The sequence below is a fragment of the Sapajus apella genome, unplaced genomic scaffold (assembly GCF_009761245.1).
Source record: "Sapajus apella isolate SASKATOON/1434 unplaced genomic scaffold, GSC_monkey_1.0 scaffold46, whole genome shotgun sequence".
NCBI classification, from domain to species: domain Eukaryota; kingdom Metazoa; phylum Chordata; class Mammalia; order Primates; family Cebidae; genus Sapajus; species Sapajus apella.
The window spans coordinates 12,550,266-12,622,354 of NW_022436986.1; positions in this window are offsets into that span (position 1 = coordinate 12,550,266).

Below are 72,089 nucleotides of genomic sequence, written 5' to 3' on the forward strand. Positions count from 1 at the left end.
AATAATGGGCAAGTTTGTGTGCATGCGTACAGGAGCCATTTGGCTAGGACTCGGCAGGGGGATTCTAGATTTGAATCAGGGTTGGAGAGATGATTTCTAAGGCTCCTACTCAAATCTCAGATTACATGACTCTGTATACGCAGCCAGAGGCACACAATGAAAAGATGGCTAAGGGTATGTAGAGTGAACAGGTAGGTCCGCACTTTACTTCACGTCTTATCTGCATCCATTTCAGATACCATGCAGCTACCAGAGTGGCATTTCTACAAAATAAATGCAAACATATCATCCTCCCTTTCCTGCTTAGAAACATCAATGTTTCCAATTATCTGGAAGATAAAGTCCAAACCACCCATGACTTACCATGACCTAGCCTCAGCCTACTTCTCCAGCTTCATCTCTGGTCAGTCCCCACTTTACCCTTTACTCCAGCAACAGTGGCTTGTTTGCAGGTCCTGCACTCACTTTCTGCTTATATTCCTTTCCTCCTGCACCCCCCCACCCCCCCCCCCCCCCCCACACACACTCTCTCTCTCTCTCTCACACACACACACGCACACGAACACATCTAAAATGTCCTCCTCAATCTTGCCTCCCAGTTAACATTCCCTTATTTTTCTCAAGGCTCAGTTCCTACCTCTTTTAGAAACCTTCCCTGATCACAACAGTCTCAGAGGGGTGCCCATATTTCTACCAGATCCTTAAAATATTGAATTATAAATAGCTATCTTCTTATATGATTATTTGACTTTATGGATCTTTGAGTCTCTTGTGCGTAGCACAGACAGTGTCTGGTGCAGTGATGAATAGTGGCTGTTCATTGCATAAATATTGGATGGAAAGGATGGATGGATAGTAGATGGAAAAGCATCTAAAAAGTAGATAAATTCCAAGATTCTATTTCTAATCTCAGCAAGGTGTTATTTTCTTTAGTTTTAGAGAAGGAGCTACTGTAGCACAGAAAGGCAAATGTCACACAGCTAACACTAACCTTTAAAATCACAAAACAAGCTCCTTGTTTCTGACATAGTTCTCATTGCTCACTCCTCTATCCTCTGGTACTCTCAGTGACTAAGCAACTATTGCACCTTGAATCCTGAATGACCTAGACCTAGAATTCTACAGCTCAAAAGAACCTAAAAGAAGATCCATCTTACATTGCCCCCCATTTTCTCCTTTAGTAGATCATTGAGACCTAGAAGGGTCAAATGACTCAATGCTTCATTCATCCTTCAAAATCCTGCTCAGTTATAACCACTATTGTCATCTTGAGTAAATGTAGAATTATGACTGTGATCGATAATACAGTGAAGTAGGTGGCATAAGAGCCTATGATATAATAATACTAACCAAGTCAGCAGTCTGATGATTAGCTAATTAATCATTAAATAAATATTCATTGACTGATACTCAGTGCCAGAGGCTCTTCTAAGTGTTGATTATGAAACAGTGAGTAAAGAGTCAACATCCCTACTTGTGTGGAGCTTACATTTTAGTGGGAGGGAAGAGATAATAAATGAACAAAGAAATAGATGCTATCTAGGAGAGTGATATGATAGACATTCACTAGCAAACAGTAAGTAGTAGTTCAAGAAGTAGAAAGAACATGGATACAGTACCAAAGGAGTATGAGGTGATAGCAAACATGTTTGAGGAACTGAAAGAAAAATTCCATGGTTAAAATATGGAGACAAGAGCGTCACAGAAAGGGACCAGAGTTGGTTAATCATGTCCCAATTGAAAGCCATGTTGAATTTGCATCAGCTCCTTAGTGCAAGAAAAACTGTTCATGGGTTTTAAACAAAGAGAAGCATGATTAAATTGTGTGTGTGTGTGTGTGTGTGTGTGTGTGTGAGAGAGAGAAATATCCGGTCACTGTGTAGAAAATGATTCGGAAGGGAACAGTAGTAACTCTGGAGAGATAAGTCTGAAAGATATCCTCGTAATTTAGGTGAGAGATAATTGTGGCTTGGGCTAGGTTGGGGCCAGAAGAAATAAAATGTAGTGGAGAGAGGATTCAGAGTTCACAGAGGAGATGTCAGGGATGATACCTAGGGTTCTGTCCTGAGCAACATGGTAGATAATGATGCCATTTAATTAGAGGAATAAAAATGAATGAGAAAAATATTTGGGAAAGGAAAAATCATATTTCAAGAATTAAGTTTGGGCCTTGTCATGGCTGAGATGCTCATGGGGCATCACAGTTAGGGTATTGGGTAATAATTTGGTTATCTGGGTCTGTAGTTCACAAGAGACTGGGGCTGAAAATTTAAGTCTAAATAACTTGAAATATGGAAAGAGTGTACAAAGTCATGAGAGTGGATGAGCTCACCTAGGGAAATGTAGGGTAGGAAATGAGAAGAACCCTAATGTGAAGACAAGTCAGCAAAGGAGACTGAGAACCAGAAGCAAAGGAGAAAAGAAGGAGATTGTGATGTTACAGAGGCTAAGATAAGATAAAATTTCAAAAAGGAAGGAGTATTTGATGCTGGTGGGATTTTGAGTAAAGTACTGGCTGAGGACTGTTCACCGGGTTTGTGACAGGTGGTAATTGGACAGCATCATATCCAGATACCAAGTATAACAATTTTTTTGATGAGTTGGCTGTGAAAGAAAGCAACTGCTATCAAAAATGTATATAAGTGATGACCTTTGTTTTTGTTTTTAATATCTATCCACTTGTCTAAGCTGTACAATTTTTAAGATCAAGGAACAAATCTCATTTATTTCTGTATACTCAGGACCTCATAGTTGAGTATACCCTGTATCCTCAACATACTTACCAGTTCATAGGAAAACTTAGTAATATTTGTTGAGCAAATGAATACAATTCAGTACATGAGGATTTAGATAATATTTTGGACAACTATTTTCTGGAAAAGTATAAAGTTACATTTCAAAAATATTCATGGCATTGGGAATTAATTTATTGGGAGCAATTATGCCGTCACACTGTCACTGTCAGGAAGAGACTTTAGGTTGAAAAAATATAGTCTCTGCTCTCCAATTTTTGGGAAAAACATTCCACAGTGACTGTTGTCTCCTTAAATTCTGCCCCTTCTCTTTGTTTCCGGTGCTACTGCCTTAATTCTGACCCTTATTATTTCTCATCTATTCATATGCAATTTTCTCCTTTAACCCATAACTGAATTAAGGCCCTTAAGTGCTCTGGGCACTACAATACCCTTGCTGCTATATATAAATTAAAATCAAAATAATGCCAAGCTTTAAATCCCAAAGCTTATACATATGCTCATATTAAGAAAACTTTCTTCTGTATTTCCCTGCCTGCAAAAGTCTGGGTAAATCATGCAGCTGACTGCACCTCACGGGCCCCTGTGTTATTGACACCCTAAGCATGAACTTAACCTCACTACTGAGGAACCCATTATCCTCCAGGCTTGCCTCTCTTCACACTTTTTTTTTTCTTTCTTTTTTCTCTTGAGACAGAGTCTTGTTCTGTTGCCCAGGCTGGAGTGTGGTGGCTCAGTCTTGGCTCACTGCAACCTTTGCCTCCCAGGTTCAAGTGATTCTCCTGCCTCAGTCTCCTGAGTAGCTGGGATTGCAGGCACCTGCCAACACACCTGGCTAATTTTTGTATTTTTAGTAGAGACAAGGTTTCACCATGTTGGCTGGTCTCAAACTCCTGACCTCAAGTGATCCAACCATGTCAGCCTCCTAAACTGCTGGGATTACAGATGTGAGCCACTGTACCTGGCCTCAGTCACCTTTTTTCATAATGACCATAAATTACAGATTGAAGGTTTCACCTGAAATCCCTATGGGTTCCCCATGACTCATGAAACAAAGTCCATTGTCCTAGCTTGGCTTACAAAGTTTTCAATTTTATGATCCCTTGAGATGCCTTGTTCTCATCTGATGAGACAATTCACATGTGCTCCCTCCATTCTGGATTGTTTGTGGTTCTCTGAATACATCTTGGGCTACCATAGATCCATACATTTGCATGGCCTGATCTCTCTGCCCAAAGTGTACCTCTCTAACTTCCTCACTCATGTAATTCCTCCATCTCTCCAGACTCAGCTAAAAGTCACCTGCTCTTCCAGGTCTTCACTGGGTCTTAGTTACGTGCCCCTAACTTTGCCATCACAGTTCATTCATTTTTTTGTTTACTTTTTTTTTTTTTTTTTTGAGATGAAGCCTCTCTCTGTCACCCAGGCTGGAGTGCAGTGGTGTGATCTCAGCTCACTGCAACCTCTGCCTCCTGGGTTCAACAATTCTCCTGCTTCAGCCTCCCAAGTAGCTGGGACTATAGGCATGTGCCACCATGCCCAGCTATTTTTTTTTTTTTTGTATTTTTAGTAGAGATGGGGTTTCACCATGTTAGCCATAATGATCTCAATCTTCTGACCTCATGATCCACCCACCTGGGCCTCCCAAAGTGCTAGGATTACAGGCGTGAGCCACCAGGGCTGACCTGGTCTTTCTCACATCACTCTTCTTAGCAGTGATAGCCAACATTTATTGATCCTTTAATAAACTCTTCAGGAATTGTGTCATTTATCTCAAAACCACTGTATGAAGTAGGTACAATTATTATCTATTTCACATATAATAAAATTCAGAACTACTTACTGGTCCAAAGTTACACAGACCTCAAGCAGTAGTCCAGGAATTCACAACAAACTGTCTGATACTGGAATACCTACTCTTAAGCACTACACTAGACCATGAGCTTCTTGAGTGCAATAAATAAACCATTTTTATCTTTCCAGATCTTTGAGTGAAGCTGGCAACAATGAAAACAGTAGATACATGTTTACTGTATGACTAGAATGAATGAATACATTGATCTCATGATTTATTTCTGTTATCTTCTAGTATTGCTAAAACATTCAATTATGTGCATTTTATTTTATTTTTATTTCTATAATATTTGAATTAGAGTTCAAAGTAGAAAGGATTCTTAACATTAACCAGAGAGGAAACATTGGAAGGGCTTCCATGTGGATGAATAATAAGATTTATTTGTTAAGAGCTTCAATTAGGACAAAGGGAAGGAAGCAACAGGGAAACAGTGCTTACTACTGGAATGAAAAACACTCTAATTTCTAGGAAGGTGTTGCTCAGTTAGGTAATGAGGTCCTCCTTCCTGGAAGTATGCAGGCAAAGGTTGAGGGCTACTTGGTGAGATGTTGTAGAAGAATTCAATAATCGAATGAAACATTTTATTGGATGGCCTTGAAGCTCTTTTCCACTGAGAAAAATCTATGAGTCCATGAAATAGAAAGGGGAAAGGGGAAGCAAAGAACAAAAATCTAAACAGATGAGATGATATATTTTAATTTTCCTGTTGGTGTGACTGAAAGTCTGTATTTATAGAAGAGCAACATTTGTTGGGATTTATCTATTAAATCAAAAGGAACAGAGATGGGAAGAAGCTAATTGAAATAACATACCATGGGGATTTTTCTTTCCATGATGTCAGTCCTGCCATGTTCTTCCTCTACTCTTAAGCCTCCTCATTTCTACCACCTATCTTGGAGGTCATGCTCCTATGAGGGATGGGCTTTCCTGAAATGCAACCACACGGAGCTAGAAATGGATCCCTTTCCTCAAATGAGCCTGTTATGAAAGTAGAAGAGACAAGCAGGGGGAAACTGCTCCAACAGAGAAGAGTTGGAAGAAATAAAGGGGCTCTCACACTGGTTGGGGAAAAACTTTGTGACCAAATGCTCCACTTTTGTGGAAGGATCAGAGTTAGAGATGAGATTTCCAACCCTGGAGGTAGGAGTGAGTAGCTCCATGTGTTTCTAGGTTTCAGGTTTTCCTGGACTTGTAGGAAAAAAAGAAATGAACAAGAAGAGGCTTAAGAGTAGAGGAATGGCATCTAGTGAGGCCACTACAGTCTTGGCTTGTTGGAGAGGCTAAGTCTAGAAGTGAGGATCAAAGCTGTGTCTGTGGGAAGAGAGGGTTCCAGCAACAGTACCAGGGCATTGGCAGCAGGAAGGGTAAGTCTGGCATGAATGGGGTCATCAGGGATGTTGAGGAGGGCCCTCTAATACCAGAGAGCTGTGGAGCTAGGAGATGGAAGCTGACATGCTAGTGACTTGGCTGGTGTGGCTGACCTAAGAATGGCTCTTTGTTACCATCTCCTTGGAACCATAAGCTATCAGTATTGTCTTTAGGTTTTACTTAAGCTCCTTGCAGGAGAAAAATCCTACCTGGTTTATATTTGTTTCTCCTGATTATAGCATAATGCCTGGGACACCATATGCTAAATAGTTGTTTCTTGAATGAATGAATGAATGTTCATATGAGGGACTATATTAGACACCTGATAGGAGATGAAATCTACAAATGAGGAAGATAGCAGGTTCCTAAAGAGGCTTAAGTCAAGTGGAGAAGCTGAAGTTACATATGATTAATACAGTGGAATAAAGGGTGATGGATGGGGAGGAAGTGATGTATTTAGTCTGAGTTTAGAAGTTACTTGCCTCAAATTCCACATGAGCACATTGGTATTTTGATACCAAAGGCTGCTTCTGCTTCTTCTCTTTTCTTCTTCTTTTTTTATTTCTCCTGATTATTGATGTAATAAATTGGTATTTTGAAGAATTCAGAAAATGTTAAAAGGAAGAAATTATCAGCTCATCATTCAGCAGCAACCTATTATTACAATTATGGTGTATTGCTTTCCAGGCTTTTTCTTTGAAATTCTGTCTTCACAATTGAGATTATATTGTGCCTAGAATGTTGTTATTCTTTCCCCTTCTCCATTTACCATGTCGTTAAAATATTATTCTTAATCTTGATGTGGGGCTTTCTGGTAGTCTATGGTATGTCTGTACCGTGACTCATTTAATAAGTCTCTTTTTGTTGGACACTTAGGTTCTTCAAATTTTAATATTATAAATAATATTGTACATTTCATACTAGTCTAGATTCCTAGAAAAGTAATTCCCAAAAAAGCAAAAAGCACCAGTTATTTTTATAGTATTTGATATACCTTGACAAATTGCCCTCTGGGATGACTGAACCAATTTCTACTCTCACTGGCTCTGTGTGCAAGTGTCTACTTTACTACATGTAGGGGCATTTTAAAATTCTGTCCTGGTACCAAGTTGATGTCAGAGAATTCTTCCAACACTCTGGAGAGGGGAGAAATCAGATTGAATAGCTAAATTTAAATGTATTCTGTATCACTTTCTCATATTAAATTAGCAAAACAATATAATATTTAACTGGCACTGGCAAGTCTTGAGATGGTAACTCTCTCATTGTTGATGGCAGAATAAAATGATGCAACAGTTTCAGAAAGGAATTTGGGAAATACTTAAAAAAAAATCAGTGGCCATGTAATTTCACATCTGAAGTGCTTCTCAAAAAACCAATCTGAAGAAAAAAGAGCTATTTTCTTCAACAGGATAAAATGCAAAAAAAAGTTAAGCTTCCTATAAATGTTCAATATGCAGGGGAATGTTTAAATTCTGGCATAGCCACTCACTGGACTAGTGGTATATTTATTTTAAGATATCGCAAAATGCTGTGCAAATATAAGAAAACAAAAAAATTTACTAAATTTAATTGTAATTATATGAATATCATACCATTATGTGGGCAAGATGGAAAAGTGTCAATAAATAGAAAAATTGGCTTTGTGGATGAATATGGAAGTAGACATGCACTTATAATGTATTTTTTAAAATTGTTTTGTCTTCATTTTTTTCTCTTTATTTTCAGTTCCATAAGGCAGCTGTCTCCCTTTTAATCCCAAAGCAAAATGCTATATAAATGGCTAACTAAAAGGCATATAGTAAATGTTTTCAGGGTGAGATCAAGGTCACATGTAATATGAGATCCTTACATATGACCTCAACCTGGGAGAGCCAAGGAAATCATACAGCAGTTTGTTTTTCAAGTTTCACAAAAACTCACCACTCTAGTCAGTTAAAAAAGAATTCCTACAGGCCTGGAGGAATTTCACAAAGATTGGAAAGAATGCATTTGGAGTGAGTCCCTGGCCTGAGCAGCTGATTTTTAGGGAGAGGGAAGGAAATCCCAGATAAAAGCAGATGTCATCAAGGACAATAGGTCTAAAGCGAAAGAAGCAATGTGGTGTGAAGTGTCACAGAAACTCTCAGACAAAAATACATCAGAAACAGGTCTCCTAGTCCACCATGTGTACCTGCCAATGCATGTGGGACAGGGATCAATAAATAGAAGGTAGAAAGCACAACAGTGTCAAATCAAATTTTATAGGTATCAGTATAACTTGACTGGGTGGGTATCAAGGGTGGAAAATGATAATCAAAAGTTAAATGTATTTAAAAGAAAGCGAAATATAGAAGAAAATAGGAGAGGAAATGAATTGGTGGAGTATGTCTGGACCGTATTGAGTTGTAAGGTGATTTAGAACCTGAAGGAGATAAAATCAAATGGAAACGAGGTGAGACTAATGAGATAGTGCCACAGAACTACAGCACTAACCACCTAGTTGAGGGAGGAGGTGATGATGCTCTCCTGCAAGGTGTACAAAGCTGGCCCAAAACTGGGGATTGTAGGAAATGTCAACATTTCTCATGTTTTCTGAGAATCTCCATTTTTAAAAAAAACAGAGCATTATACTTCCCGAAAAGTAAAGGGAGTTAACAAAGAAAAGAGCAAACTCAGACTTAACTGGGAGCAGGAATGAAAACACTGATGTCAAGGTGGATTTGCTGAAGAATTGGGAAACCTGTGTAGTGACACTGGATATATTCATAATGCCTCTGCTTCAAAATGGTTTTTTGAAAAAGTTTAAAAAGTAGAACTTGCCGTCTGAGAAATGGGATAATCAAAAATTGAAATTCTGTATTCCAGATTAAAATGGAAACTGGTTGAGTTTTGACCTAGCCTGTTCCAAATTTTTACTAAAATCCCCAAGAAGATACAGCATGAAAACTCACAACAAACAAAATTAAAATTACAGGAAATATACTTTTAGATTCTGGTTGAACTTTCACTCATACAGCAGCTTTTGGATTTGGATTAGAAGAGGGAAAATGATAGACAAGAAGATCATGTCAAAGTGAAAATCTTGTACTCCGGGACAAGTAGAACTCTTTGTTACTGTCTTATCATTTAGTCAAGTAATTAACTTTACTAAGCTTTGTTGTTTTGTTTTTTAGATGGAGTTTCACTCTTGTTGCCCAGGCTGGAGTGCCATGGTGAGATCTCAGCTCACTGCAGCCTCCACTTCCCAGGTTCAAGCGATTCTCTCACCACAGGCTCCCAAGTAGCTGAGATTACATGTGCCCACAACCACGCCCAGCTAATTTTTTTTAAGTTTTAGTAGAGACGGGGTTTCACCATGTTGGTCAGGCTGGTCACCAGTGATCCACCCACCTTGGCCTCCCAAAGCCCTGGGATTACAGGCGTGAGCCCCATGCCCAGCCCTAAGCCTTGTTTTTAATCACCTGTAAAACAGGATTCATATGGTACATCCTTCCACAAAGAGTACCCAGGAAGATTAAATTAGAAGAGCTAATTGATGCACAGTCCCAAGCACAGTGCCTGACACATAGTAAACATTAAACAAATATTTATGACTTTTTCTCTATTCTTTTGGAAACATGATCTTCAGAGGACAGGAATTTTCCCAAGGTGGTGGAGACGAGACAGTAGGAGGAAGGGCAACGGCACATAACATCCTAAGAAACAGAGTCCGTTTCAACATTGTAGAGCGGGGAGGAAGAAGGAAAAGCAGGGCATCCAGGGCACTGTAGCATTTGCAGAGAACCAGTGGGCAGAGTAGGAAAGGGACTCTTCTCAAAAGATTTGTACCAGATAGAAACCTGCTGCATAAAAGGAAAAGGGCTGAGTTTGATGCTTGTCAGCCTGATAAAAGGTTGTCAGATAAAACACAGGCAGCTGAATTAAATCTAAATATTAGATTATTATAAAATTATTTTAGCATAAATGCAGCTCATACAATACCCAGGACATATTGATACTTAAGAATTATTAATTATCTGAAATTCACATTTAACTGGGCATCCTGTATTTTTATTTGCTAAATCTGCCAACCCTAATTTAACCTTTGGCTGCAGTTGTTAGGAGGAAGTTTGACTTGAAAAGAAATGGAGAGTGAATGAAGCCACAGGAAATGCACACACCCTGACACTTGGTAAATACCCAGTGAGTTTGGATCTTTCCTTCTCTTGAATCAAATAGAAAGAACACCACTGACAATAGAGGACCTATTGAAAGTTTAGCAGCAGAAGAGAAAAAAGCAATTCTGAAGATTCATGGAATAGGAGTTTGAAAATATTAAGTACAGAAAGCAGGAAAAAAATATAGAAACCTTTTCATATCCCCAAAAGTCTTGTATTTTGGGAGATAAATAAATAAATTTTAAAGGGCAAAGTTTACAAATCAAGTTAACAAAGTGAGAAGAAAAGGTCGTCAAGGTGACATTCCACAAAAAGTAAAATGTGAATAGCAAAATTGAAAGAATGTGTTTTGGAGGCAATAAGGACCAGAAATGATACTGCAGTAAAGCAAATCATGAAATGGGGATGAGAATGGAGAAGCGTTTCTGTTCTCAGAGGAAAGGAACAAGGATGTGAAATTGGGAAGAGAAAAACAGAGATCTGAACACAGACTGGAGATCAAATCTCAAGTGACATGAAATCAGAACAATTACAGTAAAAGCCAAAGCAGATACTGAAAGAAAACCAGAAAGGGGAGAGAAAGAAAAAAAAGAGACAGAGAGAAGGCCTAGAAAACACTTTCAGGGCACTCAGGCTGGGCTAAGCTTCCTTCCAGACACTTTGCCTGTGTTAACTTTTTTGACCTTCATAACTTGCCTATGAGGTAAGGTACTATGTTAACCCCATTTTACAAATAAGAAAACTGAAAGAAAGTGATGCTTTTAACTTTGGCTTTCTTTTAAAAATTTTGTCCAAGGTCACAGATCTAGTAAAGAGCAAACCTGGAATTGAACCCAGACAGCCTGGCTCTAGAGCAAATGCTCCTGACACCAAAGCTACTTGGTATCTAGTGAAAACACCCACTTAAAATTTGCATATGCAAATTTTAGCCTTCTCTTTATTATATCAAGGCAACATCAATAAAAAGATGGCCACGCCCAAAAACTTCCCTGGAAATATTTGACTAGACAAAAAAAAAAAAAAAAAAAAAAAAAAAAACCAATTTTACAAGCATCCAGATTGCAAACAAAACAACAAAATAAGTTACTTACAGACAAACAACAATCAGGTTAACCTGAGATTCCCTATAGTGCTAAATACTAAAAGACGCTGAAAACATCTTCCAGAGTTCCAAGGAATGCTGATTATGGACCAAATTCTATAACCAGCCATGTTGTTGCTCATACGTAAAGTCAACAGCACTAAGACATTCCTTACTTTTGGAGTATCTATGAGTGAATAATCATGGTATAATTAATGCAATTATTTGATTAATACCTATTTTTGTGCCAGAAGCCTAGCATAGTACCTGCCACATTGGAGGCAATTAGTATTTGTCAAGTAAATTACTAGAAAATACAAAACATAAAATAAATCTCAAAGAAGAATAAAAAACAAAGTGCAAATGCATTGTACATGATTAAAGAAAGAGTAAATATTTCAGTTATGACATAACACACACATAGGCTAAGCTGCCTCAAAGTCAAACACTCCCAGGACAGGGCAAAATGAACCTACAGTACTGAGCAAGATATTGCAGCACTCAAGGGACAACTTAAAATGTATCAAAACAAGGCCAGACATGGTGGCTCAGTAATTCTAGCACTTTGGGAGGCCGAGGCAGAGGGATCACTTGGGGTCAGGAGCTCGAGACCACCCTGGCCAACACGGTGAAACCACGTCTCTACTAAAACACAAAAACTACCAGGGTGTGGTGGTGCATACCTGTAATCCCAGCTACTCGGGAGACTGAGGCAGGAGAATCACTTGACCCAGGAGGTGGAGGTTGCAGTGAGCTAAGATCATGCCAATGCACTTTAGCCTGGTGACAGAGTGAGACTCCATCTAAAAATAATAATAATAATAAATAAATAAATAAATAAATAAAATGTATCAAAATAAGACTGACATAACTGAGAGTTGAAGATGTAGCAGGAAAATGTAAAAAAGGGAAAAGTAGAGCTAGCAATAATTTCAGACAATATAGCATTCATGTTTGTATAAAAGGATGTTTGTAAAAAGATAAACTGAATCATTTGATTTTTTTAGAATATTTTAATTCATATTTCCCTGTCACCGATATGTCATTGAAGAAAAGTGATACTGATAAATAATATAAGTGGTAAAATAAATTATATACAGTTGACCTTCGAATAACACAGGTTTGAACTTCATGGATTCACTTATACATGAATTTTTTTCAACAAATATTGAAAAAGTTTTGGAGATTTGTAACAATTTGAAAAACTCAGGTGAGCCACGTAGCTTAGAAATATTTTAACAATTAAGGAAAAATTAGATGTGTCATGAATGCACAAAATACATGTAGATGCTAGTCTATTTTATCATTTATTAACACAAAGTTGTTATTTTTATAACAATTTCATAGCCACCTCCTGTTGCTATTGCAGTAGTCTCTAGTGCTGCGAGTATCCACTTAAAACACCTTGTGACTGTAATTATCTCCGTGTGAACAGTTTGTCTCTCCAGTAACTTGTGTATCACAGTAAAAAGTGATCTCTCTCAGTTTTCATATATTTTTTACTATGTTTAGTGCAATACTGTCAACCATGAATAAAAACATGGGATCATCTGAAGTGCCACTAGTGACGCTAGAAATGCTCCCAAGAAGCAGAGAAAAATCATGACATTACAAGAAAAAGTTGAATTGCTTAATATGCACCATAGATTGAAGTCTACAGCTATGGCTGCCCACTGTTTCAACATAAATAAGGACCACTGTTTATAAGGAAAGAAAGAAAAGGAAATTCATGAAGCTGTCACTGCAGTTATACCAGAAAAAATGAAAACCGTGCACCTTTTGCAAAATACCTTTTTATTTTATATTGAAAATGCAGTTTTTATGTGGGTGCAGAATTTCTATAAGAAAGGCATAACTATAGACTCTAATACAATATAAGAAAAAGTGAAGTCATTATATGACAATTTAAAGCAAAAGGAAGGTGAAAGATCTAAAGCTGGAGAATTTAATGCCTACAAAGGATGATTTGATAATTTTTGAAAGAGGGTTGGCTTCTTTTTGTTTTTTTCTTTTGAGATGGAGTCTCACTCTGTTGCCCAGGCTGGAGTGCAATGGCACCATCTCAGCTCACTGCAACCTCCCCCACCCAGGTTCAAGTGATTCTCCTGCCTCAGCCTCCTAAGTAGCTGGGATTACAGGTGTGTGCCACCATGCCCGGCTTATTTTTTTTATTTTTTATTTTTTGTGTTTTTAGTAGTGACAGGGTTTCACCATGTTGACCTGCCTGGTCTTGAACTCCTGAATTTGTGATCCACCCACATTGCCCTCCAATAGTTCTGGGATTAAAGGCATGAGCCACTGTGCCTGGTCAAGGGTTGGCTTTAAAAATATCAAGATAGGCCAGGTGCGGTGGCTCACACTTGTAATCCCAGCACTTTGGGAGGCTGAGCCAGGCAGATCACGAGGTCAGGAGTTCAAGACTAGCCTGGCCACCCTGGTGAAAACCCATCTCTACTAAAAATACAAAAATTCGCTGGGTGTGGTGGTGTGCATCTGTAGTCCCAGCTACTCAGGAGGCTAAGGAGAAACGCTTGAATCTGGCAGGTGGAAGTTGCAGTGAGCTGAGATCCTGCCACTGCACTCCAGCCTCATGACAGAGCCAGATTCCCTCTCAAATAAATAAATAAATAATAAAATAAAATAAAGATAATGAGAAGCAGCTTCTACCAATTAGAAGCCATCAGATTAGTACCCAGATTTTATTGAGAAGAAAATATATCTGCCTGAACGGGTTTTCAATGCAGATAAAAGTGCCCTAGTCTGGGGGAAAAATGCCACAAAGGACATTTATTAGTAAGGAAGATAAGTAAGCACCAGGATTCAAGGTAGGATGGGATAGGCTAACTGTACTGTTCTGTGCAAAGCAGTTGGGCTTTTGATCTGGACTATCCTTATCTATAAAGCTGCTAACCCTCAACTTTGAAAGGAAAAGATAAACTCCAGCTGCCAGGCGTTTGGCTACACAATAAGAAGGCCTGGACAACAAGAACCCATTTTCTGATCTAGTTTCATTAACACTTGATCCATGAAGTCATGAAGTCTATGCCAGTAAGGGACTGAATTTTAAAGTTCTTTTGATATTGGACAGTTTCTCTGGCCATCCAGCATCCCATGACTTCAACAATGAAGGTGTCAAAGTGGTCTACTTGCCTCTTAACACTGTGTCTCTAGTTCAGCCTCTAGATCAGGGGGTCATTAGAACTTTTAAGGTGCATATAATAGTACTCTATGGAAAGAATTGTCAATGCTATAGAAGATAACCCCAATAGAAATAACATCATGAAAGTCTGGAAGAATTACACCATTGAAGATGCATCATTATAGAAAAAGCCCACAAGTGGGTGAAGGATATGAACAGACACTTTACAAAGAAGACATTTATGTATCATTACTGGTCATTAGAGAAACGCAAATCAAAACCACATAGAGATACTACCTCATGCCAGTTAGATGGTGATCATTAAAAAATCAGGAGACAACAGATGCCACACAGAGCATGTGGAGAAACAGGAATGCTTTTACACTGTTGGTGGGAGTGTAAATTAGTTTGAACCATTGTGGAAGACAGTGTGGCGATTCCTCAAGGATCTAGAAATAGAAATACCATTTGACCCAGCAATCCCATTACTGGGTATATACCCAAAGAATTATAAATCATTCTATTATAAAGACACGTGCACACATATGTACATTGTGGCACTGTTTACAATAGCAAAGACTTGGAACCAACCCAAATGCCCATCAGTGGTAGACTTGATAAAGAAAATATGGCACATATACACCATGGAATACTATACAGCCACGAAAAAGGTTAGTTCATGTCCTTTGCAGGGACATGGATGAATCTGGAAACCATGGTTCTCAGCAAACTGACACAAGAACAGAACAAACACCACATGTTCTTACTCATAAGTGGGTGCTGAACCATGAGAACACATAGATACAGGGAGGGAAACATCACACACTGGGGTCTTTTGGGAGGTGGGGGAGCTAGGGGAGGGATGGCAGGGGGTAGGGAGATTGGGGAGGGATAATATTAGGAGAAAAACCTAATGTAGGTGACAGGGGGATGGAGGCAGCAAACCACCATGGCATGTGTATACCTATGTAATAATCCTGCAAGATCTGCACATTACCACAGAACTTAAAGTATAATTAAAAAAAAAAAAAAGCCATGATGACTTGATAGAGATAAGTGCTTTTGAACCAGTGCCAGATGAAGAGGAAAAGATGTAGAAGAAGCTGTGCAAGGAAACAAATTGACATTAGACAGTCTGGGAGAAGGGCTTAGATTATTGAAGACTGCTTTTGACTTATAACATGGACCCTTCTATGATACAGGGACTTAAACTAAAGAAAACAATGGAAGGAGGATTAGTACCATATAGAAATATATTTAGAGAAATGAAAAAGTAAAAAAAGGAAGAAATTACGATGTATTTCCATAAAGTTACCTTAAGTATGCCTACCTCTTCTCCCTCCCCTTCCACCATCACCTCTTTCACTCTGCTACCCCCGATAGAGCAATACCAACACCTCCCCTTCTTCCTCCTCCTCCTCAGACTACTCAACATGAAGACAAGGAGGATGAAAACCTTTAAGTTGATCCATTTCCACTTAATCAATGTTAAATATATTTTCTCTTCCTTATGATTTTCTTAATAATATTTTTTCTCTAGCTTACTTTATTGTAAGAATACAGAATATAATACATATAACATACAAAATATGTGTTAATAGACTATTGTTACTGTTAAGACTTCCAGTCAACAGTTGACCATCTATAAAGTTTTGGGGGAGTGGAAAGTTATATGCAGACTTGACTATGTGGGGGGCTGGGTACTCTACCAACTCTCATGTTTTTCAGGAGCCCTTGTACATGTGCTATATAGTTAGTTATATACCACATAAATACATCAAGGTTTTGCTTAACAACAGAAAATATAATTGCTTTGAATGCTTAATGAAACAATTTTAAAAATATAATTATTGACTAGGTCACAAACACACAATATAAAAATAAATAAATATTCCAATAGCCAAGTATTACAGAGAGACCATATTTTCAGTCTATAATGCCAGATAACTAAAAATGCTTTTTACAAGTATGAGTTTTAAATATTTCTCAAGTTGGAATTTTAAATATAATTGCTCCAAATTACTACTGGGACAAAGATAAATTTGACAAACTATAAATATAAACTATTTTAAGTGTTTAAAATGAGAACACCCAAACAAAAACTTAGGAAGTACAGCCAATGCTGTTTTCAAAAGGAAATGTTAAGTACTAAATGCTTTTTTTCTTAAATATGAAAGAATTAAAGTATAAAACTATACTAGGAAGAACTAAAGGATAATGACAATAAAAGCAGAAACCTCTGACTTTGGAAACTATTTAAAATGATATATAAATCCAAGTCTTATTTTTTGCAAAAACAGAGATATCTCTGAAAAAAAATCTAGTCAATAGATAAAAACTAAATTAATCTTAGAAATCAGAAAAGTACTATAAAAATCACTGTGGTATAGATTTTGGTTTAAAAAAGAATACTGTGAATACATTATACTTTAATAAAATTTGAGAATATCAGTGAAACGAAAAAATTTGGAGGAAATTCCCAAACTGGTTAAAAAAGAAAAAGGGTGAATTAAGCAATAACAACAGTAAAGATTAAAAGTCTTACTAAAGATCAAAATTGTCTCCAACTCAGTTTACATGATGCATTCTCTGACTCTTTCAAAGAATAATTCTCATTGGGTCTAAGTTACCCCAGAAATAATAATAGCCTAGGCAACACAGTGAAACCCCATCTCTACTAAAATACAAAAAATTAGCTAGATGTGGTGGCGTGCAACTGTAGTCCCAGCTATTTGGGAGGCTGAGGCAGGAGAATTGCTTGAACCCGGGAGGCAGAAGTTGCAGTGAAGCTGAGATTGTGCCACTGCACTCCAGCCTGGGCAACAGAGTGAGACTCTGTCTCCAAAAAATAAAAAATAAAAATAAAAAAGGAATAGAATAATAAAGAATAATTTGCCTCTCAAAGACAGCTGCTTTAAAATTTGGAATAATTATTAATATAATAGCTACTTTGAGAGTTGACTCTTTCATGTAAAAAAAAAGTGAGAAGAACAACACCTGGATCCCAATCTACCCTCTCCTGAGGAGTCACAAACTGAGTGGACATTAACAATGAATGTAATGAGAAAAAAGAGAAGAGCAAAAAGTGGAGGGGGTGTCATTAAATTCTCCTCGGGGAACCTGAGAACTTGGACACAGGAAGGACAAGGTAACATTTCAATGTCTACTCTGTGACATGATTCAAACTAAAGATTTATGTGAGTTGTCTGTAAATTCTGGTAGATGCTTTCATCTCTATCTGCAGAGGAGACTCAGATTTTAGGTGATTTGCTGGAGGATCACAAAGGTAGTAAATAGTGAAGCTGAAATTTGAAAACAAGCTTGCCTACTCCAAAGCTTTTCAGGAGGTCACTGCAACATCAAAGTTGGGCAAAGGACAGATTGAGAAGAAAGGTCATTAGTGCAGAAACACTATTTTGTGAGGGGAAAGACAAAATGACATTTCTGGAGAGGCATATTCATGAGCACATCATTCTTTGCATGTGGGGATCTTTTGAAGTTTTGTGCTCTCTCTTTTAAGGCTAAGTCTGCTTCCTGTTAAGGCTGTCAAGTTATTTTGTTTAGATAGCTAATGCCTGGTACCCAACTGTCTTCCTGTGAGAGGACTAAGTTAATGACAGTAATGGAAGAAAAAAGGTTTGAATTCTTGGTCCTTATAAAGGCTATGCAAGTCCTGATTTCTCCGGGTCCCCAAACCAAGAATCATTCTTCACATTGCAGTCATTTTCTGAGTCTGGTGATAAGACAAAGCTTTCTAAGTAGTACCTGAGTTTGAGAAAGCTAACAGTCTTATATCCTAAACTCAAGGACCCATCCCAGTGTTGGACAGTATGGCTAGAAAAATGGCAGGCCATTTTATAAACAACATAGTTGTAAGTGCGATAGCTGAGATTTAGAGAACATATTCAGTCATTTAGGATTGTGCTATACTATACTCCTCATGTTCTTTATCTCACTGAATCCTCCTAACAGCCCTAGGTGGTGGGTATGCTAGTCATTAGGGCCGTTCATAAATAATCCAGTTCTTTCCTTCCAGCCATGTGGTAGGATTGCCCTTCTTCTACTGTCTTTGAAGTTTAGCATTAGCCTTGTGAAATGTTTTCCAGTGTAATGTAAGATGAGGTGACAAACATCACTCTTGGGTAGAAGCTTTATGAGGTATGCTACATTCATGTCTCTTGCCTCACCAATTATGGGACTATATGTCAAGATGAAACCTCGATCAGCCTGGATCCCCAAGTGACTATGATGATTGGGGCTCCTCATGCTGACTTCCAGTGACTATAAAGTATGGGCAAAAATTAAATTTGTGTTATTTAAAACCTATGTCAGATTGTTTTAAAGAGGGTAATATCAACATTTTCAATCTTCACGTTCTTTTTACATTATGACATTGACACTCTCCCACTGAAAGGCGGGGTCTATGTTCCCTCCCCTTGACTCTGGGATAGCCTGTGACCATGACAGAATTATCACTATATAACTTCTGTGTCTAAGTCATTTAATACAGTACAGCTTTCATCTGTTCCTCTTGAGATACTAGCCCAGGAAATCTAGGCTCCACGCTTGTGAGAAAGCCAGTGGAAAGGTCATGTGTAACTATTCCAGGCACATTCCTAGGTGAGGTCCCAACGAACAGACAGCATGAACCGGTAGACACTTGCATGTGTGAGGCTTCATATGATGCAGTCCTTAGTATCAGAGTCAGTCCAGGCAAAGGAGCAGAGACAAGTTGTTCCCACTAAGTTCTCCTCAGATTACAGATTGGTGAGCAAAATAAATATAGTTGTTTTAAATCATTAATTTTGGGGGATGATTCTTTACAAAGCCATAGGTAACTAGAATAAATTCACTAAAACTCTGGAGTTGTTCATTATTGCAGGAGGGGTATTGTAAAAATCTGTTTTCCCCATTTGCAAAATGTAATGTAAGTGCAGTGAGATAAAGTAACTGGTGGAAATCACAAGCCTAGGACAGACTAGCAATAGAGGAAAGATAAAATGGAACTAACACTGAACACCTACCCTACGGACAAATTGTATTCTACTCTTTTAAATAGTACTGCATTGGTTCTCAAACCAAAACTGTGAAGAGGGTGTAATGGCATTTCTTCCTGTTTTTCAGACTATTAGCTCCTTGAAGACAGAGACTATAACTTTGCACACTTCCCTTTGTATCTCCAGTATTGAGAACAATTTCTAATATGCTCAAGATCTTCAATTAATGTTTGACAGATTAAATTTAGTTGAACTGAATGGGCTAAACATAAAGAAGGTCTTGGAGGGACCCCAGTGTTGTACAGCTGCTGAGTGGTTGATCTCATAAACTCAGACCTGATTCACTGAAAAGCCTGTGCTTTTTCTTTCTATCACTTTAGGGTAGTAAGATGACAGACATCTTTTCCCATGGGTGTTGATAAAGTCCTAGAATTGTGCTGTGTGGGTCAGACAGACCCCTTTAAGAATCAGGGCAGAATGGACAATTACCCTTAGGCAGAAGAAACAAAGATTTGGATATTTCTGAGTGGCTATAGGTTCTATACAGAGCATTTGTTCAACATTCAGCCCATCTCAACAGAGAAGATTTTAAGAATGAAAGATATACTTCACTAAGCATTTGTGAGGCTACTGGCAATACAGGAAGGTAACAAAATGTTAATAATAATGCCTGATCTCCCATGTTGTTAGGAAAATGGACTTTGATTTCTGAATGAATAGGCTCCTTTTTCTGATTTGTCCTCATATACAAAGACAGTGGAATGAGAGCACTCATTGGGACTGTGTCTATATTTTGTTTTGCTTCCACTCAACAATGTAATTCTTACTCGTATGATTTGATAACACATTTGAACACAACCTTTTGAGATGAAAATCTAAGAGTTTACACAAATATGATGAGGAATAAAATATATTCATCAGTAATATAAAAAAATCTACCCATTGCCCTTCTACCAGGTTGATAGCATGATCAAACAGACCACCATTGATCTGAAAATAAAACAACTGTAGGGTATTTTTTCTTCATCTAGAACTAAATCTTAGTCATTGCAGAAAATTTTAAAATTTCACAATAATCTGAGCAAGAAAATAAAAATCACACAGTCTCACCCTCCAAATATAGTCACTATTAAGCCTTTTTTCTAGGTGTGTTTCTTATGCCTCGTAGAAATCATCATGTACATGCAGTTTTTAAAAGGTTTCCTCATGAAGCTATATAGAAGTGTACACACACACACACACACACAAGAATACAAGTTGTATTGGACAGTTCTAGGTAGCTTTTCAAAGTCAATGTACCCAGGTAACCACTTTCCAGATAAACATATAAAATATTATCAGCACCTTAGAAACCTTGCTCCTACTCCCTTCTGAGTTTACCACCCCTGCCCGAAAGCAACCAATATTCTGACTTCTATCATTAGAGTTTCTTGCTTTGAAATTTATGTAAAAGAAATCAGATCAGTTTTAGTCTTTGGAATCTAACCTTGTTTTCTAGCATTACGTTTCTGAGATTCTTCCGTACAACTAGAAGTATTTGTAGATTATTCATTCTCTTTATTGTATACTTATTCATTGTATTAATATACCAGAAATTAATTATCCATTTAACTGTTGATGAACATTTTCATACTTTCCATTTGGGGGCCAGTTAATTTTTGGTTACACGTCTTTTGATGAATATGTACTCACACATCTGTGAGTATATACCTGGGAGTAGAATCGTTAACTAATAGGGCAAAATATCTTCAGTTTTTGCAGATACTGTCAAATATTTTTACAAATAATCATAATGATTTACACTCTACCCCACACCTCCATTCTCTGGCAGCATATGAGAGTTCTTATTAATCTACCCCATTGCCTAGATCAAGTATTTTCATCTTTTTCATTTTAGTTGTTATAATGAGTATGCAGTGGTTTTGAATTAAGACTTTTAATGTGTGTTTCGCTTACAGCTAATTGTATTAGCTTCCTGGGGCTGCTATGACAAATTACCACAAACTGGGTGTCTTATAACAACAGCATCTATTCTCTCACAGCTCTGAAGGCTAGAGGTCTGAAATCAAGGAACATTATAGAGTCATGCTCTCTCTAAAGATTGTAAGGAGGGATCCTTTCTTGGCTCTTCCTAGCTTCTGGTGGCTGCCAGCTATCCTTGAAAAACCTTAACTTGTAGTCACTCCAATCTCAGCCTCCATTGTCACATGGCATTCTTCCTGTGTGTTCCATGTGTCCAGTTTTCCCCTTTCTCATAAGGATACCAATCACTGGTTTAGGGCCCACCTTAATCCTGTATTACCTCATCTTAACTTGATAACATCTGCAAAGACTCTATTTCCAAATAAGATCCCATTCATGGGTTTAGGACTTCCACATATCTTTTTGAGGGACAAAATCCAATCCATCACATTAATTTATGGGGTAATTTTTGCTATGATTTTGGGCCATTTAGATATCTCCTTTTGTGGAATACCCATTCTAGACACTGAGTCATCTTAAAAAATTGCATAAATTCCTATTTATGCAACTAATGTAGTAAATTAGTTTGATTTTGAATGCTAAATCAGTCTTGAATTTCTGAAATAAACCCAGTTGAGTTGTAATGCATTAACTTTTTTATGTATAACTGGATTTAAGTTTTCTTTTCTTTCCATTTCTTTCTTTTTTTTCTGAGATGGAGTCTTGTTCTGTTGCCAGGCTAGAGTGCAGTGGTGCAGTCTCGGCTCACTGCAACCTCTGCCTCCTGGGTTCAAGTGATCCTTCTGCCTCAGCCTCCCAAGTAGCTGGGCCTACAGGTGCATGCCACCATGCCTGGCTAATTTTTGTATTTTTAGTAGAAATGGGGTTTCATCATGTTGGCCAGGATGGTATTGATCTCTTGACCTTGTGATCTGCCCGCCTCGGCCTCCCAAAGTGCTGGTATTACAGGCGTGAGTCACCGTCCAGCCAGAGTTTTAAATATTTTGGTTAAGATTTTTGTGGTTAGGTGTGGTGGCTCTCACCTGTAATCCCAGCACTGTGCGAGGTCAAGGCAAGTAGGTCACCTGAGGTCAGGGTTTCAAGATCAGCCTGGCCAACATTGCAAAACCCTGTCTCTATTAAAAATACAAAAAATTAGCCTGGCATGGTGGTGGACAATTGTAATTCCAGCTACTTGGGAGGCTGAGGCAGGAGAATCACTTGAACCTGGGAGGCAGAGGTTGCAGTGACCCAAGATTGCACCATTACACTCCTGCCTGGGCAACAGAGTGAAACTCTGTCTCAAAAAAGAAAAAAGATTTTTGCAATTATGCTTATGAGACAAATTTGCCTATAATTTTATTTTATTGTAATGTTCTTGCCAGGTTTTCATATCAAGAATATAGTGACTTTATATTCTCTGGAATAAAGAATATAGTAACTCTCTATTCTCAGGACGGTTTTTACATTTGAGTTACTTTTTTCCTTAATTGATTATAGGAATTCATGTGCAATTTTCATCTAGCTTTTTCCTCCTCCATTTTTCTGTCTATTTTTTAACAGTTACTAGCAGATATGTGTTAAAAACTCCACAATATGGAATTTTTGTTTCTTTTAGTTATGTTAGTTTTTACTTTATATCTTTTGATCTTATGTTATTAGATGCATATACATTTAGAATTATTACATCTTCCTTTTAAATCAGTCTTTAGTGAAATATTCCACGTTATCTCTACTAATACTTCTTGCTTTCAAAATGACCTTATTTGATTTTATGTAGTTACATCAGTGTCTTTATGGTTAAGTCTTATCTCTTGTAATTAATATACAGTTTATTTTATTTTCTTCATTCAGTCTGACAAACATAGATTTTTAATTGTAATATTTAGTCCATTTTTGCTTAATATAATCACTGATATATTTGGGTTTAAATATGTTATTTATTTTCTGCTTCTCCATTTTAGTTTTTGTTTCATTAGTTTTAATTGTACTAATTATTTTTTAAATTGTTGTATTTTCCCTTGTTTTTGCATATATACACTTCTTTATCTTTTTAATGGTCACATTACAGATTTCAGTATGCATCACTGGCTTATGAATGTCTCTATTAACTTATATCATTTCCTGAACAATGGAAAAATTGACTAAAACTTTAGTTCTATTCATCTCTTTCAGTCCCTTTCCTATTGAAATATACTTTAGGCATGCTAGTTTTCATTTTTCCTGAAATATCTGCTTCCATGTGGAATAACGTTTCTTCTGTTTGCGCAATTCTCTATAGTATTTCTTTCAGTACAGTTTGGCCAGTGATAAATACTGCCAACATTTTTTTGGTGTGAAATGTCTTTAGTTCACCCCAATTTTTGAGGGATACTTTTTTTTCCCATTTATTTATTTTATTGTATTTTAGGTTTTGGGGTACATGTGAAGAACATGCAAGATTGTTGCATAGGTACACACATGGCAGTGTGATTTGCTGCCTTCCTCCCTATCACCTACATTTGGCATCACTCGCCTTGCTATCTCTCCCCAGCTCCCCACCACCTACCGTCCCTCCCCTCTTTCCCCCCAACTGACCCCAATATGTAGTGCTCCCCTCCCTGTGTCCATGTGTTCTCATTGTTCAACACCTGCCTATGAGTGAGAACATGCAGTGGTTGATCTTCTGCTTTTCTGTCAGTTTGCTGAGAATGATGGTTTCCAGATTCATCCATGTCTCTACAAAGGACCCAAACTCATCGTTTTTGATGGCTGCATAATATTCCATGGTGTATATGTGCCACATTTTCCCTATCCAGTTTATCGTCAGTGGGCATTTGGGTTGGTTCCAGGTCTTTGCTATTGTAAACAGTGCTGCAATGAACATTCGTGTGCATGTGTCCTTATAGTAGAACAACTTGTAATCCTTTGGATATATACCCAGTAATGGGATTGTTGGGTCAAATGGAATTTCTATTTCTAGGTCCTTGAGGAATCGCCACACTGTCTTCCACAATGGTTGAACTAATTTACACTCCCACCAACAGTGTAAAAGTGTTCCTATTTCTCCACATCCTCTCCAGCATCTGTTATCTGTAGATTTTTTAATGATTGCCATTCTAACTGGCGTGAGATGGTATCTCAGTGTAGTTTTGATTTGCATTTCTCTGATGACCAGTGATGATGAGCATTTTTTCATATGTTTGTTGGCCTCATGTATGTCTTCTTTTGTAAAGTGTCTGTTCATATCCTTTGCCCACTTTTGAATGGGCTTGTTAGTTTTTTTCTTGTAAATCTGTTTTAGTTCTTTGTAAATTCTGGATATCAGCCCTTTGTCAGATGGGTAAACTGCAAAAATTTTTTCCCATTCTGTTGGTTGCCAGTTCACTCTAATGACTGTTTCTTTTGCTGTGCAGAAGCTGTGGAGTTTGATTAGGTCCCATTTGTCTATTTTGGCTTTTGTTGTCAATGCTTTTGGTGTTTTGGTCATGAAGTCCTTGCCTACACCTATGTCCTGAATGGTTTTGCCTAGATTTTCTTCTAGGGTTTTTATGGTGTTAGGTCTTATGTTTAAGTCTTTAATCCATCTGGAGTTAATTTTAGTGTAAGGTGTCAGGAAGGGGTCCAGTTTCTGCTTTCTGCACATGGCAAGCCAGCTTTCCCAACACCATTTATTGAACAGGGAATCTTTCCCCATTGCTTGTTTTTGTCTGGTTTGTCAAAGATCATGTGGTTGTAGATATGTTGTGTTGCCTCCGAGACCTCTGTTCTGTTCCATTGGTCTATATCTCTGTGTTGGTACCAGTACCATGCTGTTTTGATTACTGTAGCCTTGTAGTATAGTTTGAAGTCCGGTAGGGTGATGCCTCCCACTTTGTTCTTTTTGCTTAGAATTTACTTGGCTATGCGGGCTCTCTTTTGGTTCCATATGAAGTTTAAGGTGGTTTTTTCCAGTTCTGTGAGGAAGGTCATTGATAGCTTGATGGGGATAGCATTGAATCTGTAAATTACTTTGGGCAGTATGGCCATTTTCACGATATTGATTCTTCCTAACCATGAACATGGAATGTTTCTCCATCTGTTTGTGTCCTCTCTTATTTGTTGAGCAGTGGCTTGTAGTTCTCCTTGAAGAGGTGCTTTACGTTCCTTGTTAGTTGTATTCCTAGGTATTTTATTCTCTTTGTGGCAATTGTGAATGGAAGTTTGTTCTTGATTTGGCTCTCTTTAAGTCTGTTATTGGTGTATAAGAATGCATGTGATTTTTGCACATTGATTTTGTATCCTGAGACTTTGCTGAACTTGCTTATCAGTTTCAGGAGATTTGGGGCTGAGACAATGGGGTCTTCTAGATATACAATCATGTCGTCTGCAAATAGAGACAATTTGACTTCCTCCTTTCCTATTTGAATGCCCTTTATTTCTTTTTCTTGCCTGATTGCTCTGGCTAGAACTTCTAGTACTATATTGAATAGGAGTGGTGAGAGAGGGCATCCTTGTCTGGTGCCACATTTCAAGGGGAATGCTTCCAGTTTTTGCCCATTCAGTATGATATTGGCTGTTGGTTTGTCATAAATAGCTTTTATTATTTTGAGATACGTTCCGTCAATACCTAGCTTATTGAGGGTTTTTAGCATAAAGGGCTGTTGAATTTTGTCAAAGGCCTTCTCTGCATCAATTGAGATAATCATGTGGTTTTTGTCTTTGGTTCTGTTTATGTGGTGAATTACGTTTATAGACTTGCGTATGTTGAACCAGCCTTGCATCCCCGGGATGAAGCCTACTTGATCATGGTGGATAAGCTTTTTGATGTGCTGTTGAAGTCGGCTTGTCAGTATTTTATTGAAGATTTTTGCATCTATGTTCATCATGGATATTGGCCTGAAGTTTTCTTTTCTTGTTGAGTCTCTGCCGGGCTTTGGAATCAGGATGACAGTGGTCTCATAAAATGATTTGGGAAAAGTTCCCTCTTTTTGTATTGTTTGGAATAGTTTCAGAAGGAATGGTACCAGCTCCTCTTTGTATGTCTGGTAGAATTCGGCTGTGAACCCATCTGGACCTGGGCTTTTTTTGGGTGGTAAGCTCTTAATTGCTGCCTCAACTTCAGACCTTGTTATGGGTCTGTTCAGGGTTTCGGCTTCTTCCTGGTTTAGGCTTGGGAGGAGGTAATTGTCCAGGAATTTATCCATTTTCTCCAGGTTGATTAGTTTATGTGCATAGAGTTGTTTGTAATAATCTCTGATGATGGTTTGAATTTCTGTGGAATCTGTGATGATATCCCCTTTATGATTTTTTATTGCATCAATTTGGTTATTCTCTTTTCTTTTTTATTAATCTGGCTAGTGGTCTGTCTATTTTGTTGATCTTTTCAAAAAACCAGCTACTGGGTTTATTGATTTTTTTGAAGGGTTTTTTGTGTCTCTATCTCCTTCAGTTCTGCTCTGATATTAGCTATTTCTTGTCTTCTGCTAGACTTTGAGTTTTTTGATCTTGCTCCTCTAGCTTTTTCAGTTTTGATGATAGGGTGTCAATTTTTGATCTCTCCTTGCTTCTCATGTGGGTACTTATTGCTATATATTTTCCTCTAGAGACTGCTTTAAATGTGTCCCAGAGATTCTGTTATGTTGCGTCTTCATTCTCGTTGGTTTCGAAGAACATCTTTATTTCTGTCTTCATTTCATTGTTTATCCAGTCAACATTCAAGAGCAAGTCGTTCAGTTTCCATGAAGCTGTGCGGTTCTGGGTTAGTTTTTGAATTCTGAGTTCTAACTTGATTGCACTGTGATCTGAGAGACTGTTTGTTATGATTTCCGTTCTTTTGCATTTGCTGAGGAGTGATTTACTCCCAATTATGTGGTCAATTTTAGAGTAGGTGTGATGTGGTGCTGAGAAGAATGTATGTTCTGTGGATTTGGGGTGGAGAGTTCTGTAAATGTCTATTAGGTTTGGTTGGTCCAGGTCTGAGTTCAAGTCCTGGATATCCTTGTTAATTTTCTGTCTGGTTGATCTGTCTAATGTTGACAATGGGGTGTTAAAGTTTCCCACTATAATTGTGTGGGAGTCTAAGTCTCTTTGTACGTCATTAAGAACTTGCGGATTGCTCGATCCAAGATGGCCGTTTAGGAACAGCTCGGGATTGCAGCTCCCAGTGAAAGTGCAGAGGGTGAGTGGACGCCGCATTTTTATTGCCCACAGACTCAGAAATTTCCAAGCAGAGGATCTCCACAGGTCACCAGCACGGCTGTGCTGGCCGGCGCCACTGCTTTGCCCTGCGCGGCTGTTTTGGCGGTGCCCCGGAGCAGCGGTTCTCTGTACAAAATACACCAGTCCGGGTGCCCTTTTGGCTGGCGATTGGAGCCATGGGAAGTCACCCATTCGTCTGTTTAAAAAGGGGACTGAGCAGGGAACAAGGACAGTAGATTCCAAGGCAAAAAAAAAAAAAATGCGCCATAAACCTCAGTGCCGCTGTTTAAGCCAGCGCAGTGAGTGGCCGCAGGGGAAAACAAACAGACCCCGGCGCCTCTTCAACAGGCGTCTGGAACACAAGCTTTAAAAAGGCTCTGAGGCAGGGAGCCACGCGATCAGGCTCGGCTGGTCCCACCCCAACAAAAGAACAGCAATCAGAAACTCTGGATTGAGAGTTTCACAGCAAGAGCAGCTGAACCCGGGACGGTCCAGCTCTGTGGAGGAGGGGCGTCCGACATTACCGAGGCGGCCCGCCACGACGGAGGTAGTCGGCCAATGCTGAGGCAGCCCGCCATTTCCAAGCCAACCCGCCATTGCTGAGGCAGCCCGCCATTGCCAAGGCAACCCGTCACAGCAGAGAGACTCCGCCTCAACAGAGGCAGGCCACCATCGCCAAAGCAGTTCTAACTACACCCATATAAACAGGACTGCAAGGAAGTTCACTCAGCAGTGGGGCGGAGCACACAGCAGCTCAGCAAAGCCTCTACAGGTCGACAGTAACTAGGCTGCCTCCTTGCTGGGCAGGGCAGGTCTGAAGGAAAAAAAAAAAAGAAGGCAGCAGCATAACGGAAACTCATAAATAAAGCCCTAATCCCTGGGACAGAGCACCTGGGAACAAAAAGCAGTTTATGAGTTCTGCTGCAGCAGACCTAAACGTACCTGCCCAGCAGCTCTGAATGAACAACAGAGCTCACACCGTCTCCTCAAGCAGCTCCCTGACCCCTATATATCCAAAGAGATACCTCATAAAGGAGACATCAGATTGATACTAGGCGGGTATCTTTCTGGGACAAAGATAGCAGAAGAAGAAAACTGGTAACAACCCTTGCTGTTCAGCAGCTGCTGCAGGTGAATCCCAGGCAGGCAGGGCCTGGAGTGAACCTCAGCAGACCTACGGCAGAGGGGCCAGACTGTCAGAAGGAAAACCAAGAAACAGAAATAACCTCATCATCAACAAACAGAACGTCAATCTGAAAGATTTGAGACCCAATCTGAAATCCAGCAACTACAAAGTCGACAGGTGGATAAATCCTTAAAGATGGGAAGAAACCAGCGCAAAAAGGATGAAAACACCCGAAACCAGAACACTTCTCCTCCTACAAGGGATCACAACTCCTCACCAGGAAGGGAACAAGGTTGGAGGGAGAACGAGCATGATGAAATGACAGAATCAGACTTCAGAGGGTGGGTAGTAAGAAACTTCTGTGAATTTAAAGAACATGTTCTAACCAAATGCAAAGAAACTAAGAACCTTGAAAAAAGATTTGACGAAATGCTAATGAGAATGGACAAAATAGAAAGGAATATAAGTGAATTGATGGAGCTGAAAAACACAACACGAGAACTTCGTGAAGCATGCACAAGTATCAACAGCCGAATTGACCAAGCAGAAGAGAGGATATCAGAGGTCGAAGATCAACTAAATGAAATAAAACGGGAAGGCAAGACTGGAGAAAAAAGGGTAAAAAGGAATGAACAAACCCTCCAAGAAATGTGGGACAATGTGAAATGACCTAATCTACATTTGATAGGCGTACCTGAATGCGACAAAGAGAATGAATCCAAACTGGAAAATACTCTTCAGAATATTATCCAGGAAAACTTCCCCAACCTAGCAAGGCAGGCAAACATTCAAGTCCAGGAAATACAGAGAACACCACAAAGATATTCGTCAAGAAGAGCAACTCCAAGGCACATAATCGTCAGATTCACCAGGGTTGAAATGAAGGAGAAAATACTAAGGGCAGCCAGAGAGAAAGGTCGGGTTACCCACAAAGGGAAGCCCATCAGACTCACAGCAGATCTCTCAGCAGAAACCCTACAAGCCAGAAGAGAGTGGGCGCCAATATTCAACATCTTTAAAGAAAAGAACTTTCAACCCAGAATCTCCTATCCAGCCAAACTAAGCTTCATAAGTGAAGGAAAAATAAAATCCTTTGTGAACATGCAAGTACTCAGAGATTTCGTCACCACCAGGCCAGCTCTACGAGAGCTCCTGAAAGAGGCTCTACACATATAAAGGAAAACAAGTACCAGCTCAACTAAAGGGCAAAACACCCAGCTAGCACCAAAATGGCAGTATCAGATTTGCACATAACAATATTAACCGCAAATGTAAATGGATTAAATGCCCCAATCAAAAGACACAGACTGGCAAATTGGATAAAAAGCCAAAACCCATTGGTGTGCTGTATCCAGGAAACCCATCTCACATGCAAGGATACACAAAGGCTCAAAATAAAGGGTTGGAGGAAGATTTACCAAGCAAATGGAGAGCAAAAAAAAGCAGGAGTTGCAATTCTCATCTCTGACAAATTAGACTTTAAAGCAACAAAGATCATAAGAGACAAAGAGGGACATTACATAATGGTAAAAGGATCAATGCAACAAGAAGAGCTAACGATCCTAAATATATACGCACCCAATACAGGAGCACCCAGATACATAAGGCAAGTTCTTAATGACTTACAAAGAGTCTTAGACTCCCACACAATTATAGTGGGAGACTTTAACACCCTATTGTCAATATTAAACAGATCAACCAGACAGAAAATTAACAAGGATATCCAGGACTTGAACTCAGACCTGGACCAACCAAACCTAATAGACATTTACAGAACTCTCCACCCCAAATCCACAGAACATACATTCTTCTCAGCACCACATCACACCTACTCTAAAATTGACCACATAATTGGGAGTAAATCACTCCTCAGCAAATGCAAAAGAACGGAAATCATAACAAACAGTCTCTCAGATCACAGTGCAATCAAGTTAGAACTCAGAATTCAAAAACTAACCCAGAACCGCACAGCTTCATGGAAACTGAACGACTTGCTCTTGAATGTTGACTGGATAAACAATGAAATGAAGACAGAAATAAAGATGTTCTTCGAAACCAACGAGAATGAAGACGCAACATAACAGAATCTCTGGGACACATTTAAAGCAGTCTCTAGAGGAAAATATATAGCAATAAGTACCCACATGAGAAGCAAGGAGAGATCAAAAATTGACACCCTATCATCAAAACTGAAAAAGCTAGAGGAGCAAGATCAAAAAACTCAAAGTCTAGCAGAAGACAAGAAATAGCTAATATCAGAGCAGAACTGAAGGAGATAGAGACACAAAAAACCCTTCAAAAAAATCAATAAACCCAGTAGCTGGTTTTTTGAAAAGATCAACAAAATAGACAGACCACTAGCCAGATTAATAAAAAAGAAAAGAGAATAACCAAATTGATGCAATAAAAAATCATAAAGGGGATATCATCACAGATTCCACAGAAATTCAAACCATCATCAGAGATTATTACAAACAACTCTATGCACATAAACTAATCAACCTGGAGAAAATGGATAAATTCCTGGACAATTACCTCCTCCCAAGCCTAAACCAGGAAGAAGCCGAAACCCTGAACAGACCCATAACAAGGTCTGAAGTTGAGGCAGCAATTAAGAGCTTACCACCCAAAAAAAGCCCAGGTCCAGACAGGTTCACAGCCGAATTCTACAAGACATACAAAGAGGAGCTGGTACCATTCCTTCTGAAACTATTCCAAATAATACAAAAAGAGGGAACTCTTCCCAAATCATTTTATGAGACCAACATCATCCTGATTCCAAAGCCCGGCAGAGACTCAACAAGAAAAGAAAACTTCAGGCCAATATCCATGATGAACATAGATGCAAAAATCTACAATAAAATACTGACAAGCCGACTGCAACAGCACATCAAAAAGCTTATCCAGCATGATCAAATAGGCTTCATCCCAGGGATGCAAGGCTGGTTCAACATACGCAAGTCTATAAACGTAATTCACCACATAAACAGAACCAAAGACAGAAACCACATGATTATCTCAATTGATGCAGAGGGATACTTTTACTGGGCATAGCATTTTAGATCCGCAGTTATCTTTAAGGTAGTTAAAGATTTTATTATGGTGTTTAGTATCTTCCATCATTTATCATAAAAAATCACCTGAGCTCTTATAATTGCTACTTTAAAAGCAGTATGTCTTTTCCCCCTCTGGTTGCTTTTCATTTTATGCATATATATTTTTTATTGCACTTTAGTTCCTGGGTTCTATGTTCAGAACATACAGGATTGTTGCAGATACCTACACGGCAATGTGGTTTGCTGCCTCCATCCCCCCGTCAACCTATATCTGGCATTTCTCCCTATGTTATCCCTCCCCAACCTCCACCCCCCACTGTCCCTCCCGTATTCCCCCACAACAGACCCCAGTGTGGGATGCTCTCCTCCCTGTGTCCTTGTGTTCTCATTGTTCAACACCCACCTATGAGTGAGAACATGTGGTGTTTGATTTTCTGTTCTTGTGTCAGTTTGCTGAGAATGATGGTTTCCAGATTCATCCATGTCTCTATAAAGGACGCAAACTCATCCTTTTTTATGGATGCACAGCATTCCATGGTGTATATCTGCCACATTTTCCTTGTCCAGTCTATCACCAATTGGCATTTGGGTTGGTTCCAGGTCTTTGCTATTGTAAACAGTGCCACAATGAACATACATGTGCATGTGTCTTTATAATAGAACGATTTATAATCCTTGGATATATACCCAGTATTAGGATTGCTGGGTCAAATGGAATTTCTATTTCTAGGTTCTTGAGGAATTGCCACACTGTCTTCAACAATGGCTGAACTAATTTACACTCCCACCAACAGTGTAAAAGCGTTCCTATTTCTCCACATCCTCTCCAGCATGTGTTGTCTACAGATTTTTTAATGAGTACCATTCTAACTGGGTAAGGTGGCATCTCAATGTGGTTTTGGTTTGCATTTCTCTAATGACCAGTGATGATGAGCATTTTTTCATATGTTTGCTGGCCTCATAAATGTCTTCTTTTGGAAAGTGTCTGTTCATATCCTTCTCCCACTTTTGGATGGGTTTGTTTGTTTTTTCTTGTAAATCTGTTTTAGTTCTTTGTAGATTCTGGATATTAGCCCTTTGTCAGATGGGTAGATTGCAAAAACTTTTTCCCATTCTGTTGGTTGCCAGTTCACTCTAATGCTTGTTTCTTTTGCTGTGCAGAAGCTCTGGAGTTTAATTAGATCTCATTTGTCTATTTTGGCTTTTGTTGCCAATGCTTTTGGTGTTTTAGTCATGAAGTCCTTGTCTATGCCTATTTCCTGAACGGTTTTGCCTAGGTTTTCTTCTAGGGTTTTTATGGTGTTAGGTCTTATGTTTAAGTCTTTAATCCATCTGGAGTTAATTTTAGTGTAAGGTGTCAGGAAGGGGTCCAGTTTCTGCTTTCTGCACATGGCTAGCCAGTTTTCCCAACACCATCTATTAAACAGGGTATCCTTTCCCCATTGCTTGTTTTTCTCAGGTTTGTCAAAGATCAGATGGTTGTAGATATGTGGTGTTGCCTCTGAGGCCTCTGTTCTGGTTCATTGGTCTGTATCTCTGTTTGGTACCAGTATTGTGCTGTTTTGATTGCTGTAGCCTTGTAGTATAGTTTGAAGTTAGGTAGCATGATGCCTCCAGGATTGTTCTTTTTGCTTAGAATTCTCTTGGCTATGTGGGCTCTCTTTTGGTTTCATATGAAGTTTAATGTGGTTATTTTCAGTTCTGTGAAGAGGGCCATAAGTAGCTTGATGGGAATAGCATTGAATCTATAAATTACTTTGGGCAGTATGGCCATTTTCACGATACTGATTCTTCCTAACTATGAGCATGGAATGTTTTTCCATCTGTTTGTGTCCTCTCTTATTTCCTTCAGCAGTGGTTTGTAGTTCTCCTTGAAGAGGTCCTTTACATCCTTTGTTAGTTGTATTCCTAGGTATTTTATTCTCTTTGTAGCAATTGTGAAAGGCAGTTTGCTCTTGATTTGGCTCTTTTTAAGTCTGTTACTGGTATATAGGAATGCTTGTGATTTCTGCACATTGATTTTGTATCCTGAGACTTTGCTGAAGTTGCTTATCAGTTTCAGGAGATTTTGGGCTGAAATGATGGGGTCTTCTAAATATACAATCATGTCCTCTGCAAATAGAGACAATTTGACTTCCTTCTTTCCAAATTGTATACCCTTTATTTCTTGTTCTTCCCTGATTGTTCTGGCTAGAACTTCCAATACTATATTGAATAGGAGTGGTGAGAGAGGGCATCCTTGTCTAGTGCCAGATTTCAAAGGGAATGCTTCCAGTTTTTGCCCATTCAGTAGGATATTGGCTGTTGGTTTGTCATAAATAGCTTTTATTATTTTGAGATGTGTTCCATCTATACCTAGTTTTTTGAGAGTTTTTTTTTTTTATTGCATTTTAGGTTTTGGGGTACACGTGAAGAATATGCAAGATTGTTGCATAGGTACACGCATGGCAGTGTGATTTGCTGCCTTCCTCCCCTTCACCTATATCTGGCATTTCTCCCCATGCTATCTCTCCCCACATCCCCACCCCATCCCTCCCCCATTTCCCCCGAACAGACCCCAGTGTGTTGTGCTCCCCTCCCTGTGTCCATGTGTTCTTAGCATAAAGTGCTGTTGAATTTTGTCGAAGGCCTTCTCTGCATCTATTGAGATAATCATGAGGTTTTTGTCTTTGGTTCTCTTTATGTGGTGGATTATGTTTATAGATTTGCGTATGTTAAACCAGCTTTGCATCCCCAAGATGAAGCCTACTTGATCATGATGGATAAACTTTTCGATGTGCTGTTTCAGTTGGTTTCCCAGAATTTTATTGAAGATTTTTGTATCTACATTCATCATGGATATTGGCCTGAAGTTTTCTTTTTTTTGTTGAGTCTCTACCAGGTTTTGGTATCAGGATGGTGTTGGTCTCATAAAATAACTTGGGAAGGATTCCCTCTTTTTGGATTGTTTGGAATAGTTTCAGAATGACCTACAAAGAGACTTAGACTCCCACACAATAATAGTGAGAAACTTTAACTCTCCACTGTCAATATTAGACAGATCAAAGAGACAGAAAATTAATAAGGATATCCAGGACTTGAACTCAGACCTGGACCAAGCAAACCTAGTAGACATCTATAGAACTCTCCACCTGAAAGTCACAGAATATACTTTCTTCTCAGCACCACATCACACCTACTCTAAGATTGACCACAGAATTGGAAGTAAATCACTCCTCAGCAAATGCAAAAGAACGGAAATCATAACCAACAGTCTCTCAGACCACAGTGCAATCAAATTGGAACTCAGGATTAAGAACCAAACTCAGAACCATACAACTTCTTGGAAACTGAACCACTAGCTCTTGAATGTTGACTGGATAAACAGTGAAATGACTGCAGAAATAAAGATGTTCTTCAAAACCAACGAGAATGAAGACACAATGTACCAGAATCTCTGGGACACATTTAAAGCAGTGTCTAGAGGGAAATTTATAGCAATATATTTATTAAATATATATAAATAAATTTATAGCAATAAATGTGGTCTCAAATGACCACATGAGAAGCAAGGAAAGATCTAAAATTGACACCCTATCATCAAAATGGAAAGAGCTAGAGGAGCAAGATCAAAAACCTCAAAACCTAGCAGATGACAGGAAATAACCAACATCAGAGCAGAACTGAAAGAGATGGAGACACAAAAAACCCTTCAAAAAGTTAATAAATCTGGGAGCTTGTTTTTTGAAAAGATCAACAAAATAGACCACCAGCCAGATTAATAGAAAAGAGAGAAGAATCAAATAGATGTAATAAAAAACGACAAAGGGGATATCACCACTGATTCCACAGAAATCCAAACTACCGCCAGAGATTACTACAAGCAACTTCATGCACATAAACCAGTAAATCTGGAAGAAATGGATAAATTCCTAGACACTTGCACCCTCCCAAACCTAAACCAGGAAGAAGTTGAAACCCTGAATAGAGCAATAACAAGCACTGAAGTTGAGGCAGCAATTAATAGGCTACCAACCAAAAAACGCCCAAGTCCAGATGGATTCAAATCGAATTCTACCAGACATACAAAGAGGAGCTTTTCATTTTTGATTTGTCTTTTATATAACGCTGTTTTTTTATGATACACCTACTTTTTTTTTTTTTTAATTTAGAGAGGATATTCTACCAAGGCTAAGGACACATACTTGGGAGGTAGGTCTGTGTCTTCTCCAAGGAGGATTTTGAGGGCTTCAATATTTAAAGGGGAATGGATGGTCACTGGGGAAAGAGGAAGAAATTTTTTAAAGGTTTGGATAGATAAGAGACACACAGTTGTATTCTTTCGAGTCTTTGTTCAGTCTTTCACCAAATACACAATTTACATGTGAGAGGGGGTAGAGAAATACTAATTTCTGGCTTTGTCTTGCTCAGTGAATCAGCATTTTTAAATTAGAGGAACAATAAGATATGCATTTCTCTCAGGTGAGTAGAGGGATGGCTTAGAGTTCTGTCCTTTGTCCCATAAGTGTAAAGGCAAGCTATCAATTTACATTATCGGGGTAAGATTCAACAGTACCAGTTTAGGGTAAAGATCTTGAAGCACGCAAGGAATTTTCTAGTGAGAAAATTGTGAGAGAGGTATATAGCTTTTTTTTTTTTTTTCGTAGCTACCTTATTTAGGAATAAAATAGGAGGCAGGTTTGCCTGACACAGTTCACAGCTTGACCTTTCTCTTTGGCTTAGTAATTGTGACATCCCAATTTTTATCTTCCTTTCCCATTTCCCCCCTTTTCTTTTTAAAATAGCTCATATGTTTTCTTTGTGTTTGTCCTACTTCAGGTTTATAGGGTTCTTCAAATCTATGACTTGTCATTCCTTAACAGTTCTGGAAAATTTCCAGCTAGTATCTTTTCAAATATTGTTTCTGCTAATTTTCTCTTTTCTCTCCTCTGAGACTTGATTTTTGTGAGTATTAATTTTCTTCAGCATTCCCATATGTTATGTTTTATATATTTTTGTTTTATTTCTCTGTGCTTTAATCTGTATATTTTGTATTAACCTATGAGCTGTTCATTAATTTCCCTTTTGATTTCCCTTATATTAAAGCAATCTTCTTTTATGTTCAGTCTTCAAATTTTTATTTGATTATCTTTATAAATTTTAGTTCTTTACTAGAATTCTCCACATATTTATCTATTTTGTAACCATGGTAAACATAGTTATTTACAGTCCATGTTAGATAAGTCTAGCTGCTAGATGACCTTTAGGTTAAGATTGCCTTTAGGTTTCTAATGCAAATTATGTCTTTTAGGGTAAGACAGGAGATCATTTGGTGATGTGTCCTGGCATATCTAGTAATTTTTGATTGAATATTGGACATTTTGTTTTAAAAATTTTGAATTTCTTGGATGATTCTCTCTTCCTTCTGAAATGATCTTTCCTCTTTTGTGTATTACCTCAGTCTAATCAGGGATAAGGTAATATGAGGCTGTGATTGGTTTACCAAAACCCATTCTCCTTGAAATTTAATTATTTTACCAGTACCATGAGTCTAATGAAATATCTGTTTAGCTTTCTAGCCCTGTAGGTGTTTTATAATGTCTATACACACTTTGACACTGGCAAATGCCTCTAGAAGAAATTGTGCTCAAAATGCTGGGTTCAGTTTTCTGTTTCTCTTCCCACCATAATCTTGGTCCTTTAACTTCTGACTGCATTGGTAGGCCTAAACTTTGATTTTGTTTCCCTCACTGATTAATACTGCCATAATATTTACTCTTCCATTTTATTTGTTGATCCTATGTCCTCATTGCAAATTGGCAAATGGTCCAAGAGGAGAAAGTGGCAAAATGTACATACAGTTTATCTCAGTTCCTTTCATTTTTCCCCTAGATCTTAGTTTGTCAAATCTTGGATACCTTGGTTAATCTCCCTCAAATCACTGTTTTTGTATTTTATCTAGCAATTATAGAAAGTTGTTCTTTGTGGGAAGGTTAGTCTGATACAAGCTGTCATGGCCAGAAGTTCACATCTTGCATTTAATTTTATAATATATGTTTTCCACTAAATAATGGATTGGGAGAATTTCCTGTGTTATTGATAAACATTTTAAATGTAATCTTTAGGGGTTATGTAACATGCTACTGTAATGAATAGTCACAACTGACAATACCAATTCTCTGATATTGGGTCTTCAGGATACTTCCAATTTTTTAAATTATTTCAGATTATAAGAAGACTTTTTGATATGTATTGCTAAATACGTTTTTTTGTTTTGTATGTAGAAGATTGCATCTGATGTATGATATAAAATATGTATATATGGGCAACTGCTAAAATTTATGTGCTAGTCAAACAAATGGAAAGTTTCTATGTGATAAGCAAATTCTACATTAACTTAGTTGAAAGATTACTCTGTTATTCAAAGAAATTGGTAGATTCATTATCAGTGATACAGTAACTGACTTAAATATGAATTTTATCACTTTACTAGCTGATAGACCCAGAGAAAATTACTTAGCCTCTCTGAGCCTGTTTCCTCACCTCTTGAAGACAAACAATAATATGTATCTGACAGAGTTTTTGCAATTTTTAAAAGAAGAAATAGTTACCTATTTATGTGTCTGTACACACTAGAAATTCCCCGAGGACAAGGTTTAGGCATTCATTCATTCATTTAAAAATATTTATTGAGCAACTATGGCATGAGGCATTGTGGATACAGGTGTTGACAAGTCAAGTACGTTTATGCTTATATGAAGTTTATGTTATAGAGATGTGAAATGGACAATAAACAAATGTGTGTTGTAATTTTAGATTGTTGCTAGCATTTTGAAGAAAAGTAAAGCAGAATAGAGGCTGGAAAGCGATTATGGTGATGCTGTTACTTTGAAATAGTTGTCAGGAAATTTTCTCTGAGGAAATAACTGAGTTGAATGTATGAAAGCAAACCATGTGGAAATGTGAGGAAGAGATTTACAAATAGAGGGTACAGTAAATGCAGGCGTCTGGAGTGAAGAAGCTTGATAGGTTCATGAAAAATGTAGAAAGTTAGTGTAATGGGAATGGAATGAGTGAGGAGGGTACCAGGAAGGGTAGGCAGGGGACAATTCAGGTAGTAATGTGTTGGCTGTGATTGATGTGAAATCATTGTAGAGATTTGATCAAGGGAGGCATGTGGTTTTACTTTTTCACATTCAAACATGCATTTTGGCTGCTATGTGGAGAAGAGTCCACATGGACCAACACAGAAATGGGCTGTTGCAGTCTTCCTTATTTGAAATCCCTAATATCCATTACAGTGGCTGGCACATACTTGTGAACAATTAATTTGTGTGTGTGTGTGTGTGTGTGCGCGCGCGCGCGTGCGTGTTTCAAAGGGCATTTAGGCTAGGGAATGTACAACAATCTCAGAACTTTTGAACTATGAGCTCACTTTTGAATTGTAAGCTCACTGGTGAATATAGCACAAAGCAGAGACAACCAAGCTCCTTTTGCAGTTAAGTGAGGTTCATTCAACAGCATTTTGAGTTACAAAGTTCACAGATAGACGATGAACTGTCAGGATTTTCAAATAATTTTGAAAATGAACATCAATCAATAACTATCCATTATGGCCTTACAATTGACTGCGTGATGAACCAGTGGTAATAAGCAGCAAGAGCTTTCTGTTCTTGTGTCAATGCAGGAAGAGGGATGTTGGTAGTAAAACCCTGCTCCAGATTTCTAGCTGTGAAGAAATATTAGAACATTTTTTATCATTTCAAACTTTCACATTCTTGAGGTCTTTTAAAAAATGCTTTTGTGAGTAAAACAAGGACACATTTCCTTATACATCTAGAAAACACAGGAGCTCTTAAGCTTTAGGGTCCCTTTTTAAGTCACACCATGGCCAGGACTCTAACTCAGGTTGGATACCATAGGTGGCTTTTCTTATGTGATCTCTGTAAAATGTCAGAGGTTTGAGAAATAGATATTCAGGTGTTTGGAGAAACAAATAATCTATACTCAGAGGTACTAGAAATAATTCCCTTAAGAAGGTTAATAATTTTCATCAATGTAATGATTTTTGGCTCTCTAGTATCTTGTAGCATTAGTCAGTGCTAATTTATTAGTAATAAATATTGGCTGAACAATATCAGGAAAAATCCTGATCCAGGAATACAACAGTAAGGTACTAGGATCTCCAGAACATTTATTCATTTGTTCATGAGAAATATTGTGAAACAATTTCAACGTATGACACACTGTATTAGACAGTAGAAATATAAATATGAAAAAACAGTCTAGTGAGAAATCAGCCATTTAAAAAAATTATAAAAACAATGGGTTAGATGCCATTGAATGATTTTGTTATAATGGATAGTACAGTTAAATGGAAATTCTGAAATTGGCCTTGGATGCTTATCAGATAGATGAGTGGTACTGAGCACCTACAGAGAAGGTAGATACACTTGTTGTATAAAGAGGGACCTTATCTTGTCCTAATCCTTCTAATTTTCCTGTGGGCCACAGACTCTGCTCCTCTTCTCTCACTGTTCTTTACCCACTTGCCATTGATTCTCACATGTGTAACCTTCAATATAAACCTTCGAGTGATTTCACCAATTTCCAAAAATAAGTCTATTGTGATTTTGACTGACATTTTCTTTATCCTATACCAAAATCTGGAAGAATTTATAGTCCTGAAATATTTGAGATAATAATAGTATAGGAACACAATCTGCCTCCCTATTATTTAAATCTTAATTTATATTTCTTAGTGTAGTTTTATAGGTTTTATTTACTTTATTCCTAGACATTTTTTATGAAGATTAATCTTAATTTTTTTTAGCGGGGAGGCTCATGATGAATTAAATATTTTTTGTATTTATATTTCTAATTACTACTGTTTCTTATATAGGGAAACTATTGCATTTTTAAAACTTATATTCAATTACTTCCTTAAATTTTGTAATGGATTTAAATTTTTTTTAATCTGATATTCAAATTGTAGCAAAAATGACAAATGGATTTACTCCTTCATTGTTCTGTTGAGCATTCTATTTTGGCAGCCCCAATTTCCAGAACAAAGATAAAAGGCCAAGGGGCTGATCCAAGGGGCAACTGTACTTTTGCCTCAGGATTTTCAGAGCTGGTCCCAGGACTGATTGAGGCACTTTTCTTTTCTCATTGACTTTGAAATAACTAATTGCTCCTTTTCAATTGAGAATGACTGTACCATCAGCCATAGAAGGTCTATGTCTAGTAGGTGCTGGGACAATGGCTGCCACCTTGACCTATAAATTCTAGTCAAGTATTCTTCCTTTTACTCCCTTTCTCCAAAACTCCTGGATTCAATAGATATTTTCTCAGTACTTGTCACTGTAATAAGCTAAGTCCTAAAGCTTTAGAAATGTTAGATCTTACCTTGTTAAAAATACAAAAATTGGCTGGGTGTGGTGGCTCACGCCTGTAATCCAAGCACTTTGGAGGCCAAGGCGGGCAGATCACCTGAGGTCGGGAGTTCAAGACCAGCCTGACCAACATGGTGAAACCCCATCTTTAGAAAAATAAACAAATAAAAATTAAAAAAAGAAGCATAAGAAGATATTATACTAAACATAGATATCACTGGTGTTGCTTAGATTTGCCTTATTGTTGCTTAGATTTACCTTATTATGATTATTTTCTTATCCATGGTTTCTTTGGAAGAAACTATTAAAGCTGTCTGTCAATTTTGACAGTCTTCATTTATTGAAAACTAGATGATATAATCTGAAAGTTTGCTTAACCAGGCACTTATATATACTGTTATACACAGTGTTACACATTACTATCATGGGAAGAGAAAGAACAAGTGAGGTGTTGGTGTCTTTTTTCTCCCTTGACATTATGGAATTCCATTTTCTCTCTCCAGAGACTCAAACTGTGTGACATGTGGTCATCTGATAAATGCATAGCAAGGAAGGAAGAGAGAGAGAGAACATCAGTAGATATTACTAGAATTTAACTTTTTTTATTTTATTGTTTTAAAAATATCAATAGAGGTTAACATTTTCTCTATATCTTTGTAGGTCTCTGAAACATCTTTCTTCAGTGGGTCCTCTCTCTGGAGACCACTATTTGATTTATCAGCTTAAATGTTACCTCTTTGAGATGCATTTCATGACCACATAGCTGAAGCAGGTCTTGTTATTCCTGCTCCATGTGCTTTTTTACATTTATTATGATATTTATGCGTGTATATTTTTGTCTGTGATATACAGTTGATCCTTGACCAACATGGGTTTTATTCACTGTAGGTCCACTTACATGCAGACCTTCTTCCATCTCTCCCACCCTTGAGACAGCAAGGCTGACCCCTCTTCCTCCTTTTCCTCCTTAGCCTACTCAACGTGAAGACAATAAGGGCAAAGATCTTCATGATGATCCACTTCCACTTAATGAACAGTAAATATATATGATTTCTTTATGATTTTCTTAATATTTTTCCTCTAGTTTACTTTATTAGTAGTATAGACTATATATTACACATAAAATATATATTAATTGAGTTTTTGTTATTGGTAAGGCTTCCAGTCAGTAGTAAGCAATTAGTAGCTAAGTTTTTGGGAAGCCAATATTTATACATGGATTTTTCACTGTTCATAGGATCAGCACCTTAAATACCATTTGTGGAAGGGTTAACTCCATATTTTTATATTTATAGTTATTTAAACATTTGCCATTATTTATTTGTCTGTTAACTTATTTTTTTGTTTGCATGCTCCATAATAACAGAAGGTCTTCATCTTCTTTTAATATTTATCCTCAGCCATCAATACAGTTTGGGTCTCTATAAATATGTATGAAAGTTCAAAAATTCTCAATTGTTGTTTGATGATACATTGATACGATGTGAATAACTATAAGGTAAATGGCAAATCATTTGTTATTAATACAATTTAAAGAAATATCACTTGTAAATGTTTTTTAATTTAGGAAGAACTGAAGGTATCTCTATAAAAATACTACTTTTGGTTGTATTCATATATCACTTCCAAAATAGAGGAAAATAGGTAGAATTTCACCTGGTGCCAGAAGAAGAGTACATCATCTGGACCTTATTTTGTGTGTGACCCATCTCATTCTTTGTAGTCAAAGTAAACTTCATCTTTCCTGCACATCATGGGGCACTGCAGGTTAAGAATTGATGACCAGGCTGGGCGCCATGGCTTACTTCTATTATCCCAATGCTTTGAGAGGTGAAGGCTGGTGGATCACTTGAGGTCAGGAGACCAGCTTGGCCAACATGGCAAAACTATGTCCCTACTAAAAATACAAAAAATAGCCAGTGTGGCTGTACATGCCTATAGTCCCAGCTACTCGGGAGGCTGAGACAAGAGACTTGCTTAAATCCAGGAGGTGGAGGTTGCCATGAGCTGAGATGGAGCCACTACACTCCAGCCTGGGTGACAGAGTGGGACTCCATCTCAAATTTAAAAAAGAAAAAAAAAAAAAAGAACTGACCAATTCGGCACTTTGGTGGGCACCTGGAATGCCAGCTACTCAGGAAGCTAAGGCACTAGAATTGCTTGAGCCTAGGAGTTGGAGCTGCAGTGAACTATAATTGTGCCTATGAATAGCCACTGCACTCCAACTTGGGCTACATAGCGAAACCCTGTCTTTAAAGGAAAAAAAGAGAGAGAGAGAGAGTGATTTACAGAGGGAGAGACATATGTACAATATGGTCCATGGCAGATAGAAGTGTGGATGAAGTGCTACAGAAAAAACAGAAGTATGCCTTGAGTGCTTTTTGTATCAACAAATCTCGGTGGAGGAAAATGCCTTAAAAATAGACAGACCTTGGTTCTAGTTCTATCGTGTAATCTACTAGTCAGATATCTATGTACACAGCTTTTACACTCTGAGCCTCAGTTCCCACATATCCAAAAATGACAATAAAATTCCTGAAGCACTCCTGGCCTCAGAGGATTGCTTTAAGAATTAAATGAGGCGGTCAGTAAAAGAACATTTGGGTAACCTTAAAATACTATATAAATATTTTAATCAAAATTTTTCTCTTCTCAGTTGCCCCACTGAGCTAAATTCAGGTCAATTTAAGAACTATTTTATGAGCATTTATTATGTTTCAGACATTATGCAAAAACCTGGGATACAGAGTGGACATAGACCCTACCCACAAACTCTACCTTCCAGTGTGAGCAAGAGACACACGTACACATAAATATAACAGAATGTGATTCATGCAATGAGAGACATGTATTGTTATGATCCAGAGCAAAGAGGAGGGAAACAGGACTAATCAACTCTGCTGTGTTGGAGGACTTAAACCTCAATGAAGGCACCTAAGGGAACAAAGCCAGAGCAGTGTTTTGAAGACATTTGGGAACAGCAGAGGGGTTTCCAGGCAGAGGAAATAGTAGGTGTCAAGGGATAGAGCCCTGGAAGCCTTGGACCCATATTTTCTTTCTCTCTCTCTCTCTCTCTCTCTCTCTCTCTCTCTCTCTCTCTCTCTGTGTGTGTGTGTGTGTGTGTGTGTGTGTGTGTGTGTATGTACCTGTGTACATTAACAGGAGAATGGTAGATAGGATGGCAAGTAATATAGTTTGGATATATTTCCCTGCCCAAATCTCATGCCCAGCAGTAATCTCCAATATTGGAGGTGGAGCCTGGTAGGAGGTGATTGGATCATAGCAGGATAGACTTCTTATGAATGGTTTAGCACCATCATCTTGGTGCTGTTCTCACAATAGTGACTTCTCACGAGATGTGGCTGTTTAAAAGTGTGGACCCTCATGCGCTCTCTCTTGCCCCTGCTCTGCCCTGTGAGATGCTGGCTTCCCCTTCACCTTCTGCCATCATTGTAAGTTTCCTGAGGCCTCTCCAGAAGCAGATGCCAGCACCATGCTTCCCGTACAGCTTGCAGAACCATGAGCCACTTAAACCTCCTTACTTCTAATTACCCAGTCTCAGGTATTTCTTTATAGCAATGCAATAAACATTAGACTGGCCTAACATAAGAGAACCTTAGAAACTCTCTGTGGTTCCAGAATAAAATAGGTACAAGAGAGGTTGCAGATGAAATAGGAACAGTAGAGAGAGTTTGAAAGGTTGGAAAAAAGATTACTAACTTACACATAGTAGATATTTAGTTAATTATAAAAGGGACCATACTTTATAAGCAATCCAAAATATGTCTCCAATGTCCGTTCTACCACCCTGTATTTGCAATTGCTTACAAAATATGGTCCCTTTTATAATTAACTCCATTTTCCAGATGAAGAAACAGACTAAGTAAGGATAAATGCCTAGTCCAAGATCACATTGCTAGTAAATCGAGGAATCTCAATTCACACCTGGCTCCAGGATTTGAACCCAAGCGCTGATTGTCTACTGAGAGGGCTGAGTTAAAAACTACAGCCAGCATTTAAGACCTGCTTTAGTATGTGGGGAAAGTCAGATGACCCCAGATCATTGTAAACAAAGTGGCAGAGTTCATTTTCATCCCTACCATGCCCGCTTCTGGAAATATTTTTCTTCCTTGATCCCTGACCAGGGCCTCTTAACCTTGCATTACAAAGTCATGTTTCTTTGTGCTCTTCCAAATGGAGCTGAGCCTTTCAGCCCAAAAGGGGATACAGGTTTTTTTTCCCTTCAGTAAGCCCATGAACCAACTTGCTAAGAGCTTCTTTCTCCTTTCCATTACTAAATAGAGCATTGCTAAATTTGACTGACCAGGGGAAGGTCTATGAAGACCAAGTTTACAAGCTCACTTCCGGTAACATTCCCTACCCCACCCCCATTCCCTTGCAGGCGTCAGCCTGGAGCTTGGAGCCCCCTCCCCCTGGAATCCAGGCAGCCAGAGCTGCAGAAACCTATAGGGTTCCTTCTGATTCTGGTCTTTGCACAATAACAGCCTCATTGAGTTGCAGCCCTGCCTGCATAGGTCACCGTGTGATGAACCTACGATTAATCTTATTCTCCAATCAGAATTTTGACCTAATCTCTGGGGCGGGATGGTTAACACGTATGGTCTTTTTGTTTCTGTAGAGCTGGAGATCTGAAATGTAACAGCCTCGGCTAAGCCAAGCACCAGAGGAAAACCACAGAGTTCATGTTACATATGTTAGGCTTTTTGTGTGTGCTGCAATTCTCAACAGGCTCAAGCTGACCTTGGGCAGTAGAATGGCTTCCTCCAAAGGAGGCTCTTCTCTCCTATGGCCTTGCCATGCAAAGGACACAGACACAGCAGTGTGTATTTTGCTTGGCTGTAATGTAGCATAATCACAATTTGTAGACAGGCTGGAAGTGGCCACCCCAGAGCTGAAAGCTATGGAGAACATTCATTTCTGCCATCCCAGGCAGCTCAGCCACAGATATGGATGATAAAAGGGAAATTGGCATTGACCTTGCTGCTTGCAAGAAGCAGATAGGACCTGGAGCCTGGTTAGCAAAGAAAAATGAACTGAGCCTCCCTGATAGTATTTGAAGAACAAGAGCTGGACCCAAGAGTCTCTTCCTCCCTGCTGTGGGTGTGTATGTGTGTTTGCATGTACATATATACACACACCTGTTTTGTCAGGCTTGCAGGAGACAGACAATCACCCTTGTCCATACCAGAGCTCCCTATTGCACAATTGGCATTTGACTGACATATAAAACTGCCATGGACATCAAAAGGACAGTAACTCAGAATGCAGAAGAGATTTTTGCTATTGATAAGAAGACAGGTGGAGACGAAAATATAATTGACATTACTTTCCAATCCCTTTTTTTTTGCCCAGAGGAATGGACTTTCTCTCAAGGGAATGATGCAAGAGGTGAAAAATAAAGCTGATGTAGCCAACTGTATAAAACATACCAAGCTCAGCTCATCAGAGTGTACCACTGTCCTTTTGTTTTTGCTCCTGTTCAATTCCCTTGCCAGAAATGTTCTTACTCTCCCACTTCCCACCTGGTAAAATCCATTTCATCTTTCAAGTCACAGTTGGATTTTCACTTCATTCAAAAAGCCTTCTCTGATTTTTCTTTACCCAGCACAAGTCATTTGTTTTTTTTGCTTGTAAGTTTCTTGAGAGAAGGAAGGCTAACACATAATACTCAATGATAATGCAGTGGACTGAGCACAAAACTGGAAACAACAGGGCCTGAGTTGAAATCCAGACTCTCCCACATTAAAGCTGTGAGACTTTGGGGATGACTTCTCTCAGCCTCAGTTTCCTCCTGTGTAAACCTGAGTGGTAATGACTATTTCATGGGATCAGTGGTAGTATGAAATGAGCTAATGTACATAAAGAGCCTAGCACATAGTAGGCACTTTATTATATATGGTCTCCTTTGCCCGGATACTGGATCTGATTAATTTTTATATTATATTTTTATAACTTTTGTCACATTTTCAGCATGAAAAAATATATATATACACACACACACACACACACACACACATTAGAGATGAGGTTTCACCACCATGTTGGCCAGGATGGTCTCGATCTCCTGACCTCGTGATCTGCCCACCTCGGCCTCCCAAAGTACTGAGATTATAGGTGTGAGCCACCGTGCCCAGCCAGCATGAAAATATTTTGTAAATTTCAACAGATTTAGCGTTTTTTGGTTACATGATCAACTGTACAGTGGTAAAGTCTGAGATTTTACTGCTCCCATCACCAAATATTGTCCATTGTACCCAATATGTAGTTTTTACACCCCATCCCATCTCACCTTTTCCCCTTCTGAGCCTCCAGTGTCTGTTCTACTACTCTGTATGCCTTTGCATACCCATAGCTTAGCTCCCACTTACAAAGTGACAACATACGGCATTTGGTTTTTCATTCCTGAGTTACTTCACTTTGAATAACGGCCACCAGCTCCATCCAAGTTGCTGCAAAACACATTATTTAGTTCTTTTTAATGGCTGAGTATTATCTCACAGTGTATATATACCCCACTTGTTTATCCACTCATCAGTTGATAAGCACATAGGTTGATGCCACACCTTTGCAATTATGAACTGTGTTATGACAAACATACGTGTGCAGGTGTCTTTCTGATATAATGACTTCTTTTCCTATGGGTAGATACCCAGTAGTGTGATTCCTGGATCAAATGGTAGATCTAGTTTTAGTTCTTCAAAAAATCTCCATACTGCTTTCCATAAAGGTTGTGCTAATTTACATTCCTACCAGCAAAGTATAAGTGCTCGCTTTTCACCATATCCACTCCAGCATATACTGTTTTTGTTTTCGTTTTCCTTTTTAAAAATGGTCATTCTGGGTGGGGTAAGATAGTATCTCATTGTGATTTCAATTTGCAATCCCTGATGATTAGTGACATCGAGCATCTTTTCCATATGTTCTTGGCCATTTGTATGCCTTCTTTTGAAAAATGTTTATTCATGTCATTTGCCCACTTTTTGATGAGCTGATTTGTAGTTTTCTCTTGCTGATTTGAGTTCCTTGTGTATTCTGAATATTAGTCCTTTGTCAGATGCATAATTTGCAAATATTATGAAATCTTGATCAATTATAGTAAAAAGAACATTTTTTGGTACTTAAATATTCCAAGACATTAAAGTCAAACAATAATGAAAATAATAATGCTAGTGAAAAGAGTAGCAAGCACTAATGCACAAAGACTTATTCTTTGCATGCATTATCTTATTTTATCTTCATGTAATCCCTGGAGGGAGATATAATTAGTCCCACTTTGCAGATGAGGAAATTGAGGCCACACAGTTGGTAGTGATGAAATAAGATTTTAAATATAACTCTGAAGCTTAACCATTACTTAGCGGTTCTCAGCCATGACTGTGCTGAAGTATCATGGGATGCTTTTAAAAATGCCAATGCATGAACCCCAGTATCAGATTTAGACTCAATTAGTCTACACTGGGGCCCAGATTGTTTGTGAAAACACCAGGTGATGCCATGTGCCACCAGGAATGAGAACTTCTGATATCAGGCAATGCTGGAGTACAAGTAGAGTTTTGTATCTAATCATATTATATGGTTTGGATTTATGTTCCCAAACAAATCTCATGTCAAATTTGAGGAGGACCTGGTGGGAGGTGATTGGATCATGGGGGTGGATTTTCCCCTTCCTGTTCTCATGATAGTGAGTTCTCATGAAATCTGATGGTTTAGAAATATATAGTACTTCCCCCTTTGCATTCTGTCTCTCTCTTTCTTGCCACCATGTAAAGAAGGTGTTTGCTTTCTCTTTACCTTCCACAATGACTAAAAGTTTCCTGAGGCCTCCCAGTCATGCTTCCTGTTAAGCTTGAGGAACTGTGAGCCAATTAAACCTCTTTTCTTCATAAATTACCCAGTCTCAGGTAATTTTTTTATAGCAGTGTGAGAATGGACTAATACAGAAAATTGGTACTAGGAGTAGGGTACTGCTATAAAGCTACCTGAAAATGTGGAAGTGACTTGGAACCGGGTAGCAGGCAGAGGCTGGAACAATTTGGAGGGCTCAGAAGAAGAAAGGAGGATGTAAGGAAGTTTGGAACTTCCTAGAGACTTGTTGAATGGTTTTGACCAAAATGCTGATAGCAATATGGAGAGTGAAGTCCAGGCTGAAGTGGCCTCAGATGGAGATGAGAAACTTATTGGTGACTGGAGTAAAGGTCACTCTTGCTATGCTTTAGCAAAGAGACTAGGAGCATTTTGTGCCTTCCCTAGAGATCTGTGGACTTTGAACTCAAGAGTGATGATTTAGAGTATCTGGTAGAAGAAATTTCTAAGCAGCAAAGCATTCAAGAAGTGATCTGGCTGTTTGTAAAAGTATATGCTCATATGTGTAAAGAAAGCAATGTTCTGAAATTGAAACTTACATTTAAAAGGAAAGAAGAACATAAACCTTTGGAATATTTGCAGCCTGACCATGTGGTAGAAAAGAAAAACCTATTTTCTGGGGAGAAATTCAAGCTGGCTGCAAAAATTTGCATAAGTAAAGAGTTGCTGAATGTTAATAGCCAATACAATTAGGGAAATGTCCCCAGGACATTTCAGGCACTTTCACAGCAGCCCCTGCCATCATAGGCCCAGAGGTCTAGGAGGGAAAAATGATTTTGTGGGTCAGGCCCAGGGCCGTGCTGCTCTGTGCAGTCTCGGGACATGGTGTCCTGTGTCCCAGCTGCTTCAGCTCCAGCCATGGCTAAAAGGGACCAAGGTACAATTCCAGCTGTGGCTTCAGAGGGAGCAAGTCCCAAGCCTTGGCAGCTTCTATGTGGTGTTGGGCCTGTGGGTATGCAGAAAGCAAGAGACATCACCTGTGGTGTGCATCAAGCAATGCTGGAATATAAGCAGAGTTTTGCATCTCAACATCTGATATGGTTTGGATTTGTGTCCCCACTCAAATCTCATGTCAAATTGGAGAAGGGGCCTGGTGGGAGGTGACTGGATCATGAGGATGGATTTCCCCTGGCTGTTCTCAAGATAGTGAGTTCTCATGAGATCTGATGGTTTAAAACTGTGTGGCACTTCTCCCTTAGCTGTCTCTCCCCTGCCATCATGTAAAGAAGGTTCTTGCTTCCTCTTCACCTTTTCTCATGTTTGTAAGTTTCCTGAGGCCTCCCCATTATGCTTCCTTATAATCCTGTAAAACCAAGTAAATTCGTCCTCTTTTCTTCATAAATTACCCACTCTCAAGTAGTTCTTTATAGATGTGTGAGAATGGGCTAATACAACATAGCTCATGACCTCCAGCGTTATCTCACCCAGACTAAGTAGCCATTCAATATCCAATCTGGACATAGATCATCTCAACTTTATAAAACTGTTCTAATCGCAGAATTCTGTCAACCATCTCTAACAGGTCTGGTTACCAGCAATGGGTATGTCTGATGGCAACATTCATTTCCAATAGTAATGCTTGAATGATTCAGTCTCATAGTCAGTCATTTATTGCTCAGCAGATGCTCTGAGCCCCTATCTGGCGCAGGATCTGAGGCTAAGCCCTGGGGAATTAGACACAGGTAAGACAGAGGAGCTGTACTGGCCTGCAAGGTCCTTACAGCCCAATGAAGGACGGATACATACATGCAAAGAACCAGAGTTCAATATGGTTGTTATTGGGAGAGATAAACTGTGGTTGTGGAAACCCAAAAAGGAATTGGAAAAGACTTCTGCCTCATTTTCACATTCCTCCTTATACTCCTCTCTTACCTTACATTCCTGTCCACAGTCAGTTTGTAGCTTTTAGGGCCTTGGATAGGGGTCACAGGCATTTCCACAGAATAGCAGAACTGGTTGTGGGCCTAAGTTTCTTTCCAGGTCCCAACATGAAGGAGTACAGGAGTACCTGGGGATGCAGACCCTCACCCATCTGAGGAGATGTGAAGGAGAGGAAGGGAAATAAAGTTTTGGAGTACCTGGGACATGTGGGCAAACTCAGGGGGAAAGTCAGTTTCCCTTTGACCTGGGGGACTTCAGCCAAATGGACAGAGGTCAAAGCCAGAAATGCTGCATCTGTCATCAGCTGGAAGGGGTAAATCTGGCCTGGGGTAGAGATAAAGCCAAAGTCAGCAGCCAAGATCAAACAAAAATTGAGCCAGGTGCTTGGAGAAAAGCAAAAGCAAATGACTTTTGCCAAAATTTGAACTGCAATGTTAAATGCTCCTTTGTTGATCAATGTCTCTGTCACAGCAGAGTGGAGCAATCCGAACAGAGGGAAGAGCATGAACTAGATCTAGGGCTTGCTAGAGTCAGACAATAGGATGTCAAGCTATTTTCACTATCAGAGAGCTGAACTTCATCAGGATTATTGTATCTATCTTAGAACATGAGGCTCAAAACTGGTTATAGCACTATAGGTGTATCTCACTCCAGCACAGAGGAGCAAGAATGTTCCTTTCTTCCACATTCTAGACTTAACACTTGGAACATACTCTTTTATCATCTGAACTGTCCAGCTGCATTCAGAAGATTAGACTACCCTAAGGCCACATAAATCCTGAGCCTCAGCTAATTTTCATGTTGTTTCATTTCTCAATGATAGCATTGTGTCTCTGGGTTCCATTACATGAAACTTCTTTTGGATCCACACCATATTTATGTGCCATTTGTAGGACAGTGAATATCCCTAGACAGTCTCAGAGAGGTCGTGACTTGTCTAAAGTGGAAAAGCCTAGACCCAGGTCTCAAATCCGTGGCCTCACGTTCCAGTGTACTTTTCATTTTCATGATTATTTTGTTCTAGCAAGGAAGATCTGTTAGCTTCAAAATCCATGCCTTGATTTCTGGAGTGGCAGGTATAAGCAGTACTGTTAAGCTTAATGCTTTGGCTGAGGAATACTGATGTGCGGGCCCAATCAGTTACTTTTGACAGATCCAAGCTTTTTCACTCCAAGCAATCCTGCTTCTGATCTTTGGTGGCTTGGAATGAGGTAGAACTCTTTTTGGTTGTTGTTTGTTTTATTTTTCTGTTTTCTTAATTATGCTTTAAGTTCTGGGATACATGTGCAGGATGTGCAGGTTTGTTACATAGGTATACACCTGCCATGGTGGTTTGCTGCACCCATCAATCTGTCATCTATATTAGGCATTTCTCCTAATGCTAACCCTCCCCTAACCTATGACAGGCCCCAGTGTGTAATGTTCTCCTCCCTGTGTCCATGTGTTCTCATTGTTCAACTCCCACTTATGAGTAAGAACATGTGGGGTTTGGTTTTCTGTTCTCGTGTTAGTTTGCTAAGAATGATGGTTTCTAGCTTTATCCATGTCCCTGCAAAGGACATGAGCTCATACTTTTTATGACTGTATAGTATTCCTTGGTGTATATGTACCACTTTTTCTTTATCCAGTTTATCATTGATGGGCATTTGTGTTGGTTCCAAGTCTTTGCTGTTGTGAATAGTGCTGCAGTAAACATGTGTGTGCATGTGTCTTTATAGTAGAATGATTTATAATCCTTTGGATATATACCCAGTAATGGGATTGCTGGGTCAAATGGTATTTCTGGTTCTAGATCCTTGAGGAATTGCCACACTGTCTTCCACAGTGGTTGAACTGATTTATACTCCTACCAACAGTGTAAAAACATTCCTATTTCTCCACATCCTCTCCAGCATCTGTTTTTTCCTGACTTTTTAACTATCACCATTCTAACTGGTGTGAGATGGTATCACATTGTGGTTTCGATTTGCATTTCTCCAATGACCAGTGATGATGAGCTTGTTTTGATATGTTTGTTGGCTGCATAAATGTCTTCTTTTGAGAAGTGTCTGTTTATATCCTTTGCCCACTTTTTGATGGGGTTGTTTGATTTTTTCTTGTAAATATGCGTAAGTTGCTTGTGGATTCTGGATATTAGCCCTTTGACAGATAGATTGCAAAGATTTTATTCCATTCTGTAGGTTGCCTGTTCAGTCTGATGATAGTTTCTTTTGCTATGCAGAAGCTCTTTAGTTTAATTAGATCCCATCTGTCAATTTTGGCTTCTGTTGCCATTGTTTTGGTGTTTTAGTCATGAAGTCCTTGGCCATGACTATGTCCTGAATGATACTGCCTAGGTTTTCTTCTAGGGTTTTTATTGTTTTAGGTCTTGCATTTAAGTGTTTAATCCATCTTGAGTTAATTTTTGTATAATGTATAAGAAACGGGTCCAGTTTCAACTTTCTGCATATGGCTAGCCAGTTTTCCCAACACCACTTATTAAATGGGAAATCCTTTACCCATTGATTGTTTTTGCCTGGTTTGTCAAAGATCATATGGTTGTAGATGTGTGGTATTGCTTCTGAGGCCTCTGTTATGTTCCATTGGTCTATATTCCATTGGTACCAGCACCATGCTGTTTTGGTTACTGTAGCCTTGTAGTATAGTTTGAAGTCAGGTAGCATGATGCCTCCAGGTTTCTTCTTTTTGCTTAGGATTGTCTTTGCTATACAGACTCTTTTTTGATTCCATATGAAATTTAAAGTAGTTTTTTTCTAATTCTGTGAAGAAAGTCAATGGTAGCTTGATGGGGATAACATTGAATCTATAAATTATTTTGATTACTTTGGCCAGTATGGCCATTTTCACAATATTGATTCTTCCTATGAATGATCATGGAACATTTTTCCATCTGTTTGTGTCCTCTCTTATTTCCTTGAGTGGTGGTTTGTAGTTCTCCTTGAAGAGGTCCTTCACATCCCTTCTAAGTTGTATTCCAAGTTATTTTATTTTTTTTGTAGCAATTGTGAATGGGAGTTCACTCATGATTTGACTCTCTGTTTGTCTATTATTGTTATATAGGAATGCTTGTGATTTTTGCAAATTGATTTTGTATCCTGAAACTTTGCTAAAGTTGCTTATCAGCTTAAGGAGATTTTGGGCTGAGACGATGGGGTTTTCTAAATATACAATCATGTAATCTACAAACAGAGACAATTTCACTTACTCTTTTCCTATCTGAATACGCTTTATTTTTTTCTCTTGCCTGATTTCCCTGGCCAGAATTTCCAATACTGTGTTGAATAGGAGTGGTGAGAAAGGGCATCCTTCTCTTGCACAAGTTTTCAAAGGGAATGCTTCCAGCGTTGGCCCATTCAGTATGATATTGGCTGTGGGTTTGTCATAAATAGCTTTTATTATTTTGAGATGTGTTCCATCAATACCTAGTTTATTGAGTTTTTAGCCTGAGGAGGTGTTGAATTTTATCAGAGGCCGTTTCTGCATTTATTAAGATAATCATGTGGTTTTTGTGATTGATTCTGTTTACGTGATGGATTACATTTACAAATTTGTGTATGTTGAATCAGCCTTGTATCCCAGGTGTGAAACTGACTTGATCGTGGTGGATCAGCTCTTTAATGTGCTGCTGGATTCAGTTTGCCAGTATTTTATTGAAGATTTTTGCATGGATGTTCATCAGGGATATAGGCCTGAAATTTCCTTTTTTTGTTGTGTCTCTGCCAGGTTTTGGTATCAGAATGATGCTGGCCTCATAAAATGAGTTAAAGAGGAGTCCCTCTTTTTCTATTGTTTCGAATAGTTTCAGAGGGAATGGTACCAGCTCCTCTTTGTACCTCTGGTAGAATTTGGCTATGAACCCATCTGGTCCTGGGTTTTTTTTTTTGGTTGGTAGGCTATTAATTACTACCTCATTTTCAGAACTTGTTATTGGCCTACTCAGGGATTTGACTTCTTCCTGGTTTAGTCATGGGAAGGGTGTATGTGTCCAGGAATTTATTCATTTCTTCTAGATTTTCTAGTTTATTTGCATAGAGGTTTATAGTATTCTGTGATGGTAGTTTGTATCTATGTGGGATCAGTGGCGATCTCACCTTTATCATTTTTTATTGTGTCATTTGATTCTTCTCTTTATTAGTCTGGCTAGTGACCTATTTTGTTAATCTTTTCAAAAGACCAGCTTCTGGATTCATTTATTTTTTGAAAAGTTTTTTTTCATGTCTCTGTCTCCTTCAGTTCTGCTCTACTCTTAGTGATTTTTTGTCTTCTGCTAGCGTTTGAATTTCTTTCCTCTTGCCTTTCTAGTTCTTTTAATTGTGATGTTAGGGTGTCAACTTTAGATCTTTCCCACCTTCTCCTGTGGGCACTTAGTGCTATAAATTTCCCTCTGAACACTATTCTAGCTCTGTCCCAGAGATTCTGGCATGTTGTGTCTTTGTTCTCATTGGTTTCAAAGAATTTATTTATTTCTGCCTTAATTTTGTTATTTACTCAGTAGTCATTGAGAAGCAGGTTGTTCAGTTTCCATGTAGTTGTGCAGTTTTAAGTGAGTTTCTTTATCATGAGTTCTAATTTGATTGCACTGTGGTCTAAGAGACTGTTATGATTTCTGTGAGGTAGAACTGTTTTTATGCAGCCTGCCTGAGTAGTCATGCTGAGTATATGAAAAAATACCACTATGTTATAAAGTGAGTTTTGTGACTATCCACGGCAGCCATGAGGGCACTGGGATAAGATAGGCTAAGAATCAGCTGACTGGAAGCTTAAGTCCTAATTCTGTTGCATTAGAGCTATGGGACCTTGGGTGAGTCATATAATTTCTCCAAATTTCACTTGTCTTCCAGACTATGAAATGAGTAAAATCTTAGTAGAACTTTAAATTAGTGTACTGGAAAGAGTTGTAAAAATTTCTGAGTGCTACACAAATGTAAACATTTTAGTGCAGATTCTAAAGCTAGTTACCTATCTGAGTTAGAATCCTGACCTAACTTGGGCAAGTTGTTTACTATCTATCTCTATGATCCACTACATCTGTAAAGTGGGAGTATTAAGGTATGTTCAGCATCACAGACTTGAAGTCTTTGGCTTGGATTATGTTTTGGATGTAAAATTTTTCAAATATTATAAAGGTAATGAAGTGTACAGACCATCTAATACCTAAAACCTTCAGAAGGTTCTGGGACAACACCATGTAATTAAAGACATTAATGTTTTATTTTTCATTGAAAGTTGACTATATGTAAGTGGGATGAATAAAGACCATAAATACCATCACATCAGGTTTGATGAGGTTTTGCTGTCAAAAATGTTTATGCCAAACTTGCCTATTTTTTCCCTCCCTCCCTCCCTCTCTCTTCTCTTTTTTTCTCTCTCTCTCTCCTTTCTCTCTCTCTCTCTCTCTCTCTCTCTCTCTCTCTCTTTCTCTCTTTCTTTCTTTCTTTCTTTGATGGAGTCTTGCTCTGTTGCCAGGTCAGAGTGCAGTGGCATAATCTCAGCTCACTGCAATCTCTGCCTCCTGGGTTCAAGTGATTCTTCTGTCTCAGCCTCCTGAGTAGTTAGGATTATAGGCACATGTCACCACCTTGGCTAATTTTTGGTATTTTAGTCGAGACGTGGTTTCACCATGTTGGCCAGGATAGTCTCGATCTCCTGACCTTGTGATCCACCCGCCTTGGCCTCCCAAGTGGTGGGATTACAGGCGTGAGCCACAAAGCTTTTTTGGACTATGGAATTACAGATACAAGATTATACACCTGTACTACCTGCCATTTAGTGTAAGGATGGGGATAAAATAATATGTGTAACTTGCTTAGACAAATTCCTGGCATATAATAATTATTGAATAAATATTAGATATTATTACTTTTATTACCTAAAAGAGTAAAACCAAGAGAGAATGAGGCTTAACAGGCCCTACCTGACATTTCTCAGATTTGTATTAATTAGTGAACTAATAGAGTTGCCAGAGGGGTCATCTCTCATCCCTTTCCGTGATGAGAAAACATATTTCTAGGTATGAGCTGTAGTCAGCACTTAAAGGAACAACATTGTACTTTCAGTACAGGTGTGTGCAAGTCAGAGAGAGACAGAGGGAGAGAGAAAGAGAGGGGAGATTAGAGGCCCAGTGTCCTGTGCACCAGAGCAAAGTACTTGCAGTTTGCAAATATGAAGTATTTTAATTTTCTTATGAGTTTTCTAAATTTTATCATTTGAGCTTAAATTACATTTATAATGAGAAAAAAAAAAGATACATCTTCTTTTAAGCTCTCTCCTGTTTTCCTCTCCTTAGAGAATCAGTTCCCAGATTCAGCCTCCCTTTTACAAGCAACCATCAAGTGACTAGCTTTTATTGATTGCCTACAATACACCAGACACTGCAGAAAGTGCTAAGAAGTAAAAGGGAAAAAACAGACATGTTGTATGAAAAATCTTCAGCAAAACACTTCCCATTTGTGTGGCAACTTACAGCTCCTACCATGCTTGAATTTAAATTCTCTCAATTGGTCTTTCTCTCTAGATTAGAGAGCGTCTATATTTTGATCAACATGTTATCAATGAAGAAACTTAGCCAAGATCACTTAATCTATTAGTAATGAAGTTAAACTCATGAATCACATGAGTGGTATAACAGCATAAAGTCAGTATTCCTAAGAACTTGAAAATCAGTGACACTGAGACGGTAATACTGGAAAATCAAGTTGTAAATTACTGTGACCAACTATAAGTAAAATATTCACTTTGGCAACAAATGGTAATGGAGGCTAAAAGTATGGGGGCCACCAAATGAGACCCTGAAAGAGTGGCCTCAAAGTAGTTCAGTTTTCGAAAGCTGTATATTGATGAACCTAAGAAAGAAAGTTTCAACCACAGACAGATGATTGGAAGAGAGTACTGGAAACAGAAGGAAGCAAAGTGGATGTAGTCTTTATGTATTCAGCACAATCAAAGGGGCTAAGCTGCAAAGAGGCACCATTTCACGTTAGGGACACCAGTAAGAACAAAGTCCCTTTGTTCAAATTCTACACTCACAGGTAACCTTCGGGTTATTTTTAACTTCCCAACGAATCAGGGTATGGGCTGATATGTTCCTAGCAACAAATTTAAGTGCTTAAAATTTTTTTGTTTTGTTTCTTTTGATATTGTTAGAAAGAATTTGTCCCTACATGCCTGACTGGCATTGACTGCACTGCCAGAGACAAATGTGGAAACCAACAAAGCAAAGATCAGCTCTTGATCCAAACAAGGTTCTATTTTCTTAGACCCTGTCCAAGCATTCTGTCCATCTTTGTGATGACATCGCCCCTTCTTCATGCTCTTTGCTTCGTGCTGAGAGCACAAAGTCATTCTCCAAGTCGCCCAAGTCAATGCCTCTATCTGTTTCTTCAAACTAGATCTTCCAGTCTCACACAGCTTTTTCTGGGCAAAGGGGCTAGGCCTGCCTGCCCTTGTTAAAAGGAAGGGACTCATTCAGCATTTTGTTCTGCATTCTTCTACCCCAGATAACCCTCTCTAATTTGAGGTTGGCTGGAAATCTGGAAATCCTTATTCTTATCAGGAGAATTTCCATTGCTAAAGGGGAGGGTGCACTAGGCCACATCCTGTGTTCTGGGAGAGGCTCAAGAGTCCATTGAAATACTTTAGACTCAAACAAAGTCAGGGGCTTTCTCAAGTGGATCCAAAAAACAGGCTAGGACCACAGGCTCACTTTAATTTTTCCTGTTTTTATTTTTTTCCTCCTTTGCTTTGCAGAAGTCCCATTGCCCCAGGCTCCACAGTGGACAAATTTTCCATTTGCAAAGTTCTTTCTATGGACTAGCAAAACTCATTGCCTGGCTCCTGACTTGAAAGTCTTTGGAGCCTCAGGTGATCAAACTAAGACTTTATAGACTTAGAGCCCTCAGTGTCTATACAGCACAGCCGTGGGGGCCTGGGAGATACTTGCTTGTGTTTCAGAATGTATAGAGGTAGACTGCACTCAGGGGATTTGTTCATTTTAGCAAGCTTGGCAGAACTTCCCTGCATGACTTAAATAGAATATCTTCCTCTACCTAAAGCATGCATCAGGGTATTTCCTGATTTATTCATGAAAGGTTTGCTTTACAAAGGCCTCAGGAACTGTGCAATCTCAAAATATATGATACATAGGCCTGGATACTAGAGTGGCATTTGTATAAATTGCTGTGATAGATGGGCTGTGCAGTATGGCTGCAGAGTTGGATCAATTTAAATACCCACTGTTGGGGGTTGCTTTTTCAGAGGAAATGAGACCCAACCTGCAGATTTTTGCCAATAATACAGAGATGTGTTCTCTCTCTGCAATGAATAATTGATCGAGGAATGGAAAAAGAAGTGAATACAATTCATGTGCACTACGTGGGGACATGGGACCTCTACCTGCTAATCATTCATTGGCTCATTCATTCATTCCCAGTTAGAGGATTAACCTGCCAGCAGCTGATATGATGAGTTCCATTGAGAGTACACAGTAATAGGTATATATGAGTTCCTCAGGACAGTAGGATATAATATTTGGAATCCAATCAGTCTTGGAATTTGGGATTCTGTTTTACCATGGGAATGGGAGGTATCAATCTCTCAACCAGGAGAGAAAGAAAGACTGATTTCTCCTATTCAAAGCCAGGTATTTTCAGGTGAGTCCACTGTATGCTTTCTAATCATGGGTACATCTAATGCTTCTGTATTTTCATGCTGGGATATTTTTAACAGTGCAGCAGATGGACGTTGGTTATTTGCAAAGAAGTTTTATTTTGGAGCTTGTGAAGAGATTGGGGTTAATGTACAATAAAGTGAAAGTGACGTTTGTAAAGACAGTGCGAGCAGAATGCCAGGATCCATTACCCTGATAACCCCGCAAACACACCAGCAGCCTCCACTGGCGAACTGCTGCTCAAATCCCATCAGCGTTACTTGCAGGATGCGTCGCCACTTTGTGGCAAATTTCCAGAGGTTTTCAGATGCCAACCAACTCATCCTAACTAGGACAAGGAGACATTGTTTTACAAACTTTGCTTTGGGGCATAAATCTTTGGGAATATCCAGACCCGGTTCCTGGTTCCTTCTCCTTGTTTTGTGATCATGGACATTTATTGGCAGTGATGTGAAGAAACATCCAAGTGCAGTCTCTTGAATCTGATACCCCAGGACTAAGGTGTCACAATGAGGAGGTCTGATGGTGGTAAGCAGTGTAGTGAATATGGGCTGAGCCACTTGGGGCTGGTGTTTCTTTTCAGAGGGAGATGGACATCACCAGGACAGTTTCGATTCCTGATGAGAAGGTAAAAAGGCTTTCTGGGAAGGATCTTCCAAGAAGGGAAACCATCCAGAGGATCATATTTAAATGAATTAACCTTCAGTGATTTCCCATGACCTAGAGGATTAAGTCCAAATCCTCAGTACAGATTCTAGTTCCTTCACCATCTGGCCTCTGACTAACCTTGGGTCTTTCCATTGTTCCCAAACATGTGTTCTGACCCTTCCAAACTGTCATTTATTCCCTGATGGTAATAATAGCCAACATTTACCCAGGCCTTTAAAATGCCAGGAACAGGGCTAAAAGCTTTATGCATTTCTTCATTTAATCCTCAGAGCAATCTCTGAGGTAGATATTATTATGGTCCTCAGTTTACAGATGAGGAAACAATAGCATAGAGGTTATAAAACTGAGTCACAACAGTATTAGAAAGGCTGAGATTAGAAGGCAGTGCAACCCCATAGCCAGCCTTCACCATGTCATCACTCTCTTGCTGCCTTGTCTGGATGAGAAAATACCCCAAGGCTTTGCACACATTGCTTTTTCTGCATAGGATTGATTGGCCTTTCTCTTTATTTGCCTGGTTTAAAAAACATATCTTTGTTCATCAAGATTTCAAGATCAAATATCCCCTTGTCTGGATATCATTCCTGGCACCTCTAAGCACAGTTAGTGGTTTTCTCCTTGGAGCTCTCACATCCCTTGTGTGAACTCACAGCACACACTATATCGCAATGCAGTAACCTCATTCCATCGTGTATTCATTCTGTGCCTGGCTGGCTCTGTGTGAAGACTCCTCAGATCTTTCTCCTGGATGAAACAAAGCTCTAAGAGAGTGCACAGCAAGCCAAGAGCAGTCAGCTCCATGAATCCAGGGGTAGCTCAGGCCCTGGGTGATGAGTGTACCCAAATGCCACGTGGCATTTTATGAGTAGCTCTGCAAACAGGCCCAGATGAGTGCCTGCCTGCCACATTCCAGCCTTTATCATTAACCACACCCCATGGTGGCTTTCTTCAACATGTAAGGCAGCGCCTGCATGTCTGATAACACAGCTTCTTTCTGGAAAGGATTTCCTTTGGCCTGGGTGCATAGCTGGTCCTGCAAGAGTTAACCATGAGGCATCCCAGATCAGTAGAACATGAGGTTTCCATTAACTGGTGGTATGCAGACCAGTGGCATGAGCATGGATTATGCGGTAATAAAAACACACTGCAGAATTTATGTCAGAGGTTCACTTCTCTCCTTCTCTGCCTCCTGCCCCAGCATAGAGAAACTAGGCCCTCATTGCTGTGGCACTATATTGTAGCAAAAGTTGATGTTAGACTTTCCTTCCAACTTGAGTGAATCCTGCTGGGTGTGCTCATCGCATCCCCAAATGACACATGATGGAAAGAAAGAATGCCAGAGGAATTTATTCCTTCTTCAAAGATGAATTCAAAAAGAACCAGTTGGTATACAGAGCAAGAAAATATGAAGGTGACAGAAAAAGTAAGGGGTCAGGGGAAAGAGAAGTAGGGAGAATAGGAAAGAGAGAGAGTGAGAAAGATAGCAAAGAATGAGCGCATTTAGGAGAAGACAGTTGGAAAAAAACATTGGGGGATTCTGAAACCATTTCTTCTGGAAGAAAAGAAATTTATACTTATGAAGAATTCAGTATATGGTGGGCAGTGTGCTGACCTCTTTTTACATTATTTCATGAAGGCTCACACCCTTCCACTAATTTGTCATGCAAGTCATACAGCTAGGGCCATGGGTGTCCAAACAAGGTGTCTCTGGCTCTAAATATTCTCGCCTCCCGTTTTTAGTTATGAGGTTGCCCAGCTACACAAAAGAGAGATCAGCCTTTCATTTTCAGTAACAAGTGAGTAGAAATTCTTTGATGATTTTCCTTCCTTGGAGACAAAAGATGGACCAGTTGCTAGAACACAGTACCTTGGGAGTATCTCAAAAGCTTGGCCCCATAACCCACTAACTACCCTAGGAAAGTGGGAAGCTTTCTGAACAGAGGCCACTCTGGAGTTCAGAAACTCTTATTCGAACCACTTTTATTTCCTAAGCACTTACTATGTGTCAGGCCCTGTGATGTTGACAATGAAGAAATGATAAGAACTCCTTGCAGAGTTCACACTGTCCTCTGGGTGACTGATGGATACATAAGCAAAGGTTTCCAAATGCTATAATGGTGGTATGTACAAAGGCCCAAAGCAAAAAGAGAGATCCAAGTTAGCAGAGGGGAGTATGTGGAAAAGTGGGACAAGGCAGAATAAGGAAGCCATGCCCAAAGTCTCAGAAAGTGCAAGGCACATATGGATAATAATTTGAATAATAGGAAGTAGTTAGCTGTGGGTGTATAGTGGTCCTCCACTCCAGCTGCACATTAGAATCAAGGGAAGATTTAAAACATACGGGTGGCAGAGATCCACCTCGCAAAACCTCCAGAGGGACTATCTGAGTATCAACACATATTTTTTCAAAAACTCCCAAGGTGAGGTTGAGAACCACTGGTATGCTGCCCAGGTTCCATCTAGGCTAGAATGAGAGATGAGTACGGAGCCTAAGGAAAGACACAGAGATGAAAGACCTTGGATGCCACTCTAAGCAGTTTGAGCTTCCCCTGTGGACATACAAGATTTTTAAACAGGGAAGTGACCTTACTTACAAGAAATGAGTCAGCACAATGGAAAATCTTTGGTTGGCTGAGTCTCAGGGGAAATTCTGGCTTCATCTTCTCCAAGAACCTGATCACCTGTGCTTACTAAGGCACAATTGCTTTAACTCTTCCTTTGGTAGATACAGCCAGAAGCCTTGGATCACACTGGGGAAACCAGTGTCCTGGCAGTCTAGGCGACCCTGGTACTGATCTACCTGCAGGTACAAACTTGCTGAGGGACCTTGGCCAAATCTTTCCTGGGCTGTGGTCTTCAGCTCCCCACCCCAAACAATGAAGAGATTAAACAGAGCTTTGCTTCTCCACGAGATTGGCAGTATCTGATTGCTCTGATTTACTTTTAGCCAAAATGCTCTGCAGATTTTTATGTTTAACATAGCAATAAAGGTGATTTCTGTTAACCAAACAGGCCCAAGTTGGGAGATGTTGGAAAAAGATGGGCCAGGAATTTCAAATGGTGAGTGCTTTCTTATTTCCTTGGGTCTCTGACCAGATGTCAGTGTCTTCCTGATACATTCCATCTGTAAGGGCATTGCTTAGGTGAAGATGCTCCTCAAATAGTCCACATCTCCTTCATCAGGATCTTCAAGGAGTCAATGACACAATCTTTTCTGTTGAGATGGAGAAGAATCCTTATTTGGGGATGCCCTGTTCATCCCAGCTGGCCTTGAGCCACGAGTAGCATTACCTTGAAGAACATCCCTAACAGGCCTCCCTATCTAAGGTATGACCTGCCTCAACCCACTCACATCGAGCCTAGGAGAACCTTTCAAAAATTACTGTTATGCACCTTCAATGGTCCCTCCTTTCCCTGGTTAAAACCCAATTTCTCTGACCCGAAACAACCATCTCTCCTGCAGGTACAAAAATCTGATTCTCCAGCCTCACCTCCCAATAGGACTTTGCAGGGTCCTGAACCCCAGGAATTTAGAATTGCTCACTTTTTTCACAGAGAGCCAAGCCCTTTTATGCTTACAAGTCTGGATGCATACAGTTTCCTCTGTTTGGAATGCTGTTCCCTCACCTTGCTTACCTGGGATACTTTTACTCATTCATAGGCCCCAGCTAAAATTGTACTTCATTCATTGAGAACCTAACCTCTGTTCCCGGAAAAATGCCAGATGCTTTGAGGATGAATAAAACAAAATCCTTTAGTGATGGCTCTGCCCTCTGCACCCTCTGCACTTTCTCCTGACTTTGTCACTTTGTGGTGACTATCCATTTACATTTCTGGCTCGCTCTCTCTGGATTGTAAACTCTTAAAAGCCAGAACACCTCTCATTTATATCCGTGTTCATAGCACAGAGCATAAGGCTTGGCAAAGAGTAGGGACTGAGCGGGTATTTGCTGGAAAAATAATAAAGGAATGAATGATTAATTTATTTCATAAATGAATGAGCGTATAAATGTACCAAGTAGAGTGAAGACTGCTTTAACTCTTGGGACCACGACAGGTGGTAACAAGCAAGAGACCCCTTACATCCCTCAGTCTGGACCAGAAGAGCCTGGACTAGACCTTCAGGGATCATTGCCACCTTACAGATAAGAAACTGAGACCAGACAAGTGAAGGGGCTTAACTAGATGGTCAAATAACCGGCAGATAGTCCTCAGCTTTTCCCACACTGCCAGAACAGACAGCCTCTTTTTAGTGTGTAACTCTGTCACCCTGGCACTATGGGACCTTTTGTTTCATTTAACTCCACCCTCCCAAACAGCGTGCAGCCCTGGCATCATCTTCTTGGAATCTGATCACGGTTTGGTTGCCTTCTTCCTCTGTCTATTTGATATGGCCAGCCAGGGAGACAGTGCTGACAAGGCAGTCTTAAGCTCTACACTGACAAAAATCAGGTGTCCTCACTTCATAAAAAGAACATTAACTGATCTGATGGGAGCTGAAGCAGAAGTGCTGACAAAGATGTAACTCCCAAGGATTCTATGGGGCAAGGAGAAAACATCATTCTCTCCTGATTTAGAGCCATTATGGGGTTTACAGACAAGACAGAGAAGAATGAGAGAAGCCAGCGCAGAAGGCCGCCAGAGTAGAGGTCTCCGTGGCTCAGCTGGAGGGAGTAAGAAAGGTGGGATGATAAGAAGGGCCACTGTCTCTTTCTCTCTAAGCCCATGGCACTGTCCAAGTCCTTATCTCCTCTCCCATGGACCAAAGCATCCCCTTCAGCTCCCCCACTATCTTTATAGTCTTCAGCCTCAACTTGTCACCAGCCCAGTCTCCACATGGCAGTTTGATGGTCTTTTTAAATCACCTGAGCATAATTTAGATGCCCCTGATTAGAATCCTTTAGTGGCTCCCAGTTACTCTGTATAAAATCCAAGCACCTCGGATGACATACAAGAGCTCCCCAAACCCCTTCCTGCTTTCCCTCAAGAGGGAATTCTGTTTTTGCTCACCATGTGAGTCAGAGACCCTCTGGCAAAGAAAATATTCAAGAGACAGTGGTGGGTGGTTAATGGCAGAAGCAAGCCCCCTTCCTAGAAGAATTACCTTCCTTTCTATTCCCATACATCCTCTTGTGAGAAAGTCAGCTCTAGCAGCACATAGGTACTGAGACACTCTACCTCGTGCCTAGACCTATCTGAGGCACCAGATAGGGATGCCAGAGTTGGATTTAGGGATGAATCAGATATAGCCCCTGCCCTCAAGCAATGCACAGTATGATGTTAAAAAAGAAGTAAAAACAGTTATCACGAGGTGATATGGTTTGGCTGTGTCCCACTCAAATTTCACCTTGAATTGTAATAATCTCCACATGTCAAGGATGGAGATAATTGAATCATGGGGGCAGTTTCCCCCATGCTGTTTTTGTGGTCGTGAATACGTCTCAGGAGATCTGATGGTTTTATAAAGGGCAGTTCCCCTACACACACGCTCTTGCCTGTGGCCATGTAAGACGTGACTTTGCTCCTCCTTTACTTTCTGCCATGATCATGAGGCCTCCACAGCCACGTGGAACTGTAAGTCCCTTAAACGTCTTTTTCTTTATAAATTACCAATTCTCAGATATGTCTTTATTAGCAATGTGAGGATGGACTAATACACAAGGCCATCCTAGAGTCTGCCCAAAGAGTTCTGGGTGGGGGCAGGAGCCAGAGATTCTAACTGTATGTGGAGGAACTCAGGATAGCTGGGCTAGTCCTCAGGGGATGATTAGGCATTCCCCAGGAGGAAAACAAGAGAAGGAACTAAAAGAGCTTTCTCTGTGTTATAAACTGTGTGCAAAGATGTGCAGAAGACACGGGTGTGGAATATTTAGAATACAAGGCATAATTGTCTAGAGAGCAGGCAGCACAAGGTAAGAGATTTCACTGGCTGCAGAACCTTACATGGTGTCCTCAGTTCCTTCTCGCTCACTCCGTCTCCCTTGTCTCCTCTTCCCTGATGTTGGCCTCATTTTCTCTCAGGTGGAAGAGTGTCTTGTAAAGTAGATAGGAGAAGTAGGTGGCATGTGTAGATGCAGGCTTAGATCATCAGAGCTAAAGGGACTCGAAGGAAGGAGTTGTTTTCTCACTGTTTGCCTTAGTTCTGGCTGCTGTAACAAAGTACCATGGAAGGGGTGCCTTCAATGACAGAAATTTATTTCTCACAATTCTGGAGGCCGGAAGCCCGAGATCAGGGTGCCAGTATGGTCTGGTTCTGGTGAGGGCCCTCTTATTGTATCCTCATGTGGTAGAAACAACAGGCACGCTCTCTGGCCTCTTCTTATAAGGGCACTAATACCATCTCGAGGGCTCCACCCTCGTGACCTGACTCTCTCTCCAAGGCCCCTCATCCAAATACCATCACACTGAGGGTTAGATTTCATCATCGGAATTTGAGGTAGCGGGATGCAAACATTCAGCACCTAACATTGTTTCTGTGTATATTAATCCCGGGGAAAGGCTCGGATTGGCCTGCTTGTCACATGTCTGCCTCCAGGACCAGCTCCTGGTCACCACTGTGGAGGATATGCTCAAACAGGCCTGGGTAATGTGATTAAGTTAAGGCTTGAGGATTGCTGGTCTCTCTAAAACCACACAGTCGAATCAAGGAATAGTTCCCCAAAGGAAGATAGATTCCTGTTACCAGAAGACGGGAAATGGTTTTAGACAAAACTATAGATGTCCACTTCATTTGTGGGCTTTCCTCCTTCAAGGATACCTCAGATGATTCTCTGGGCATACCATGGATTTCCTGACCTTCTCTTTATCCAGGGGACTTGCACATAGCATCTTCTCAACAAACGTTTATTAATAATTGTTTTGGCACATCTAACAATAAAGATAGAGGTTAAAGAAAAAATAATAATGTGGCAAGCTGGAAATTCAAACACTGTAGCAGCTTTGAAACAACTCATTTGGAAGAAATGTCTTTCTGCCCTTGGTGAGTATGAAGAAAGAATAAGAAGACACTCAAAGAGCATGTGGAGTGTGTGCAGCTGCGTGTGCACCAGGAAGCAGAGCTCAGCTGAAGAGCTGCAGTCAGCATCCGAGATAGGAGAAGCCTGTCTTGGCTTTGATGCTGCAGGGGATAATGGAGCCACAGTGCAAGCACAGGGCCTTTTATTGATGGGGTAAAAGGAGCCAGCTGGGGTTTGTCTATAGCTGAGCTTCTGATTCTGTCCCATACTTCTGAAAAATACCCTCTTTGTTCCTTTGCTGCAGGTGGCACCTGTCATTACAGGGCATGTAAATAGAATAGGCAGCCCTGGGTTACTTAAGAGATGCCCCTTCCTCAAATGAGTCTCAATCAGCTCGCTGAGTTCCTCTCCCTTGCTCTGTCCCTTTCTCTCAATCAGAGGATTCAGCTGAACAAGGAGGATGATGATGGCCACAGAACTCTGTGTTCCAATAAAGGGCCACTAACTTTTGTTACAAGATGACAGTCTCAACTTTGCTACAGCCTCCTCTCCCATACCAAATCTCTAAACATCATAGAAAAAATATAAAAGAAAAAAAAATCCCAAATTGAGTTCCTAAACCAAGAAGTGAGGCCCCCCAGTTGCTTTCAAACGCAGCAAAGAATTTTTTAAAAGCAGAAAGCAGGTGAGATTTGGTTTGAAAGGGAAACTATAACCCAAAAGGCACTGAGGAAATTCTACTGAAAAAGTTTACTTGCCCAGAAAGGGCAGATACAGAGAAGAGGAGGAGACCCAGAGGTGACTGACCTGATACAAAGGGGTGCACATTTCTGACCCCATTCCTCCCCCTAGGGCAGCTGGCTACTACAGGGGTCCCTGTCTCCAGGCAGAGTGACTTTGTAGGAATTTGGATTGGGGAGATAAGGCAAGACCACAGGTGGCTAGTAACACCCAGGAGAAAGGAGAGCATCCACAGTCAGCACACAAGTCACCACACAAAGCTATCCAAATGTTGGTCGCACCGCTTCCCAGACCTCAGTGAAAAGGGTGAATACAATCTAGGAAGCATGCTCACTCCTCTCTAACAGGCTGCAGGAACAAAAAGAGCAGAGCCAAACAGAGAAACTCAGCTGCAAAGTTAGATGCACAACCCACCCTCACCAAATAATTTGAGGAAAGCCAACACTATGAAAAAGAAATAGCAGGCTCAAATTCACAACCTATACCTGGTGAATCAGAGGGGTGTGAGAAAGCAGAACATGTCTCTAGAATAAATGAAGTTAAAATCACGCAGTTAAAACTAAAAGGATCTGTAGTGATAAAACATCAACCAGAGCTCATTCATTACAAATTTAGTCAATAAATGTAAAGAAAAGCATCCAACAGACCACTTGTGTGATAGAATGGACACAAATGACAAGCGGACTGTGGGCTGGAAGATTGAGGACAAGAGTTCTTACAGAATGTGGCAGAAAAGAATGAAGAGATTAGGATAGCAAAAGAAAGGTTAAGAATTATGGAAAACAAATTGCATATTTTGATATCCATCTTCTGGGTGTTCTAGAAGAAATGATTCCTTAAATAAATAAATAAAGTTCCCAGCTTCTAGGAGAAATGAATCCTATTAAATAAATAATAAAAGTTCCCAAAAGTTTCTTTGCCAAGGAAAGACATTTCATAGACTGAAAATACTCAGCAAGAATAAAAGAAACCTTCATGTAGAAATTTCAGGATCCCAATTTCAGGGAAAGAAAGTCACAAAACCATCCAGAGAAAGAAAAGAAAATTCACCTACAAAGGAAGAAGAGTCAGATTATCATCAACCATTGCTTCAGCTACATGAAAAAAAGTTCTAAATGGAAATTACTTCAAGCCAAGAGTTCTATGACCAGCCAAAATTTCACTGGTGATTAAAGACAAAAAGAAGATATTTCTAGAGTTACATGATCTCAGAAAATGTATAGCCCACATTCTCTGAAAAAAAAAATAACAAAAAGGATAAAAATTCAGGAAGTAGTAGGTGAGATACATGAAGCAATGATGAATACAAGAAATAAGAAATTATTGTTTCAGGCTGGGCACAGTGGCTCATGCCTGTAATCCCAGCACTTTGGGAGGCCAAGGCAGGTGATCCCAAGGTCAAGAGATTGAGACCATACTGGCCAACATGGTGAAACCCTGTCTCTACTAAAAATACAAAAAAAAAAAAAAAAAAATAGCTGGGCATGGCGGTATGTACCAGTAGTCCCAGCTACTTGGGAGACTGAGGCAGGAGAATTGCTTGAAACTGGAAAACCGAAGTTGCAGTGAGCCGGGATTGCACCATGTAGCACTGCACTCCAGCCCAGTGATAGAGCGAGACTCCACCTAAAAAAAAAAAAGTGCAGTATTTGGGAATAAATTTAATGATGGAGATGTAAGACATACACCAGAAAGCTAAAAAACATTATTGAAAGAAATTAAAGAAAATCTAAATAAATAGATACTCAATTTTTATGGATTGGAAATATTAATATCATTAGGATGGCAATACTTTACAAATTGACCTACAGATTCAAAACCATCCTTATCCAAATATTAGTGAACTACGAAATTAGGAAGTTAATCCTAAAGTTCATAGGGAAATATGAGGAATTCAGAATAGTGAGAACAGTCTTGGAAATTAGCAAAGTTAGAGGACTCACACTTTGTGGTCTCAAAACTTCCTAAAAAGTTGTACTAATCAAGACAGTGTGGTATTGGCGCAAGGGTGGGAATAATCAATGGAATGAAGTTTAGAGGCCAAAAATATACCCTAACACTTATGGCCAGTTGATTTTCAACAGAAAAGTAGAGGACAATTCAATAGCAAAAGAATAGCCTTTTTATTAATTGGTGCTTAGAAAACTGGATATCCATATGCAAAACAATTGTAGATGCCTAACATTAAACACTATATAAAAATGAACTCAAAGTGGATCAAAGACCTAAATGTAAGAACTAAAACTACAAAACTATTGGAAGAAAACAGGAATAACTCTCCATGACCTTAGGTTAGGCAATAATTTCTTAGCTATAACATCAAAGGCACAATCAATGAAGAAGATAATTGATAAGGTGTGAACTTCATTGGATTTTAAAATTTGTGTTTCAGAACACTATTACACTGTTGGAAGGAGTGTTAATTAGTTTAACTATTGTGGAAGACAGTGTGGCAACTCCTCAAAGATGTAGAGGCGGAAATACCATTTGACCCAGAATTCCATTACTGGGTATGTGACCAAAGGAATATACATCATTCTGTTATAAAAACACATGCCTGTATATGTTCATTGCAGCACTATTCACAATAGCAAAGATATAGAATCAACCTAAATGCCCATCAATGACACACAGGATCAAGAAAATGTCATACATATATACCATGGACTACTATGCAGCCATAAAAAAGAAAGAGATCATGTCCTTTGCAGGTACATGGATAGGGTTGGAAGCCATTATCCTCAGCAAACAAAGGCAAGAAAAGAAAACCAAACACCACATCTTCTCACTTACAAGTTAGAAGTTAATTATAAGAATACATGGGCACTTGGTTGGAGGAACACCACACACTGGGGCCTGTGTGGTTGGGGGTGATGGGAGAGCATCAGAAAGAATAGCTAATGTGTACTGGTCTTAATGTCTTGGTGATGGGATGATCTGTGCAGCAAACTACCATGGCACATGCTTGTCTCTGTAACAAACCTGTGAAATAGAAAAAGTTTCCTTGTCCCCCTCAGAGGCTTGCAGTGGGGGTGTGGCTTGCTTCTTCAATGCTCCATTGCTCAAACCTCTAGTGGAGCACACAGACAGGCGGGCTGTGGGGCTCTGACCCAACAGCAGTGTCTAGGGGTGAATGTCTACAGCTGAATCCCCAGTGGAAATGTGTGTGCATTTTTAGTTTAGCCCTCCATAGGTGGCTTGTGTTAGCTCAATTAGACCCTCTACCTTGTTGCAAGGACAGAGGCCTTTCTGTATCCCAGGTTCTTGCCTTGCTGTACCAGAAGAATAGGCTCACACATGGGCTTGGAGAATGAGTGCAAGGTTTTATTGAGTGGAAGTAGCTCTCAGCAGATGGGACAGCCAGAAGGGAAATGGTTTTCCCCTGGAGTCAGTCAGCTTGGCATGGCCTGGGCTCACGTGCCAGTGGCTGTCAGTGGTGTGTTCCTCTCAACGTCTAGTCACACGTGTGTTCATCTACTGATGTACTCCTCTCAATGTCCAGTTGCTTGTGTGTGCTTGCTAGGGTCTCAGGGGTTTTTACAGGCACAGGATGGGGATGTGGCAGGTCAGGGTAGTCTTGGGAAATGCAACATTTGGGAAGGAAAACAAAAATGTCTGTCCTCACCTCAGTCCCTGGGGGTGGAGCCCTAGCCAGGGACCACACCCTCCTGTACCCACCACTTCCCATCCCTTCTTCCATATCATTTAAAGGGACCATGCTCTTCCATTCCCAGAGCATTTTAAGTACCCCAGAACTTAAAATAATGTACATCCTAAACATTTTAAGTACCCTGACCTTAAAAGTTGAAGAAAAAAAAAACTACTTCAAAAATTCCATCAAAAAAGTAAACACAATCCACAAACTTGAAGAAAATATTTGCAAATCATATATCTAATAAGGTATTTGTATCAGAATATATAAGTATCCTTACAACTAATTAAAAGACAACACGATTAAAATAATGGGCAAAGGATTTCAATAACCAATAAGCATATAATCTATCTTCTCCAAATAATATATATTAATTGCCAATAAGCGCATGGAAAGATGTTCAGCATCATACATCATTAGGGAAATTAAAATCAAAACCATAATGAGATACCACCTCACATGCCTCACAATACCTATAATTTTTTTAAAAAGACAATCACAAGTGTTGGTAAGAATATGGAGGAATTGGAACCTTGTGATAGAGCTGCTTTGAAACGTTTGGCATTTTCTCAAAAGATTAAATAAAGGGTTATTGCATGATCCAGAAATCCTACTCCCAGGTTTGTACCCAA